Below are 60,948 nucleotides of genomic sequence, written 5' to 3'. Positions count from 1 at the left end.
TCTGTATATCTGTTCTGTACTAAAGCACTCGAGTGACTCAATAAAAGCGATCTCCATCCCTAGTGCAACCTGCCTGTGCCGTGCTGCTTACTCAGGGGACAGGGAAATCTCCTCTCCCACCCCCAAATGCTTCCAAGGGGAAGGATCCTGGTGCGGTGATGCCGAAACTGGCCCAGGAAGCGGTTTGGGAAAGGAAGGCAAAGCCACAAAGCAACCAACTGCCTTTATTTTGTTCAAAAATAGGTGATCCTCTCAGTACAAAATAGCAGCCAAAGGGCTCTGCTTGGCCTTACAAAATCAGAGATACGCTAAATAACATCTTCTTTGCTCCTGGCTGGTGCCCTTGGGAGAGCTGGGTATGGCTGCACAGGCCCTGTGTGCTTCCCAGCTGGGACACTTGGGACACAGGGATGAGCAGATGCAACCAAAGACATAGAAACCCTCTTTAAAAGCCCCTCTGTGTGCCCCAATTCTCTCCCCCCCATTCCCAGCCCATCACCACAACCTGGGCTGGTTGCAAGGTCTGGGCTCAGTGGCTTTGGAGGGGCTCTAAACCTGAGTAACTCATGGGGGGCATTTGTGATCCCCCCCCCCACCAAAGGGATGCTTTGTACAGCCACAGTAAAATAAAACATGGGCACTTCAGGTAGGTCCTACCTATAAACACAGCCAGGGGCTCCCACAGGCTGAGATGCTCAGGATGGAGCAGGGGGTTTGGCCAGACCCATGGGGTGCTGACCCCTCTGGGCTCAATCCTGCCCCTTCATGGGTCCCACAGGGTGATTGCCCAGAGCCCAGAGTCCCTGGGAATGCCAAGGAACAGTCCAAATCCTCCTCGGTTTCTGTCAGGATGAGACAGGGGGGTTGCCACATCCAGGAGCAGCCAAAAACACCCCATAACAATGCCCTAAGGATTATGCTTGAAATTAAAATCAGAACATATATGTATCTATATATAGATGCATATCTATATGTACTATAGCTATAGATACATATCTATATATACTATGCCTGTATATAGAAACATATCTGCATATACTATATAGACACATATCTAGATATAGCTATAGATACGTGTCTAGATATAGTATATCTATATATAGATACATATACATACACACACACACAGGCTATACCATCAGTCAGCCCTTACCGAATGACTGAGCTGTTTCTAGCTACCTTAAAGGAGAAAAAAATCACATAAAATCACAAAAAGAAGCATTTTTCGAGGGAAAACCCAGCTGGGTTCAAGTCCAAGGGCAGAGCAGAGGGTGGAGAGGGGCTCCCAGACCAAAGCTTGGGTATGACACCCCCAAAAGAAGCCTAAAGTCTGGAAAAGGGGCTAACTTAGGGAATTGCATGTATTTCTGCCTATGCAGGCATGGAGGTAAACACAGCTGCCACTGGGGGCTGTGTTGTGGTAGGACCTACACAACGTCAGAGCAGCCCCAGAAGTGTTCAGCTCAGGGGGCGTGTCTGCCCTGGGGGACATGGGGTCACCCCATTGGTGCCAGGGGATGGTGTGACCCCAGTGGGGCTGTATCCCATGGGATGCTGCAGCTCTCAGGGGACCTCTGCCCCTGTCTTGCCCCAACTCTTGCAGCGTGGCTGGTCCTGAAAGTGCACACACAGATGGACAAAGTGATGCAGAAGGTCTAAGGCAAGCAGGATGGAGATGGGAGCCAGGACCCCACGGCGATGCCTCCAGCCCCAGTGCCCCCAGATGTGGCAGGGAGCATCCAGTGCAGAGATGCTGATGAAGGGGGACACCATCCTCCTCCTCCTTCTTCAGGATGCTCAGAAGAGGCAGGAGTGGCGCAGGCCCCGTGCCTGGCTCAGCTCAGCCGCCAGCACCCGGCTCATGCGGGTGGTGGTGACCCTCACGTTCCGGGCAGCAGCCATGGCCCTGCTCAGGGACCAGTTCAGCTCCTCCAGATCCAGGGGGAGGCAGCGGTGGGGACCAGCGGCAGGGGAACGGGGGGGATGCTCTGACCCACACTGTCCCATAGTGTGGGGTGAGGTAGGTACCACCGGGGAGCAGTAGCTGCAAAGAAGAAGGGGACAGGGGGTTGGCTTTGCTCCATGGGTTGTGCCCCCCCTTTGCCTTGTTTCTCATCCCTCTCCCCCACCTCATGCATCTTCAACCCCCAGCACCCACCTCCACACACTCAACCCCATGCAGTCCCGTTCCCCCCCCCCCCCCCCAAAAAAGGAGCCAGGGGCTGCATGACCCACCCCAGGCACACAGCCCCTCTGGGGTTCACCCCCCTCCCCAGGACATGCTGACCTCACCCCAGTCCCCCCCACCACCACCGCAGAGCGTCCTTACAGCACAGAGGGTGCATAAGGCACGATGGGGACTGGCGCCAGGCAGCCGATGGCAGCGCTGGCACCGGGGCTGGCCAAGTACCAAAGTCCAGGTTGCTCCAGCTTCTGGGCTCGGGGACCAATGTGGGAGCCTGGGGATGATGTGGCACCAGGGCCGTGCTCTGCTGTGGGGAGAAGGTGGTTAGATGCCCCCAGGGGTGTTTGATGTCCCCATGTGAGCCCCCCAAGTGCCACATTGGGTTGGATGGGAACAAACGAGCCCCATGGGGAGCACTTCTGTCTCCAGGCAATCTGTGCCAAGGGTCCGAGGGGTGATCCCTGCTCCCCACTCCCCACCCCTATTGCAGGGACAAGCCATGTGTCACCCACCGTGCGTGGCTCCATCAGATGAGGGGGCACCCATGGGTGCCTGGCAGGCAGGGCAGCATGTCCTCCTCGGGGTGCTGTGCTGGGGCTGCCTCGCAGCATCACCCGCCTGCCCTGCTGTGGAGAGAGGAGCCAGTGTATCCAGGAATGTCCCCACAGACCAAGCAAGGGGGTTGGGGAAGTGCAGACCAGTTTGGAGGAGCAGTTGGGACAGGAGGGGAGCCTTTCCCTGCAAGCTGCAGTGCGGGCTGCAATGGGGGATGCAAACTAGGGGGGGGCTCAGCAAAGCCCTCTGCAGCCACAAGACACAGCAATGCCCGGCTCTGTGCTGCCACCCACAGCAGGCTGGGTTAACCTTTAGCTAAAGGACAAGGCTTGGGACAGGCTCCCACTGCTCCCAGTGGCTGCAGCAAGGAGTGGGGAGAGCCCCAGACCTTGGGGAGCAGGCCCACAGCCCCTGAACCTCTGTAATTAATGAATGAATGGATTAATTCAATTAATGAATTGAGAACCCACTTGCAGCACTGTGTGCAGTTCTGGTGTCCCCAGCATAAGAAGGACATGGAGCTGTTGGAGCAACTCCAGAGGCCACGAGGATGATCAGGGGCTGGGAGCACCTCCTGTATGGAGACAGGCTGAGAACACTGGGGCTGTTCAGCCTGGAGAAGAGAAGCTGCATGGAGACCTCAGAGCAGCTTCCAGTGTCTGAAGGGGGCTACAAGGATGCTGGAGAGGGACTCTTCATCAGGGACTGCAGTGACAGGACAAGGGGTGATGGGTTCAAACTGAAATGGGAGATTCAGGTTGGGTCTTAGGCAGAAGCTCTTCCCTGTGAGGGTGCTGAGGCGCTGGCACAGGGTGCCCAGAGAAGCTGTGGCTGCCCCATCCCTGGCAGTGTTCAAGGCCAGGTTGGACACAGGGGCTTGGAGCAAGCTGCTCTAGTGGAAGGGGTCCCTGCCTGTGGCAGGGGTTGGAGCTGGAGGAGCTTTAAGGTCCCTTCAACACAAACCAGGCTGGGGTTCTCCAATTCTATGATTTAAAGTCATCAGCAGCTCCATGAGCTGCACGAGGGAAGGGCAGAAGGGGCTGGGAGCTGCTCCAGGGTCACTCACCCGATGGAGCCCTGCTCCAGCGGCACCGGGGGCCCTCAGGGGTGCGTGGCTCTTCCCGCGGTGCTGTGCTGGCTCGTGGCACCCCTGCCTGGTACCGTGTCCCTGCCAAAACACAGCGTGAGCACCCCAGTGTGGCGGTGAGCACCCTGCGTCCCCAGCGCTGAGCACAGTGACACCCACCTGTGTGCTGTCCCCGGAACGTCACCGCATCTGGGGGGCTCCGGGGGGTCTTCCATGGGGAGGGGGTGACCCGGGGTCCAGTGGGAGAAGGGTCTGACTCGGAGGCTGGGGTGGAGGAGAGGGAAGCAGGGTGGGATCCAGTGCCCCACAGGTACCAGGTCCCAGGGGGTCACCAGGAGCTGCAGCCCCATCAGCCCCACGCTCCCACTGGGACACTGTCCCCATGCTGGTGGGGTCCCACTTACTGAGGTCCAGTTCTGGCCTGTCCCGTGGCAGTGACACCGACCTCCCCCTCCTCGTGGGGGCCACCCTGGGGGCCATCCTGCCCCGCACCGGGGGTCTCGGCTCCCTGGGGAGGGGACAGAGCTGCTGTCACCACATAGACACCACAGTGCCCCCGTAGGCATCATCCCCCCAGCCCAACCTCTCCATAGTCACAGCAGGGATGGGATGGGATGGGATGGGGTGGGATGGAGTGTTCCCACACCCATAGGCTATGGTGCTGCCACCCTCCCACCCAGCCCAGGGTCCCTTTAAGCCACCTACCCCACGGGTGCTGCGGCCTTGGGGGACAATGGTGCACTGGTCACCGGCTGCCTCCTGCCCAGGGTGACACGCGGGGGGGCTTTTCCCTTGGGATAGCTGTGGGAATGCCGCAGGCTCTCCTCCAGCCGCAGCCGCAGCCGCCACACCTCATCCTGCAGCTCCCGGATGGCCTGGCTGCCGTGGGACAGAGGCCACGGTGAAGGGCATCTCCAGCCAAGCAGTGCTGGGAAGCAGCTCCATGCTCCCCATCCGCACCGGCCAGGACATGCTGTGATGCTCCCCAAACCCAAGCTTAGGGCTTGACTGGGCTGGGACGGGGGTCATTCTCAGCCACCCCACGCACCATGAGCCCAATCTAGGTCCAGGCTGTCCAAGAAGGACAGAAGCATCTGCAGAAGATGCTGATACCTTTGGGAGCGTTGCTTGGTGGGGTCCCTGCACCACGCAGGGGGGTTCAACTCGGTTTTGGGGTACAAACACTCACTCGCGCTCCAAGCGGGAGCCCAACAGATCACAGTGAGCCAGGTCGAGGGATGGTGGGTCCAGGGACAGCAGGGTTGGGGACGGTGCTTTGGGGGATGCTGGGGGGCTGGCTGGGCCCCTGGTGGTGGCCGGGGGGCCACTGGTGCTGGCACAGCTCCTGCCTTCCACCTCCGAGTCGGTGTGAGCTAGAGAAGGGGGAACATCATGAGATGAGGTTGGTGGGGTTGGGGTGTCCCCCCCCGGAGAACCCATGGAGAGCAAGCAGCAGGATGAAGACAACCTCAGGCCAGAAGCCCAAGGGGGTTTTGGGGGGAACACCACAGAGCCAGAGGCCCCCAGATCCCAGTCCTTTGGGACACATAACACTGCCTACTCACTTCCAACACCACCATGGTCATGTCCTGCCTCGCTGCTCGGGCTCTGAGTCCAGTGTCGGGGGGAGCTGCTCTGCGAAGGGGTGCTGGGGGGCCGGCAGGTCCCTCCTGTGGTGCCCATCACCGTGGTCTCAGAGGGAAGTGGTGTCACCTCTCTCTTCCACGGAGGATGGAGGGTTGCAGGGATGGGGATGGAAGGTCCCAGGGAGCCGGGCTTCCTGGGGATGGAATGGGTCATGAGGCAGCCCCCATGGCTTGTCCCCCAGCCATGGGTCACCCTGCACTTCTCCACCCCCCGAGGCATCCCTTCCCTGCTCCCCTTCAGCACCCCAAATCCCCCACAAGAGCCAACAGCCCATGTCCCCAACCCCCCCAGTGACAGTGGGGACCCTGAGCTGTACCCGGTGCTGGGGGGCCGGTGCTCGGGGGTGCGCACAGGGGGTGACACCCTGCTGGCCTCCGAGCCCACGAAGCCGCTGTCCGTCTCTGGTGACACAATGCGCTGCTCCTGCAGGAAGGGGAGGGCAGGATCAGTGCTGAGCACCCCCCGACAGGGTCTGGGGGTACCCCAGCACATGAGGACTCACCTTGTGGGGCCGGCACTGGGTGCCAGCATTGCCCACCTGGCGGGACAGGGGTGCCTGGGGCGCCTTGGGGAGCCCCAGGCAGGTCATGGCTGCAGATGGTGGCTCCTCAGTGGTGGGGAGGGGCTGGTGGCCCTGTGCCCCCCCCGGCCACTGCAGCTCCCTAGGGGACAGTGGCACCGCTCTTCTCTCCAGAGGGTGCCTGCAGGGAGAGGACAGAGCAGGAGTGATGGGGCAGAGCAAGCCCAGATGTGGGGAAATGCCCCGCTGCAGCCTGGCTGTTAACTCTGAAGCCTATCAATAACAGCCATGTCAAACCTGACCTAAAACCTCCCACTCGCCCTGTCTGGGGGACCTGGCCTCCCCCAGCACTTACAGGGGAGAGGTCTCGAGGTCAGAGCCCTCCTCCAGTGACCGTGTCCTGCAGGGGACCTTGCTGGGGCCACCATCCCGTGCCCCAGCTCCATCTGCCTCCTCTTGTGACCTGCTCTCTGCCAGGCTCAGCTGCTCCAGGCTTAGCGACTCCGGCAAGGACTTGAAGTGCTTGTACCTGGGGGGGGTACAACACCCACAGGCAGGAGCTGGTGGTTCTGGGGTGCCGCTCGCTGCCCGCACCCCTGACAGGACACTCACTGCTCCAGCAGGTCCCCAAAATCATCCTCCACTTGTTGCTGCTTGTGCCAGAGGGGCTGAGGCAGCCCCTCTGTCACCAACTCAGTGTCCCCCGCTGTCCCCTGGGGTCCATCCATCACCATGGGGCTCTGTAGGGCACAGCAAAAGGGGGGGGTCAAGAAGCATGACCCCATCCCCACCCCATCAGCTTTGCCCCCCTCAGCCCTGCCCAGCTCACCTCGGGGTGCGGGCAGCGGGTGGCTGATGATGGGGAAGGGGTTGGGGGGGATTGGGGCTGGTCCAGGCGCTTGGAGGGGAGCTGCTGCCTGCCCCCGGGCTCCAGCCGCTCCTTCAGCTCCTCCAGGCGCAATCCCAGGTGGAAAATCTCCCTTTCCACAGCACTGTAGGACACGGAGCATCAGTGCTGGGAGGCGCCGGACCCATGGCACCGGGAGAGGACCAAGCACTCACCGCTCAGGGTCAAAGTCCCCCAAGGCCCCCGGGTGCTGCCGCGCTCCCAGGTACGCCTGCTCCAGAGCATCCTGTGCTTCCTTCAGCTTCCCAAAGCGCTGCAGCACAAGGGAGGAAACACCCCAGCCTCAAAGCTCGGTCCCTACCACCCTCCTATTCCATGGGCGCATCCCCAGAGCTGGTGTTGGGAAGGGGCTGATGTACCTGGAGCTGCTCCTGCCGTGTGGGCTTTCCTGCTTGGCTCCAGCCTTCGAAGGAATCCACCTGCAGGGAGGGAAAGGGATGAGACCAGCCCTGATGCAGCCCCACACTGCAGCAATCCATTGCAGGCAACCGACCACTGCCGCACCCCAATGCAGCACCCCAATGCAGCACCCCATTACCACAGCACGTCAATGCAGCACCCGAATGTAGCCCCACACCACAGACCCCATCACAGCCCCAACGCAATCCCCACTGCAGCCCCAATGCAAACCCTACCACAGGCCGCAATGCAAACCCCATTGCAGCCTGATGCAAACCCCACTGCAGCCCCAATGCAAACCCCACTGCAGCTCCAATGCAAACCCCACCACAGTCCCAATGCAAACCCCACCGCAGCCCCAATGCAAACCCCAATGCAAACCCCACCGCAGCCCCAATGCAAACCCCACCGCAGTCCCAATGCAAACCCCACCGCAGCCCCAATGCAAACCCCACCGCAGCCCCAATGCAAACCCCACCGCAGCCCCAATGCAAACCCCACCGCAGCCCCAATGCAAACCCCACCGCAGCCCCAATGCAAACCCCACCACAGTCCCAATGCAAACCCCACCACAGGCCCCAGTGCAAACCCCATTGCAGCCCAATGCAAACCCCACCACAGTCCCAATGCAAACCCCACCACAGGCCCCAGTGCAAACCCCACTGCAACCCCCAGGGCAGCCCCAATGCAACCCCCAATGCAACCCCCAGGGCAGTGCCCATCACTTGCCTGGGCCTGCAGCTCCTGTGCCTGCCCTGCCAGGGTCCGTGTCAGCCGGGTCCCGGGGCAGCAGCAGGTCCCCAGGCAAGTGGGGCAGCCCCCCATGGCTGTTGGGCTGGGAGAGGGTTGGGGTGCTCCCCCCTGCTCGGGAGGTGCTGGAGCTGCATGAAAACGGGAGGACATGGGGGGTCCCTCTACAGCAGTGGGACCCCTCCACGCCGTGATGGATGGGGACCGGGTCCAACCCACCTCCACCCAGCGAGGACACCGTGGCCGCGCTGAACGTCGCCGTCCTGGCCTGCGCCATGCTGAGGGCCAGCACCCTGCTGCCGGCGCCCATGGCGCCCATGGCCGGGCTGCGGCTGGGCTGCGGCGGGTCCGAGTACAGGCTCACCTGGCGGAGGGAACAGGAGTCAGGTCCCACCCTGCGCCCGCACCCCGGCACTGCCCCCGCCGTGCCCGCAGCACCCAGGAGCACCCACGCTGCGCCCCTGACCCCGCTTCCCCATCCGCACAGGGCGGGAGGGGGCCATGGCGACACGCTGCCAGCCGCCATCTTGGGGGTGGCGTTGGCCCCGCCATGGAGGGCAGGGGGCCTCAAATCCCATCCCTGGGCTGGGCTTCCTCAACCGCAGCTCCCCGGGAGGAGGAAGGCGGCAAATAGAGAAGTGTGGGAGCAGGGAGTGGAGGGGACCCGGCCCCTCTGCTCGGAGCTCTGTGTGCGGATATGGGGCAGCAGCACAAGAGGGACGTGGAGCTGTTGGAGAGAGGCCAGAGGAGGCCATGGAGATGCTGCGAGGGCTGGAGCAGCTCTGCTCTGGAGCCAGGCTGAGAGAGCTGGGCTGGGGCAGCCTGGAGAAGAGAAGGCTCCTGAAGGGGAGACCTTAGGGCAGCTCCAGTGCCTGAAGGGGCTGCAGGAAAGCTGGAGAGGGGCTTGGGACAAGGGCCTGTAGGGACAGGCCAAGGGGAATGGCTTTAACCTGCCAGAGGGGAGACTGAGATGAGCTCTTAGGCAGAAGCTCTTCCCTGTGAGGGTGCTGAGGCGCTGGCACAGGGTGCCCAGAGAAGCTGTGGCTGCCCCATCCCTGGCAGTGTTCAAGGCCAGGTTGGACACAGGGGCTTGGAGCAAGCTGCTCTAGTGGAAGGGGTCCCTGCTGTGGCAGGGGTTGGAGCTGGAGGAGCTTTAAGGTCCCTTCAACACAAACCAGGCTGGGATCCTATAACCCTTGGCAGGTGGGATCAGAGCAGGGACCCCCCCCCCCGCCAGCCCTGGCACTCACCCTGGCACCCAGGCGCAGTTGGTCAATGGTGTTCTCAGCCTCAGCGTACTTGGTCAGCAGTTTGTGGTAGTCGTCCTGCAGGGAAGGGACACGTGGGATGGCCTCCAGCATGGGGACGGGGGCTTGGGGGGGCAAAGGGGGATGAGGCTCAGAAGGAGCCATGTCGGGACAATGGGTTCTTCCATAGGGGTGCAGAAACCCAGCCCCAAAACCCCCAGCCCACCTGGTGCAGATGTGGCCCCAATGGAGTTCCATATCCTCCCAGGGGCAGCCACAAGCACCCCAGTACCAGCGGGCATCGGTGTTTGGGTACCAGCACCCTGGGCTTGGGGACCACGAGCATCCCTGCCTCCATCCCCCAGTACTGCCCACATGCCTGCCCGGGTGATCAGCACCAAACCTCTTATGAGAGACACAGGGGGGCCATTTCCCCCTTCCACACCCCCCCCACACCCCCATTACGGCTGAACTGGGGGTGCCGGGCATTACCTGCAGCTGCTGCACCAGCTCGGTGGCTTGCTCGGGGGACCTGAACCCATGGGGCAGCCCTGCGGTGGGGGGGGGCTGCGGGGGGACCCCCTCCCCGCTGCTCAGCAGCACCTCCCGCACGATCTCAGCTGGGGACTTGAAGCCGATGCTGGGTCCCGGGGCGCTGGGCAGGGCTCGGCCCCGCGGTGGTCGGTAGCTCCGGGTCACCTTCACCCGTGCCTCCACCTTGGAGAGGTCGGGCAGGGGGTGGTTGAGCTGCCCCTGGCCATAGCTGGTGCCCATGCCCGAGGGATTCCTCGCCTTCTTGCTGCCACCGTGCTGCCGCCGGGGGCCCAGGGACTGCCGGGGGGGTAGCACCTTGGGTGCTGCCTTTTTGAGGCCCCGAGGTGCAGGGGGGTCCCCAGTGCTCTGGGGGGCCATGGTGGGTGTCAGGCTTGGCACAGGCTTGGTGCTGGTGGCATCATGATGATCCTCGGTGGAGCAGCACAGCAGGATGCTCTGCTTTGGGGTCCTGTGCCCCCCTCCAGCATCCCACTGAGACGGGGTGGGAGGGCCAGGGCTGGCATCTGACAGCCCCGAGGTGTTCCCCCCATCTGTGCTGCAGCCATGGGGCTGGCAGAGAGCCCGGGGACCCCGCAACGGCTCGGGGCTGCTGCTGAGCCCCGAGCCCCATTGTCCCTCATAGGAGAGCTCGGGGTAGGGGTCCCCATCACTCTCTGCCCCCCAGGGCTCCTCATCCCCACCACCAAAGCTGCTCTGGTCCTCATCCTCCTCCACCAGGTTCTGCTGCGGGTGCCAGCGACCCTCCTGCACTGGGGACCTCTCCTCCAGGTCCTCTCCATGGCCTGCAAAACACCAGCACCGCGGGGCTGCTGCATCACCCCGGGCCTCTTGCGGCCCCCCTCTGCTCCAGTGACACCCCAGGAGGGGCTGTGGGCAGTGGGGAAGGGACAACTCACCCCATGGTGGGCTCCCGGCGTCATCCCCCAGGCCGATGACCCCATACTCGTCCATTTGCCTTTGGAAGCCGTCGTCTTCCTCCTCCTCCTCCTCCTCCTCCTGCTGCTGCTGCTGCTCCTCTCCCTGCCAGCGCCTCAGCTGTGTTTGTGTGCGGTGCAGCCATGGTGCTGGGCTGGCCATGGCCCGCGGGCACCGCGGCACCATCACTTGTGCAGCTTCATGGCCCGGCCGTGGCAGGCTGGGGACATCCTTGCCGTGAATGTAGGTCACATCCTCACCGCTGCATCCTGACGGGGGTGAGGGACAGGGGGGGTGCTCAGCAGGACACAGGTGGGTGTTTGGGGTGTCCCCCCCGCTGCTGGTGCTTCCCCTCTCCCCCAGAGCTTGGGGACAAGGGCAACCCCAACAATGGGGGTGACGTCCGACTGTATCCCACTGTGAAGCTGGAGCTGCTGCATCCTCCATGGCCACAATGGTCCCCATGAGGAAGGAGGCCCCCAGGGGCAACCCCAAAAAGCTTTTACCCCCCACCAAACCAAGGCCATCAGAGGTGACACCCAACAGCATCCCACCATGAAGCTGGAGCTGCTGCATCTCTCAAGGACACAATGGTCCCCAGAGGTCTGCATGAGGAAGAAGCCTCTCTGGGCCACTCCAAAAGGCTTTAGTCCCCCCTCCCCAGGGTGGGTATCAGGGAGCACCCAGCCCGTACAATGACCCTATGAGCATCACCCCACTGAGGCAGCCACAGCCTGGGGACCATTATCAGGAGCACCCCGCTGTCCCCCCGGCTCTGGAGGGCTGACACAAGAGGGATGACAGCAGAGACCTGGCACACTCACTCCACTGGTGACCCAGAAGCAGGAGCTCAGCCTCATCCCACTCCTCCCTCTGCACCTCGAGTGATGCCGGATGCCAAAACCCAACCATGGGGCGGGCAGCAGGAAAGGCCCTGGGGCTTCCAGCCATTCCCTCGGGTAGATCTGAGCCCCCCACAACCCCGCTTTGCCCATAGGGAGGTACAGGTGGGGTGCACTCACCTGCACCAGCATCCATGAGACAAGCTCATCACTGTGACCCCTTTGAGGGTCCCCAAAGCAGCCTTGCTTTGAGCACCCTAAAACCTCTCTGCAGCCGCAGGGTTGTTGTAGAAGGAGGAAGCAAAGCTTCCTGTGAGCTTGCAGGTGGCTGCAAAGCTCTTAACCCCATCAGACCCTGAGGGAGGGCAAACCCTGCTCCCACAGCGCTTTCCATCCCAGCCTTTGGGGTTTTAAACCAATGAGGAGCACGATGCCAGAGCAAAATGTGGGGGGGATCCCTGGGACCAGCAGCAGCCTCCATAAAACACCAAGATGCCAAGCAGCCCCCAAATTCAGCATTCAGGCCCCCAAATCCAGGCAGAACCCCCCCAAACCCTCCCCGAGGTGCTGCTCCAGCCCCATGGCTGTAGGCCCACGGCCACAGCCAGGTAGCACAGCCCACCCTGGCTCCCTCCCAGGCAGACAATTAATCCAGCTCATTAGTGTGTAATTAGCAGCATGTGGGGAGGCTGCATGAGCTGATGAAACCACAGCGCGGGTCTGGGGTGGCTGCATTCAGCAGGATGCTGCTGAGCAGGAAATCAACCTATGGCACCCACATGCTGGGTGAAAACACTCCTAACCCACTGCAGTGCCTCGGATCTCCTGATTCCATGGCTTAAATCCCGCTGTTGATGAGGGTTTGGGGGCTGTTTGCCGGAGGTCCTCAGCATCACCCTTGTACCAGCAGCGCGCTCCCAGCCGTGCCCGCATCCTTTTGCAGGGCAAGGAGCAAACCCCAGAGCATCCCTAAGGGCTTGCAGACCTGCTGGGGTGTTTGCACAAGGCTTTATCCCACACCCTGGCTGAGCAGCTCCTTTCTCCACTCCATGGCTTCTGCTGACAGCAGAGATGGGGCTGCCCATGGGACGCTCCAGGCTCTGCGGCTGCTCAGAGGAGCTAAAGAGGGGTTTTGGCTTTTGTGAAAGGAGCTGGTGGGTGCTGTTGTCTCAGGGCAAAGAGGGTTAAACTGTTTCCTACCAGGTTTCGGCAGGCTGGTGCCTGGATCATGCCCTACCCACACACCGAGGGCTGTCACCCCCATTCTCCATCCCATCCCCAACCCGTCCCCAGAGCTGCTCTGCCCGCAACAGCCACAGGCGGCAGGGTCTGCTGGCAAATCCAGCCACGCTCATCACTAGCCCAGGCAGCGCCTCCGGCAGTGGTCACAGCGGGAAGGGAGAAAACTTGGGATCTTGTTGGGCGCTGTTATGGTAACACAGAAAAGGCGGACAAGTGTTGTCAGGAGCCACAAAGTGAATGCAAACAATCCAAGCGTGTTTGTTTGTGTATCTTGCTCTGGGAAAGCCAGGATTTTGCAATAGGGTGATCACAGAATCCCGGCCTGGTTTGGGTTGGAAGGGACCCCAGAGCTCCTCCAGTTCCAACCCCTGCCACGGGCAGGGACACCTTCCACTAGAGCAGCTTGCTCCAAGCCCCTGTGTCCAACCTGGCCTTGAACACTGCCAGGGATGGGGCAGCCACAGCTTCTCTGGGCACCCTGTGCCAGCGCCTCAGCACCCTCACAGGGAAGAGCTTCTGCCTAAGAGCTCATCTCAGTCTCCCCCCTGGCAGGTTAAAGCCGTTCTCCTTGGCCTGTCCCTACAGGCCCTTGTCCAAAGCCCCTCTCCAGCTTCCCTGGTAGCCCCTTGAGGCACTGGAAGTGCTGAGTGCTGCCAGGTCTCAGCACACCCAGCAGGCAGGAGGGGTTACCTCTGCCCATCCCTGCCCTCACCTCTTAATCCCTGCTCCTCTTTAGGCATCTTCAACCTCTACCACTCCAATCCCATGGGACTGATGAAGGCTGAGAAATTCCAACTCATTCTATGTGTGATGCAGAGCGCACACAGCCCCATCAGGGCTCCTGGCTTCATTAGTGGTGACAAGCCGAGGAGACTGTCACATCCTCAGCCTCGGGGCTTGCTCGGTGCCATGGAAGGGGGGAGACAGGGCTGTCACTCTGCCTTTGCTGCCTTGTCAACCCTGGGTGGTGCGGATGGATTGGGGGGGTGCTAATGCCCACTTCCATCCACATGGCAATGGGGAATGATAATCCCTATGCCCTAAAATAGACATCCCTTGCTCTAGGAGGGGGTTAAAGCCCCCTGTTGAACCCCAAAACAGGCTTTACCTCCTCCCCCCAAGGCAAGCAATGGCTATTTTAGTCTCCTAAACCACCCATTCCCATCCAAAACTCAATTCCAGACAGCATTCAACCTCCCACGGGTCTCCTTTAGCATCTCCATGCTCCCCTTCCCCTCCTCAGCTCCCTTTTTATCTAAGACACATCCATGCTGCCACCCAAAGCATCTCCTTTGGTGGGTTGAAGGAAGCCAGAACAACAGCCTCAGGATGAAGTTTGGCACTCCAGGAGGGAGGAATTCCTGGTTTAAAAACCCTTTCCAAGTTCGTTCCTGGTTTATGAGCATGAAAGAGGGCAGAGAGGCTGCTTGCTTAGTATGGGAGAATCCATCCTAGTGAGGAAGAGCCTCACAAACCCTCTCTGTCCTCTGAAAGCACATGTGCCTGTTACTGCACCACTGCTCTAAACCCCATGGGTCACCCCATTCCTCTGCCTGGAGGGGCCAGACCCCTCCAGCTCCTCCACACCAGCAGATCCCCACGGAGAGGCACCAAATCCCTGTGGAAACAGCATCTCTCCATCACTTCCACAGAAGCAAAGCCCCGCGGTTCTTTCCCACCTCCTGCCTGCTCCACGAACCCTCCTGTCCCCAACACGCGGTCCTGTCCTCAATAGGAACAGCCTTGTCCCCATGGCATAGCCTGGCAAGATCCAGGGCTGAACCTCTCCTTATATACAGGAGCTGGGGGCTGCTGATGGCAGTAATGCCTTGCAAAGGGCGGCCTTAATCCCTGTCTGGAAAGAGCCGGCAGCAGAGATCCCGTATTAGCTGGATTTGGGCGCTCTCCAAGGGGTCCTTTAAACATCCCTGCCCGGATGGCTGCTGCAGAGCCACAGAAACCCGGGCCCCGCTGCCGGCACCCCCCGGAACAGAGCTGCCCTTTAAGTAAAACAAGGAACTGAAGCTGGAGGCAGCGGCCACTTCCTCGCAGGAGCCGCAGGCAGCGGCACGGCCTCGCATCCCGCAGCCTCCGTGCGAGTGAGCCCCGGCCACGGCTCCGCGCCGCCCTTCGCAGCCTGATGAAACCCTCCGCAAGGCTCCGGAACCCTGCGGGCGGCAGAGCCTGCCCTGGGCGGGGAGGCAGCACCGGAATAAGAAGAGTTCTGACAAGTTTCCCAAGGGCCACCAAGGCTCCGGTGGCCTGGGGACAACGTGGGCAGAAGCGGCGCAGCGGCACGAAATCCCAGCCTGGTTTGGGTTGGAAGGGACCCTAAAGCCCATCCAGTCCCAACCCCTGCCACGGGCAGGGACACCTCCCACTAGGCATGACCCGCATTCTCCGGGTGCATCCCCTCGGCTTGGGATCCCCCGCTCCGCCCAGGGACCCCTAGCCGGGCTCAGGAGCGCCGAGGACTGCAGGATGCGGCCCCCCGGGACGGGCCCATCCCCGCGGCCCCCAGCTGCGCATCCAGCTGTGATCCCAGCGGTGCCCGGGGGTCCTCTCTTTCCCTCCAGCTGCGGAAGGAGCCTCGCAGGGATCAGAGCGAGCACATCGAGCAGCGGCGCCAGCCCCATCGCCCTGCCCCGGCCCCCCCGAACGCATGTGGGGAGCACATCTGGGCACCGCTGGAGGAGCACCACCGCCCCGCGGCTGCTCACCTGCAGGGAGGGCCCGGCCGCCGGCTCCTCGCCCGATGCGGGGCGGCTCCGCACCGCGATCACTATCGCGACTACGATCGCGATCACGGCCCCGGTCCCGCCGCAGCTCCCCCCTGCCCCGCCCCGCGGGACAATAGCGCGGGCCGCCGGCGGCGGCGGGGCGGGGCCTCCGCCCTCATTAGCATACCGACGGCTACTCGCCAATCGGAGAGCGCCGCAGAGCAAGAAATGGGAAGTCGTTAGCATAAACCCCGCCCTCCCCTGTATTTGCATAGCCCGCGGCGGGAGACCAATCAGAGGGGCTGTCATTATCATAATTTATGCAGCGCCGGCACCCCCTGGTGGGGAACTCCTGCACCCGCCCCGGGACGGCTCTGGAGGGGATGAGGATGGGAATGGGAATAGGGCGGGATGGGAATGGGAATAGGGCAGGATGGGAATGGGAATAGGGCGGGATGGGATGGGATGGAGCACCCGCAATGCCTGGGATGGCCCGGGCAGGGGGTGGGATAGGTATAGGGGTAGGATGGAGCATCCCTATTTCCCAGCATGGCCCGGACAGGGGATGAGACGGGATGGGAGCACCCCCAATGGCTGGGATGGCCCTTGGCAGGAGATGGGGAGGGAGCACCCCTTTCTGGGGATGGCGCAGTTTTCTCTATGGCTAACACACTCCCACCTGCCCTTGCCAGCACGCCATAGCCAGCCCTGTCCATTCCCTTCCTGCCCCCCTTTTCCAGCCCGGAGGAATCCCGCAATCCCAGCCTTTGTCTATCCTGATCGGTTTATTGAAAAATTAAAGCACAAGCTCTGTCTATAGAAACACAAGGATTCTGCCAGCGATTTACAAGGCCTCCGGTTGCTCCCTCTGCATCCCCACCTATGGCTGTGCCACCCGCCTGGGCCAGCACCCGAGGGAGCAGGGACCACCCAAACCCCCTCCAGCCGGAGCCGCGGGCCCACCTTGTGCTTTGTGTGGCACTCACATGGCAGCGGGGACACCCGGCCCTTCCCCTGCCCTCCTGCCCCACTCCCACCCTGGAGAACCAGAGGATACTCCCAAAGGGCAGCGCCCCCCACCCCGATCCAAGAGACATTATGGGATGTGCACTGATTTCTGCCCGTTCGCAGCCTGCCCTACCCAGGCATGAGTCTGCAGCAGGAGAGGGGACACTTGGGGACAAGCTGGGGGGTGTCTGTGCGTGCGGGATGGCGCAGCGGGAGAGGGCTCCGCGGGGTGGGAATGCAGCTTTCCCGCCTCGGCGCTGCCTTCCGCTCCTATTCGGGATGCTCCCCATCCCAAAGCCTGGATCCCTAAAGGGCGACGTTGAATTCTGTGACCAAGAAATCAATGTAGTCCTTTTCCTTCAGCTTAAAGGCCTCGGCGATGATGCGCGCGGCTTCCCGGTGCTCCTTGCCCCGCAGCCCCGTGCCGTTCACCTCCAGGATGACGTGGCCCACCTTCAGCTTCCCACAGTTGTGTGCTGAGCCCCCGCGCTGCAGGATAGAGGTGGAGAGATCCTGATCCCATTCCCCAATCCCAGGGATGTTTTGGGGGGGGAAAGGAGAAACATTTCATGTTTCCGAAAGAGGGGATAAATTCGGCTCCCGTTTTGCTTGTCCCAGTGGAATGGCCAAGAAGAACCAAGGTGGAGTTGGCTCTGCTTTGCTTTGCTGTCAATGACTTGAGTTTTGCCCCAAGTGAGCAGCAGAGGAAGCTGCTGTTCCCAGCCATGCATCCACCCCAGCTATCCCCCATCATTCCCCCTCTCCCAGCCCTCTATCTGAGCAGGAAAAGGGAGCTTCCAGCCATCTGGAGACACCAGAGCCAAGCTTTCGGGGCTGCCAGACCCCCTCTGGATCCACAGCAAACCCTTATCTCCCAGGCCATGCTCTACGATATGGGATGCTCCATGGGACACCAATGCAACCCTCAGCACCTCCCCTGCAGCAGAATGATGCTGACAACAAGGGAAGATGCTCTGGGGGGGAAGCACACCTCCAAAATCCCCCCTTCTCCCAAGGAACAAGGGATGGGACAAGAGGAAACAGCCTCAAGCTGCGCCAGGGGAGGTTTAGATGGAGCTGAGGAACAATTCCTTCCCCAGAGGGTGCTCGGGAGGAGAGGGATGTGCAGGATGTGCACTGAGTCCTACCTGGATGGTGACGATGCGGGGCAGCGGCTGCCGCGTGTTCGCTCCCCCCTCGATGGCGATGCCCAGGGTCGGAGCACTCTTGGATACACGGATCAGGCAGGATGTGGGCTCCAGCAGCCCTGGCTGGGGAGAGATGGGCAGTGCTGCTGAGGGGGACCAGGACCCATGGGGTGGGATGGAGCATCCCCAGTCCCCAGGATGGCCCTAGCAGGGGGTGGGATACGGATGGAATTGGGATGGGTTGGGGATGGAATGGATCATCCCCAATCCCAAGGATGCCCCTCGCAGGGGATGGAGATGTGATGGAGACGGAGGCTTCTACTCTGGGGATGGGGTGGTTTTCCCCATGGCTGCTGTACTCCCACCTGCCCTTGCCAGCACCCCATAGGCACCCCTGTCCCTTCCCATCCTGCCCAGGGTCACCCCACGACAAGCAGGGTCACCCCAAGGAAGGCTCACAGGAGAGGCACAGACAGACCACCTGCAGATGCTCTTTGACTCCCGACATTCCATGTGCACATCTGTGCATGGAAGCACAGAAGAGGGGGTGCTGCCTATGGCAGGGGCAACCCCGATGCCCACCTCCCACCGCCTGCACCAGCATCCACGGGCACCCACCCTCACCGGCTTGGAGGCTCCTTCTGCTGCCCCATCACTGCTCCGGGCCTCCTGGAGGCTTCGGCTCTTCCCAGAGAGGAGCTGCTGGCCCTTGTCCCTGCTGCTCAGCTCCACGTCGCCGATGTCCACCCCACTGTCCTCGCTCAGCGTCTGCCCGCTGTCCGAGAGCTGCGACAGCGTGGAGGCTGCGGGACACCAGGCAGGTTGTGGGGTTAGGATGTCCCCAGGGCAGGGACATCCCAACCGCTCCCAGCACTGGGCAGGGCCCTTGGGATTTAGACCTGGACTTTGGAGGGACGTTCCCAAGCTTCCAGTGTCTGAAGGGGGCTACAAGGACGCTGGAGAGGGACTCTTCATCAGGAGCTGTAGCGACGGGACAAAGGGTGATGGGTTCAGACTGGAACAGGGCAAGTTCAGGTTAGATCTAAGGCAGAAGCTCTTCCCTGGGAGGGTGCTGAGGCGCTGGCACAGGGTGCCCAGAGAAGCTGTGGCTGCCCCATCCCTGGCAGTGTTCAAGGCCAGGTTGGACACAGGGGCTTGGAGCAAGCTGCTCTAGTGGAAGGTGTCCCTGCCCGTGGCAGGGGTTGGAGCTGGAGGAGCTTTAAGGTCCCTTCCAACCCAAACCAGGCTGGGATCCTATGATAACAGCAGTGCTGCGCACAGAGAGTGCCAAGGAACAAAGGGCCTCAAGGATCCAGCCCAAATCCTGAACTGGGATGGAATGAGGGGGTGATGGGTTTAGGGATGCTGCTGGAGGAGGCTGGAGACGGCCCATGCTCCATACCAGGGTTTGGGAGGAGATGGGGACAGGCCGGAGCAAAGAGGAGCTGCCAGGTAGGAGCTTTCTCCCCTCAGGATGAAGTGTGGGTGCAGATGGAGATGAGCACCAGGGAGCAAGGTCTGGCAGCACCGCAGAGAGGGCAGCGGGTGCGGGACATCTCCCGGGGCTTGGCGGAGCTGGGCTCACACCGCTGACACCCTGCGGGCAGAACCCGACCCCGCTCAGCCCGGAGCGGGTCCCTCGGCCCCATCCACAGCCCCGAGGTGAATGAGCTGCAGTGGGAGGACGGCGCCACAGGAGGGCGACAACGTCACCGGCACCGCTCCCCGAGCACGGACGGGAACGGGACATTGCCGGGGTACCGCAGCCCCCGCCCCAGCGCAGGCAGAGCCATGGGGGGCAGGACCGGCCCGTCCTGAAGGTGCTGCGAGGGCTGGAGCAGCTCTGCTCTGGAGCCAGGCTGAGAGAGCTGGGCTGGGGCAGCCTGGAGAAGAGAAGGCTCCTGAAGGGGAGACCTGAGAGCAGCTCCAGTGCCTGAAGGGGCTGCAGGAAACCTGGAGAGGGGCTTGGGACAAGGGATGTAGGGACAGGCCAAGGGGAATGGCTTTAACCTGCCCGAGGGGAGACTGAGCTGAGCTCTTAGGCAGAAGCTCTTCCCTGGGAGGGTGCTGAGGCGCTGGCACAGGGTGCCCAGAGAAGCTGTGGCTGCCCCATCCCTGGCAGTGTTCAAGGGCAGGTTGGACACAGGGGCTTGGAGCAAGCTGCTCTAGTGGAAGGTGTCCCTGCCCGTGGCAGGGGTTGGAGCTGAGTGAGCTTTAAGGTCCCTTCAACCCAAACCAGGCTGGGATTCTCTGACTCCACAAGCTGTTTTCTGAATGAAACTCATCTATGATGAAAAGCAAACCAAAGAACAGGGCACGGCAGCACTGATCCAGGCTCTGAAGCTTTCCCCCCACCCTACTGACCAGGAGTTTGAACCAAAATGGGAATGTTTTCCCCTAGAGCTCTTCACCAGCATGTGCTGGAAGCCCCCATTCCCACTGAGACTGGGGAAGCCCTTCAACCAAGCCTCACACTCCAGCAGTCTGATGCAGGTCTTACCCTCCAGCCCCTTCCTGCCCTTAACAGCTGTCACTTCTCTCTTGAGGAGCACCCCCGAGAGGGTTCACTTTGTCACCCCATGGCTGATAACACATCACCCACCTCTGGCCTGGGGCAGGGGCCTCACTTCATTGACGTCAGGCTCGCTGTTGGGCTGGTGCACCTCCACCATGATGAAGTGCTGGTTGGCCACAGCCTGGGGGCTGCCCTTGTCCGGAGGAGGGGGTGCCGGGTGGGATGGAGGAGGAGGAGGCGATGGGGAAGGGGGGCTCTGAAGCCCACCAGATGCAGGCGCCTCCGGGGATAGGCTCTTCAGTCTGGTCGGGGACTGGACCCTGGGGAAGGGCCCGATGTGATGCTGGCTGACCAAGGAGAGCTGAGCATCCATCTGCCTCCTGGCGCTGTGCGGGGCTGGGGAGATGGTGGCATAGATGGGGCTTGGGGCTGACTCCTCGGTGGATGCGGTGGCTGTGGAGGTGATGCTGACCGTGTCCTTCTCGGGGTGACTGGGGGGGGGTGTGGGGTGCCGGGGGGCCATGAAGAAGAGGCCTGACTGGGAGGACTCGGAGGAAGGGCGCTTGGGCTTGTCCTTCCCTTGGGTCCTGTGCTGGTCAGAGGATGGGGCCTGAAGCATCTGCGGGGCTGAAGGAGGAGGTGGAGGCTTGAAGTTGGGTGGTTCATCTGGGAAGGAGGAGAGGTCATCCTGCCAAAGCAAGGACACTGTTTAGGACGTTCCCCAGGCTCAGAGCCACCTCTGTCTGCCTTCTCATGGTGATGATGGCAGAAATGAGCTGACTTCCACAGAAACACCTTCCTGACCTTATTGACAGGAACGTAACTCACAAATGAGGGTGATCGGAGCACAAACCACCCAACTTCTGCTCTACACAGATGCTACCCAGCCAGAATCCTTCCAAACCGGTCTGATTAAGTTGCTTCAATAACACCCATGGGGTGTTGATTAAGCAAAGAGCTACAGAATGGAGGCAAATCTCAGCATCACCATTTTACCTCCATCTCCAGTCTGATGCCTTACCAGGGAGACATCCGGCAGGGTGTTGATGCTGCTCTGGTGGCCATCTCCACCTCCCTCCAACTCCGACGTGTTCTGAGAGGGCAAAGGAGGAAGAGAAAACGAGGTTAGAGCAGCACTGAGCACCCAGCACAGCGCCAGCCCAATGGGGACCATGCAGGGTGCTCACCCAACTCCCCCATGCAAGGCCAGTCTTTCACCCAAAGGGTTCTGTTTCCTTCGAGGTTCCCTGCAGACCCACACATCATCTGAGCAAAGCAACTGTGCTGGGATCCAAAGCAAAGCAGCTTTGTTGGGATACAGGCTCTCCCAAGCTAGGAAGCGTGCTCAAAGCATGCTGTGAACCTGCAAAAGGAGGATGTGCTCCTCTTAATCCAAACCTCAGCTCCTCCTGTTTGGTTTGGACCCGGCAGGTCCAATACCTGCATCTTTGCTGGGATAAGGGTAAGAGACAAGTGTAAAACCTCCCTCCCTTGCAAACCAGAGCAGTGAGATGCAAGCAGAACCTGCTGTCACTGCTTTCCCTTTAGGAGGCAATAGGCAATGTCCCAACACAGCTCCAAACTCATCCCAGCTCCAGCAAGCAAGGTGGGCAATGGGAATCTGTCAGTCTGCCTGTGCAGGGGCAGTTGTCAGCAGGATGGACCCAAGGAGAGGACACGGATGTGGTCAAGCAGAGCAAACAGGCACCTTGGCTGAGCACCAGCAGGGATGGGAGGACATAGGGTGTGCAGCCAGGGCTGAACCCAGCTCCTCCTGACTTTAGCCCAGAGCCAGGCTCTGCTGCTGCCTTTGCCATCCCCAGCTCCATCTGGTTCCCCTGCAAGGCCCTGGACGAGCAAATCCATGCTCAGCATCCTTCTCCCACAGCACTTCCCAATCTGGAGCGGTGCTGCGCATCATTCCCATCGTGTTCCCAGGGCTGTTTGCTCCCTGGCGCTGGAATGGGATGGGTACAGTTTGTTTTCAACCGTGTGTTATTCACTGCAGGGTAAACAAGGGATCAGCTGAGCCGCTGCTGCAGCTGCATGCCCCCATCTGCTGGAGCCTGCTGCCGTGCCGTGAGATGTCAGCATCCCAGAATAGACACGGGAGACAAAGAAGAGCATTAGAGAAGCAGCAAAACCACCGATGGGAAGTACTTGGAGCTCCCTGGCTTCGGAGAGAGCCCTGGAGAATGAGAACTGAAGGAAAAGGCTTGTTTGGAGAGCGACAGGTGAAGCCTGAGCTTGGGAAAACTCTTTCCTCTGGCCAAGGCTGATTCCATCCAGTATCCACCATGTGTTGTGTCCCAGCCCTGGCTCTGTCCTCCCTCAGCACCCAGGGACACTGGCACTGACCTGTGCAAGCAGCAGGTTCTCCTCTCCCCACGCTGAGCAATCTAACAGCAACTGCTCCGGGCTACCCAGTGCAATGGCTTTTAAGCTGAGCACATTTGCTTTCATGCATTGGCTATTTTAAGACAGCTTGCTTGGATTTCCCTTGGAAGAGCCATTGGAGCTACAGTGCCACTGCTCTGAGAGGTGATTATTGAGGAGGCTGCTCCCTCCCACCGATGCTGCTCCTTTACCCAACCTGTTTTCCAGTTTCTTATGGAAACTGGAGGCAGGTGAGGCTCTTCCAGCCCCTCAGATGGAAATCCTTGGCCCTTACTATCCCGGAGCCCAGGGCAGGAGGGATGGAGCTGGAAAGCATCTGTCAGCATCTTTGATTCAGCCAGCCAGTTTCCATTCACTGCTTAAGTGATGGAAGAGCTCCCAGCTCCTTGGGGAATACAACCCAACCTTTCATTAACTTCACAGCTCCAAAGGAATCCCTTATTTTCCACTTACTGCTAATGAGATCTTTGCAGAGCCACTCAGCCTGAACCCTGCAGGGTTTGCTTTGGAATGACAGCACCATTCCATGCCCAGCTCCCCTCCGCTCTCCCCTTCCCTCTCCCATCCCAGAATGGATCCACAGGGCTGGAGGAGCCCCAGAGCCCCTTCCCTGCCCCAGCCTGAGCACAGAGACCTGACTCTGGGGGCTCTGAGGGTGACAATGGCACCCACGTGGTGGCTTCACCCTGTCTCTAACCTCGCTGCCTGAGAGGATCGTGCCAAGCACATGAGAACCCTCCACATGGGATGGCTGTGCCTGTCCTGGAGGGGTCAGAGGACACCAGGAGCTGGAGCAGCAATAACAGGAGATTGGTGAGGAAGATGCCCCCTGTTCCTCTGCTCTCGTTCTGCTCTCCCTATGGGGACACAGAGATCACCTGCCAAAGAGGCTGTGCATTCCTGTGCTTGAGATTCACTGCCGAGGGACAGGGACAGCTCAGTGCCAGCCTCTCCTTACTTGTACTTCTTGTGGCACAGAGACCAAAGAGACCACAGACAGACAAGGGTTTAGCAACAAAACTGGGTTACCTCCTGGGGCCCAATCCTGCAACTTCAGGGAGCTGGAAGCAAGGCAGAGCCTGTGGGATAAGGCCCGTGGAGGAGAAGGCACGTTCCGATGGCAGTATCTTTGCTGGGGGTAATGCTAACAACGAGGACTGGGCAGGAGGCAGTGCCCAAGAAGTGCTGCCTGGCCTGTGAGCAATGACAAACATCCTGCTCTCATCGACAGCTTGCACCTGATCATTGCTGCTACAACTCAGTTGTCACAGAGGCGAAGAACTCTGTGTACCACAGTGAGGGTGCCTGTGATAAACTCCATCTGGGAACACCACAGCATCCCCGTGTGGAGCACTGCTGTTTCCAGAGGGGGTTGGAACTGGATGAGCTTTAAGGTCCCTCCCAACCCCAACCAGGCTGGGATTCTGTGACAGGATGTGACCATCCTGCTGGTATTTAGCCAGGGTGCCCATACAGCAAGGCATCAGAGCAGCAGGTAGAGGCAGGCAGCAACAGCAGGGCCAGTGTGGGGTCCATCAACGCTGCTGGCCCTAAAATCAGCCCATCCTTGAGCTGGCAGTGACACACAGGGCCCCAGTGCAACCAGAACACTGGGTCTGGCTCAGAGCTGAGTCTTGTGTGCTCTGCAGCACCAAGGCCTTAAGCTGTGCTGGAGCAAAGGGACTGGAATGGCTCAACAGGGCTAAGGGATGAATCAAGGCGCTGTTCATGCGGTCCCTGTTGACATGCTGGTCCCTGCACAGCCTGTTCCCTCCCGGCACCCATCCACACACACACTCATCCCCTCTGCTATGGCAACCACAGCGCTCCAGCAGCCCCTACCTCCATCAGGTCTATGAGCCACAAGAGCCGCTCCTGGGGACGTGCGGGGGGGGGGGAAGCAGATTGAAACAAGCACAAAAGCAAAACAGACCATCAGTGGGGTGCAGGACCAGTGAGGGAGACAAGCAAACCCAGCACAAGGCATCCCTCCTCCCTCCAAACCCATCCTGCAGGATCCACATCCAGCTGTAGCCAGTGCTGGGCAGGGAGAGCAGCAAGAGCTCAGGGCAGAAGAAACCATTCGGGAGCTCTGCCCCTCATGTCTCCTGCTAGCTAAGACAAGCATCCATCCACCGTGATGCTCTCTGCTTGGCACTTGTTCCAGCAGCAGCGGTGACAACCACCTCATGTGTTAGCATTCCCAACACCCCAGGCAGAGCTTGGAGCAGGGCACGTTTCCACACCCATGGAAAGAGGTGCCCCATGGCCAGGGAGGACCTGGAGTGAGACCAAGGGACACCCATACTGTTCTATGACTCTCTTTGAGGGATGATTGAAGGAAGCCCTTAAAGCAGTGTACACACGCTCTTTATGCCAGCACAGCATCCTGGTCTCCATCCCTGACCTCAGCTCACGTGCCAGGCAGGGCTGGAGCATGGCTCACACACCAGGCCAAGCAGCCACGCTTGGTGTCATGGAGCAGGAACAAGACCTTTGATTTTCTTGATCCAGAAAGCATCTCACTGTAACCCATTGTGAACAGAGCACACGGCTTTCCTATGGGCCTTGTGAAGTCAATGGGACAAAAGCCCAGCTTTGATGCTCTGAAGCTCTCTGAGGCCTCTTGGGATGCTGGACTGACCAATGCAGGCAGGGACAGCCCAGGAATGCCCCCAACTCCCACCCTGCCTGCACCTTTTGCACCACATTCCCACTCTCCCTGGCCATGGGCTGGTTTCCTTGTACCCAACCAGCAGAAAGCCTCTTGGCATCTGCTCCTTTCAGGAAGGTTTTCAATTCCAAGGCTGCTGATGCATTTATGGTGAAAGGCATTTGATGGCCAGGAGATTAACGTGCACTTGGAGGCGATTACAGGAACTCAGAGGGTGCATGCAGTGAAGGGAGACGTGGGAGAGCTGCCACTCAGTGCTGGAGAGTGGGCAGGGGCTTGCTCAGGCCACCGAGGTCCCTGCCAGGATGCAGAGAAGGCAGCAAACATCTTTAAGGAGGTGATTCAGGCACTAGAGCTGGTGGATAGTAGCAGGCACAGAGGGACAACTCACTGAGATCCCTGTGTGGATGCAGCTTGCATTGCACAGGGGACAAAGCGACAGCACCAGGTCAAGCCCCCGTGCAGAGGACAGTCACAGTCTCAGGAGCACGGAGATACCAAGCACATGTCCTGGCACCATCCAATGCACCTACAGGTCACACTGTTGCACCCGGGTAAGCTCTGGGGAATGCATCAGGGAAGGAATCCACCATTTCTCCTGCAGGTGGAATGCCTTTCCAGCCCCGCAGGGGTATGGGGGGGCTGCAGGGACTCACCCGCGCTGAGCTGACGGTGGTGGCAGTGAAGTGGCTGCTGGAGGAGGAGACGGTGTCGCTGTAGGACATCATGGAGTAGGAGTCGGTGGCCAGGGAGGGCCCCGAGGGCTGCCGTGCCTTCATGCACTCGATCTCCCTCTTCAGCACCAGGTTGTCGAAGCGGTCGAGGTCTTGTGGGGAGATGACGCCGCGCACGTCCGAAAGCAGCGAGAACTGCGCCAGGAGACAGGCACCAGGGACAGGTTGGAGCACGGGAGGCCTCCCACACTGCCCACCAGGGGCAACGGGATGTGCTGGCAGGTAATGGAGCCTTTGGTGAGGCGCTGGCACAGGGTGCCCAGAGAAGCTGTGGCTGCCCCATCCCTGGCAGTGTTCAAGGCCAGGTTGGACACGGGGGCTTGGAGCAAGCTGCTCTAGTGGAAGGTGTCCCTGCCCGTGGCAGGGGTTGGAGCTGGAGGAGCTTTAAGGTCCCTTCCAACACAACCCAACCCATTCCACGTAGTGCATGACGAGGTTTGGTCCTAACCTTTACCAGAAGCTCCTCTGCTACTAAACACCAGCCCCTAACCCAAATAGTGCCCTACATCTGGATTTTGCCTTCCACCCTCACCACTGTCCCTGAGCAGACAACCTTGGAGACTTATCTGCTGTGCCAATGGCTCTGCTCAGTCCACCAGGAACAAGGAACCATCCCGGAGCACGGTGAGGGCCTCACCTTAGCGTGTGTGTTGAGTAGCTCGAAGAGCGCCATGACCAGCGCATCCACGGAGATGTTGCCTTCCTTGTACTCATCGAGGTAGTAGCCCATGGTGGCCCGCTCCTGCTCGTTGAGGAGGTGCCGCGCCTGCTCCTCCAGCATGACACGGGTCTGGTTCACCATGGTGCTCAGTGTCACCTGCGAGCCGGCCAGGCCCCGATAGAACACGGGCTGCGGGAGACAGGAGAGAGGCTTTGGCTTGGGATGCCAGGGAATCAGCTGAAAGGAGGGAAGCGGGGACAGCCCCTCGCCCTGGGCTCTGCTGCCAGCCCTATCCTAGCATTACAGGCTGATGCTCTCACCCAACTGCCTGTACCAAAGGGAATGGAAGGGGAATGCTTCCAAAATGACCAGAGGGAGGTGTCCACAAGGCTTCACCAGCATAGCTGCTCGCTCAGTGTCACTTGTCCCTGTAACTCCAGAGCCAGTTTATGCAGAATAACCAAAGCAGCTTCAGGGCTCTGCTCACAAGCTGTCCCTTGGCCAGCTCTTGATTCAATAGCAGGCTGCATTCCCTTCCTGGCAGAGCTGGGGAAATGGGGCCAGGAGGAAAGGCAAGCTTCCCACCTTGTGGAAAAGGCACATTTACCCCCGCTGCAAGCTCAAAGCAGAGCCTGGTGAAGAAAGAGCTACTGGGAACCAAAGGGAGAGACAAACCAGGCTGCGGATGAAAGGCTTCTGCCTTGGAGAGGGGTTTCTAAGGGGAGGTCCTTGCTGCTCCCCTCCCAGGTAGTGCTGGCAGAGCCCACAGAGGGTTACGGAGCCAAGACCCTGACTATCCTGGACACGCTGCAAGGAGTGAACAAGGCACGGAACAGCACAGAGCTGTTATCACTGAGAGCCACCTGTGAAACCTCGCTGCTGCATTTCCATTTCAAAGACAGGAGCTCTGCGAGGAGGTGCTGAGAGAAGCCCTGCTGGCATTGCAGCTCTGCTTCCAGGCGGGAATGACCCCAGGAGCTGGCAGGGCCCAGAGGCAGCCGCCAGGCAGAAGGCATCAGAGTCACCTCTGTGGGGTGCAGGGGTCCTTGCCTGTCAATGTGACCATTCTCAGGCTGGAGGCACAAGATGTGCTGCAGACCCACCAGTGGCACAGGAGAGGGGGTCATGGCACTGCTTGTAGAAACACAGCTGGCAACATGAGGTGGGGAGGAGAAAGGCTTGAGCCAGTTAAACCTCATAGCACCAGCATCCCTTTCAAGCCAGGAACACAAATCCCTCCCTCCCATGGAAAACATGGGACAAGAACGGTGATTTCTTTTGCCAAGGTACCAGGAAGGACTTGTATCTCTTACCCTGGCTGTCACCTCCGCAGCACGGTCACCCACTGCCCTGCGAGGAGGGAGAAGAGCAGTTAGCACCGAGCGGAGCGTGCCCATCACTCACTGCATTGAGCCTGGCTCCAGACCTGTGATGTTCTCCCCTCTCTGTGCCCGTAAGGGAACAGGGAAGGGGCAGCAGTGTGCTCTAAAGCCCTGATCTGCCTTCCAGGCCAGAGATGCTGTCTCCTAAGCCCCACACATGGGCGCCACATGCCTGAGAAGCCACGGTGCTCCCATGGACAGGGTGCCCACGCACATTGCATCGCATATGGCTGCCACCATTCCGGGTACTGGAGCTCCACATTACCCAGTACATTCCAGGTCCGGGGGCTCCACGCACCCCTTGGTGACTGTGTCCACCACAGAGGAGCTCTGTGTTGATAACCAACCTGCATGGGGTGCACCAAGCACGTACCCTGCTGAGGTGACGAGGGTGTCCCCCACCTGGGAGCTCGCTATCCACCTTGTCTCATCCACGGTGGTGCGGGCATGGGGCAGCCTCCCGATGTCCTTCACCGTCATGATGAGGTGCCGGGAAGACTTGAGCAGCTTCACGGCCTCGTCATGGGGGATGCTGAGGAAGCTCCTCCCGTTCACCTCCAGGATCTGGTCTCCAACCTGCGGAGTGAGGATGCGGTGAGGCTGCCATGGCCTGGGGGCTTTCCTGCTAGGGATATGGCTTCCAATCCCACCAGGGAGGAGCTGCTCCGTCCATCCCACCTCCAACTGGGGACACAGCAACTGGGGGACCAGTGAGGGAGATGGGCCAAGTGCTGGTGGCTGGAGACCAAGCACTCGAGCTGACCAGTGAAGCCTGGAGGAGCCTATGAAGGATCCCAAACCAGACCAGTCTGCCCAGTCTCCCCCATTAACTGGATCTACAGATGTTTGGTTGTAACAACGCCCAGAGAACATCTCATCCTCCAGCCCCAACCCCTCCTGTCGATGTGGGAGGCCAGGGACCATCTGTGGAAGCCCCAAACCCAGGTCTCTGTGTGCCGGAGGGAGGGTTCAACTCGAGTGTCCCACCTCAGCCTCCAAGCAGTACTGTAGGAGCTGAGAGAGCTGGATTTCATCTCTCCTCCTATTTCCTTCCCAGCTCCTCCCAAGAGCTTTCATGTTGCAGTGGGGCCTTCCCTGACAGCCTGGCCACACTCAGGACACAGCACCCATAGAGCACCCCATGTCCTCTTTCCCTTTGTTCTAGGGCTCTCAGTGCCAGCCCTCCTCGCTCCCGTAGCACAATTCAACCTGCTCCTCACAGCCACCTCTTTGAAACTGCTCTTCCATAGCTTTGCTCAAGCACAGGCTCTGTTCAGCTCTGTCAAAACTGTTTTATTCCCTTTGTGCTGCAGTGCAAACAGAATGAGGCATCAGTTAAGTCCCTCACCTCCCTCTCGGAGGAGGAGATGAGAGGGAATGGAGAGAATTCCTAAGTCTAATAGAACTACATGGAGAGTCAACACCATCCTCTCAGCTCACTCCTGGACTGGGATTAGTTCCCTTACTCCAGGGAGAAGCCAAGTCTATGGGGTGGCTGTGACTGCTGTCACCCAATTTTCACCAGTGCTACCCAGGACTTTGCTGGGGTGAAGGCGAACACCAGGAGCACCACCAGCATAAAGCACCCGGGATCCACCGCCTGCCCATGGCAGGGGGGCTGGAAATCGATGATTTTAAGGTCCTTTCCAACCCAAGAGAAAACCATTCTGTGATTCCATGACTGCTCCAGCAAAGGCGGTGTCCTGATGTTGGCTGGGATAGGGTTAATCTTCCCAGTGGCTGCTGCAGTGCTGTGTTGTGGCTGTAGTCTAACGCTGATAACACACTGATGGTTAACTGCTGCTGAGCAGTGCTTTCCCTCACCAAGCACTGCTCAGTCTCTCATGCTCCCAGTGCAGAAAGGGAGCCAAAGGCAGTCTGAGCTGGTAACAGAGACCAAGACACGGGAAGGAGCCCAGGGAAAGACAAGTGACCCAAATGAGAGCATCCCCATCATCAGACTCCACAAACTCCTCATCCCTGCGAGCTCTGTTGGGTCTAAGCTGACAATGTGAAAACTGCTGAGCATCAACACTACAGGGAGAGGAGATGACTCAAGTGCCTCAACTGCCACGAGAAACACGCATGCAGTGCAATAAGAATCAGTCCTCAGGTCTTTCTGATTCACTGGGCAATCCGCTGGAGTGGATTTTGCTACTCAAATGAGGAGCATCAGGCTCACTGCAGCATCAAACAGTGAAAACCCAAGTCCGATTCGATAGTATTATTGTGAGTATGGATCTTTAATAGTTTTCCAGATCAGGGATTAAAATGTCCTTATTTATTTTGTTCACATTATACAGATTTAACAGCCTTCCTTTAGTTTCTCCTTTCAAGAGAGGACCAAAAGGAACCTGACAAGCCATAACAGGGAGAGCAGAGGGCCCCTGGACAAGTTACTTCACCCGTATCTGTCCTTCAGGCTCCAGCTGTGCTCAGCACAGTGCCCAGCACAGGACCACCTCTACCTATCTTGATGAGAGGCTCCTATTGGAGCTGGAAAGGATTGGTTTTGCTAATTAACATAGATAATAATTACTTCCCCCCTCCTTATCCCCTTACCCCTCCAAAGTCAAGGACAATTGGGAAGGTAACGCAAAACTGCACAGGTGCAAAAGAACCATCTGTGAAAGCAAGAGTTGACCCTGGCACGTTATTTGCTGTGGGCACATTCCTGCCCCCGAGCACCCAGCTCCTGATGGAAATGTAACAAGAGGTGGAGAAATTGCCTGGAATCTATGATTCCCTTCTGTGATTCTCTGCAGCAGGCTCAGAGTTAGTCCTAGGACCTGTGTTTGAGTCAGGATGTGCAAAATAAGCATTGTTGGGCTTTCTTGTGCCTTCCTTCAGCAGCAGCGAGAGCCCTCCCTGCAGAAAACAGCCAGGAAAGGAAAGGGAACAGCATCAGCTCTGAAAATGGGATTATTCTCATTTCTTAAGGAAAAATCTACCCTGAAAGGCAAAGGCTGAACAGGACATGTGAAAGGCGACTGACAAGAACCAGAAAGCAGAAACAACAGAGCCCAATGACAGCCTCGCCTCCTTCTCTTCCTGGGGCCAGAGAGAACAGGAGGTGCAATCAAGAGAAACGAATGGGCTCAAGGCAAGCGTTGTGAGCACCTGAAGTCTCTTTAAACTGATCAGAATTGGCTCTGGGAGGAATTCAGTCACACAGAGAAGTGGGTGAGAGCTTTTCAAAGTGAATTAATGCTAAATGACACCAAATTGAGCTGGGAATAACGGGGCTAATGGGATGCCAAATGGTTTGGCACCAGCATGAGTCTTATTAAATGCTACTAATGTGCTAGGAGAGAGGTTAAATTACTTACGGGTACTCCTGAAGTGGAAGGATTCTCCCTTTAGCACAAGGAATTACCAAAAGGAGACCTTAAGAAATTGAAACTATGGGCAAGAAAAAGTGGAAATGTCCAAATTAAGACTTGCAGAAAACTAAAGAGGTTATAATCAGCTTCCCCAGGGTTGGGGCAGATAACTCACACCCAATGAGGCCAATACAGCCTGTTGGAAGGATCCTTACGCGGGAGCAAGGCAAGGGAACAGTGGGTTCAGTGCTGTCGAAAACATGTTCTTTTCCCCAAACCTTGCAGCACAAGGATGTGGAACAAAGCAGATGCAAATGGGAAATGGAAGCACACAAGCAGAGGAGGCTGGCTCCTGGGGCAGGCACTGGTTTGTGCTGGCCTCCCATTGAAGCACCGCCTGCCCCCATCAGGGTGACATGGTTTGAAGGACCACTCCACACCGCCTCCGGGCTCCATCTGCGCACCGCAACCACGCACATCCTCATTGCACCGCTCCCTATTCAGCCGATTCCCCAGACTCGAAGCAGCCACGAGGCTTTTTATAGCTTCCTGCCTACGTGCAGACCTCTAAAGACGAGCCCCTTCTCGAGAGGCAGCTTTGTGACTAAAACCAATGACGTAAAATCATTCACCTCTTCCTATTTACAGTCTCTCTTTTACTCACTCATGTATATATAGGCATAAACTGATTGCGGCGGCCTCTTTTTACCCCAGCCTTTGTGCTGGCGTCTCAATATTGAGTTGTTTGTTCAAAGCAAGCCACCCGAAATCTGCTATTTCTGATGTAAAGGTCAAGAAGAGGAGAAATTGGCTTAAAGACCCACATCCTGACAAAACAGACCTGCAAAAGGAATGAAGGAGGAAGAAATGGGGATGAGCAGAACAAGCTCAGCTCCTGCACTGGCATCGCTGTGAATGTCAGTGGGGACAGAACCTGAAGTTTCATCATGAATAAACAGAAGAAAGCCAAGGCCAAGAGTATGAATGTTTAATGCTTGACTGCAGAGATCAGCCTGCTCTCTGCTGGCACCTGAAGTGCTCTGCTCGTGGCCATGGAGATGCAGTGGTACCCAAACGGGCATCGGCAGGACTAGGTCTCCTCTGCGACACACTGCTCAGACCCTGGTTCTGTGGCAGACAGAAGCCAGCTGAGCTTTTGGGCCTCAGAGAAGCTGCCTTGGTTTTGACTGGTTTTCGACACCACATCGACGGCCCTTTCATCAAAATTTAAGGGAAACGTGGAACTTGTTATTAAAACATTCAAAAATGCAGATTTGGTGCCACAGATGCAAGAAGGTTTTCACTAAAAGTCTGGCAGAATCGGAGAATCCCAGCCTGGTTGCTCCAAGCTCCAACAGGGGTTTTGGACCCTACCATAGGAGAAGGTCACTTGGGCAAGCAGGGACAAGGAGCATCCTATGGAGATGGCCGAGTGTTTCTGAGGGCACCAAGAAGTGAGAGATGATGCTGGGGGCTCCCTGCAGAGCATCCTTCTCTCCCAGACCATAGGTCACCCCTTGCTGGCCACCCTGCACCACTCTGCCTGCACCTCCCAGGGTACACAGCATCTCCTGGGGATGTCAGTGCAAGGTCACGGTGAAAGGCAGCAGGGACAGTGCTCTGGGACGTGAGGATTAAAGACAGAGATGATAAAAGGCACAGGACAATTTGTTTCTCCCCAACAGAGCTGGGAATAGTGGGACTGGCTGGAGCTGCTCCACGTGCTGCATGGGTGACTTTGCACAGTCACAGGATGTTTGTCCCCAGCACAGACCCTGTGCCAGTGCCAGGCTCCATCTCCTACAGCCCTGAAAAGGCAGGAAAAGAAGAAGGGGTTGCATTGGTTTTCTCCAGTTCTTTCTGTTCATTTCATGGCTACTGCTCCCACACTGACCCAAGCCCCTGTTTCTGCTGCTTTCCTTGGTTCAAACCCCACGCCTGTGAGCTCAGCACAGCCAAGGTTCCACTGCAAACCAGCACACACAGGAGTCGCAGCAGCAGCACACACAGCTTCATCCCTGTGTGTGTGTGTGTGTGTGCCAGCAGGATGGAGCTTTCCTGAATGCCAGCCTTGATGTGATCTCAGATATGCACCATTTCCCACCTGGGTTTGTGTGTGCTGCAGGCTGTAAGCTTAGAGCTGCTGGGAGGTCTGGAGATAAAGAAAGGCCTTTTATCATGGATTCATCAAATCCTAGACTGGTTTGGCTTGGAAGGGACCTAAAAGTTCATCCAGTTCCGACCCCTGCCATGTTTAATGCTCAGCTGTTGGAGATGGCTGGGCATAGGTTGCTGCTCCAGGTGATAGTGGAAGGGATGTGACAGCACCAGGAGGGAAGAACTGGTGGGTAAATGTGATTTCCAGGTCATTCACTGCACTCTGCAATGGAAGAATTGTGGTACCATTCAATGGGAGCTCAACCCAGCCTTGCTGGGTCACTGGGAAGTTCCTGTTGACTTCCCAGGCACTGAACACTTCTGTGGGTTTTAGAGCTTCCACTGAATGTTACCACAATTGGGTTGATTCCTTAGAGCAGCTCCAGCGCCTAAAGGGGCTGCAGGAAAGCTGGAGAGGGGCTTGGGACAAGGGATGTAGGGACAGGCCAAGGGGAATGGCTTTAACCTGCCAGAGGGGAGACTGAGATGAGCTCTTAGGCAGAAGCTCTTCCCTGTGAGGGTGCTGAGGCGCTGGCACAGGGTGCCCAGAGAAGCTGTGGCTGCCCCATCCCTGGCAGTGTTCAAGACCAGGTTGGACACAGGGGCTTGGAGCAAGCTGCTCTAGTGGAAGGTGTCCCTGCCCGTGGCAGGGGTTGGAGCTGGAGGAGCTTTAAGGGCCCTTCCCACTCAAAGCATTCCATGATTTCCCTGCTAAGGACCTGAGAGAGATGTTAAGACTTGGACCGATCCAAAACTCCAAGCTCAGCATTTGCCTTTGGTGTCAAGAAGAGTCAGGAGAAAGAAACAGGAGCCAGCAGAGGATGATTAAGTCCAGAACTGGTTGCCTTACCCCCACCAATGGCTCCTTGTCTATAAAGCACTGGTGATCTCAGTGCCCAGTTAGATGCAATGTTGTGTGCCACAGCAACCTGAGCAACAAGACTATCTGTTCCAGCCTAAATCACAGCCCTGCAACACACTGTCCACACACCTCATGCTATCAGCTTTGACAGCTTTAAGTGACTTTATGGGGCCACTGGAGCAAAGCTGAAGGCTGAGCCCCAGACCCTTCAGGGTTGATCAATGGAGAAATGGACCACCAGAATGCAGAGAGGGGATCAGACTGGATTAACACCAATGCCCAGCAGCCCAGTACCATTTCAGAGGAGTTTAACATCTATTGAGTCTTGACTGACACAAGGAGCAGGGAAAGAACCGTCCCTCAGAGCCCATGGGATTGCACTGGAGGAAGCAAAACCACACATGAAGAGAAACCCCGAGTGATGAAACACGGCAACCTGAGGTGTCCGTGTTTCAAATGTGCTCCATTCATGAGCAGCACAGTCCAACAGCTCCCTTTTCTACTTATTTGGCTGGTGAACCCCCTAGAACATATATGATTTTAACCCAAATGACCCTTCAGGAACAGCTGAGGTCCCAGTCCCATCCTGTTCTGAGGCCTGGTACAGCAGGAAGGCTGGAAGAGCTTGGAGATGATGTGTGTACATGGTGGGATGAAAGAGATGCAAGATCGCGCTTTACAAGAGGTCTCTGTAGCCAACTCTGGACCAGGGCAGCCTCAGAAGGACCCAGCCACCCCACAGACACCCTGTAGGAACCTATTAGACTACAGAGAGAGCCTGACATAGCCGGAGGTCCCACCAAGCCAGGCTGCTGATAGATGAGCTTTGCTCTATCCCTGAGGGTGATCCTGCTGTTTCTGCCCTTTAGGACATGATGCTTGTGAATCCAGTGCTGCAGGAGGACACTGGCACAGGCAGCTCGGCCTCCTCTCACCACAGCAGCTCAACACATGCTCTGCACCCTGTGCAAAACACTAGCTCCAAACATCAGGGCTTTGGATGCGAGATGCAGGAAGAGGACACAGGACCAGGATCTTTAACAGCAAACTCTTCCCTGCCAGTTCAGGGAGGTAGCAGTGATTTTCTTCACTTCCAGTCCAGGCTGCACTCAGGTATCTACATCAAAACCATCCCCAAGCTGTCTCAAAGGGGAGAAACCAGGTGTGGGGTTGTGCTAAGGCAGAAGACAAGGCACAATCTGCTCCAGAAGCGTCCTCCCTGCACAACCACCTTGCTCCCTAAAGGTTTAATATCCAAAACATCCAAAGAACCTGCCCTGAAAAGCCAGCTCCAGGAAACCAACTCTCACCTCTCCACTGAGACCCATTTGGCTTGCAACAAGGGGTAGGAACTGCCACTAACGTGGCCCTGCATCCTCAATTCATGAAACTCAATCTCTCTATCTCCCATCCCAGCCCACTGCGGGGTTCTTCTTACCTTTAAGCCAGTGCTCTCTGCTTCAGAGCCTTTATCCACACCAGTGATGTAGATGCCCAGGGAATACTCTGCCCCTCCTCGGATCATGAGCCCCAGGGATTTCCCTTCATTCAGGACCAGATTCACCTGCAGAAGACCAGGAACAGGAACACATTTATGTGGTGTCTCCCCTGCTGCCCCCAGCTCCCCACACACTGGGACAAAGCCCTTCTGCAGGTACCTCCAGACAACCACAGCCCCAGATGGAGTTCTAAACCTCCCCGCTCCAATGCAGAGGAAGGAGAAGAGAAGGTTTATACAATCCCAGCCTGGTTTGTGTTGGAAGGGACCTTAAAGCTCCTCCAGCTCCAACACCTGCCATGGGCAGGGACACCTTCCACTAGAGCAGCTTGCTCCAAGCCCCTGTGTCCAACCTGGCCTTGAACACTGCCAGGGATGGGGCAGCCACAGCTTCTCTGGGCACCCTGTGCCAGCGCCTCAGTGCATCTCTTGTTCATCTCCCTGTGCTCAGACAACCACTCGGAGCTGCCTGAAGGATGCTTTAGAGGTACTTGGCCTCAGGGTGGGCTCAGCTGAAGGCACAGAAGGCTCCCAGGGCTCCTCCACGCAGCCATGTGCTTTATGATCCCTATTTAATAATGCCAGGACAGTATTTCCACCTATCCTGCCCTGAAGAGCCAGCTCATACTGCAGCACTTCACTGGAGTCTGCAGGACAGCAGCTCTGCATGAAGGCATTTACATTTCCCTTTAACACTATCCCAAGATGCTGGTAAGCTGAGAAGCTGCTCTCCCCACCCCAATACCATCAGATGGAGTAAGAGATACTCCCTGCAAACCCGAGGTGCTGCTGCGCGAGCTGGTTCATTTACACACATCCCAGCAAACCCAGCCTGTGAGGGGCAGAAAGCAACGAACCAGCCCCAAAGACCAGAGGCTGAAAGGACCTTCCAGCAACCCAGAGCTGTGTGAATAAACCTGAGTACCAGTTAAACCCACATCACTGCTGGCAATGCCACAAGGTTGGGTTGCTGAGGCTTAATTGCATTTCTTAATCAGCTGATACCTGCGTCTCTTGGAATAAACCCTGTGGAAATCACAATAGCAACAGAGGCTGTTGGGAAAAGAGTGGCAGCAGCAGCAGGGACCAAGGGAAAAACAGCTCTGGGAGCATTTGGCTTCCTGACAAATTGCAGAATTAGGGAAGAGCTGAGGAATAAAGCGAGGGCTGCAGGCAGGGGGCTCGGCTTGAGCAGGCTGCGGAGCAAGGAGGAACAGAGAGAAAGCCCTGAGGAGCCAAAGCAGAGATAAGCTGCTTGCAGGATGAAGCAAAGGCTGAGTCACTCCATGTTAAAGGCTTAGGGATAAGAGGGGAGGCTGTTTTGCACACTGTTTGCTAGGGAAGAGGCTGTTCCCACAGCCGGGGCAGAGGTGGTGCTCAGTAGGGTTGGCACCGTGGTGCTACCTGTCCCAAGGACAGCACTATCTGCATCCCTCTGGCATCCTTGAGGACCCCCATGCAAGGCACCCCCTGTGCCCTGCTGAGAAGGGAAGGTATTTCCAGGCTCGCTGTAGCACCGACGCTGCCCATCCCCACCTCCTCCCCTACACAGTACCAGGGCTGCGTCCAGCCCCGGGCTACAACAGACTCATTGGGAAGATCAAGGTCATGCTTTTAATTTCAATTTCAATGCTGAAGCATCTGCCACCTCCTGTAGCAGGGAATCGAGGGGAAATGAACGCCACCATCAAGAAGGCATTTTCTCTGAGCTGGCTTTTACACGGGATTTCATTTCTCTGGGTTTATGCAATTACCTGTTGATAGATGCAATTTTACCATTAGAAAAAGCGCTTCCAGACAAGAATTACTCTCCGTCAGCACGGCTCAGCACACAGCTGCAGGAGCGCATGGGAAGGCTTCGCCCATGCTGACAGCTCTTGCCGTGCCATTAGTGCTACCACACAACACAAACAACACTTGAGGAGGCTCGCAGGGCTCATCCTCCTCCTGCTCACCAAGGAAACCCCACTGGCTGATGTCTAGACATCCTGCAAACATGCAGGCACAGCTCACAGCCTTTAACGGAGGCACTGGGACCAGCAGTCCCGGCTGCTGGGGGTGCTGCATCCATCGTTGCTGCCTCCACACCAACCCTCCCGTCCAGGGCAGGATGTGTGAGGCCATGCTGAGGACTTGGCTGTCACAGTTCCACTGGCAGCAACCCCCAGGAGCGCAGATGTCTTCCTGCAATAGAATCCCTGCAATAACAAGGAGATGCTCCAGTGCCCACCAGCGTGGCTTGAGTTGAGCTCTGACCCGAGGAACACATTTTGGGCTAAGTCTGCTGGGATGCTGCTCCAGACAGAAGGATCCAATGAACTGGGGACCAGTGGCTCATGCCACATACCCCAGTCACCACAGGGAACAAACCACATAGCCCGGAGCACACTGAACATTCTTCTTGCTGTAAAGCAGAGCAAACGCAGCAAGCAAACAGTGAGAGATGTGGTGAGCTCTATCACTTCACTCTGCAAATGTCATTAGAATCTAATAGAAAGAAATCCTTCCTTATCTCTCCTGCATCTCTTCTCCTTCATGCTCAAGTAGGCACCATTAGTGCCTCAAATGTTTAAGCCATGCAGTGTTACCATAGATCAAATTTGTCTTCTTTTCTAATAACAACAGCTACTTGTGGAAACAACTGCCTGGAGGCAAGGGCATGCTCACACTCTCTTTGTGTATCTTTCCCTTCTGCTGCTGCACCAAAAGCTTACAGGAATAAGCAGCTCCCCTGGCAATAAGCACATTACAGCCACGATCCAGCCGATGAAATGGTGTTTCACAGAGAATTAGCAGCCCAACGCTTGCAGAGCATTTTGCACAGTTCATTTTCCTCCCAGCTCAGCAGCACCTACAAGTTTCTGCTGGCTGATGGTCTCCAAAGTGCTGTTAATGGAATAAACACTCGATCCCAGAAGGACATCAAGGACAATTCACAGCACAAGTGGTCCCTGATGTGGTGAAAGCATCAGAGGACTTCACTGGACACATCATACAAACCCTGCTTATTACTGGCCACCACCACTGGCTACTTCACCTATGGGGAGATGGGCACTGAGGAAACTCTGGATCCACTGATTCCAACCACAGGGAAGGCTGCCCTTAGTTAGGAAATGAATCACAGCAAACCTGAGGGAACAGAGTCATCCCTTCAACCCGCCACAGCAAGCACACGGTGAATGCTCCATCCCCAGCAGTGTTCAAGGCCAGGCTGGACAGAGTCTTGGGCAACATAGTCTCGTGTGAGGCATCCCTGCCCATGACAGGGAGTTGGAACTGGATGACCTTAAGGTCCTTTCCAACCTAACCATTCTGTGAGTCTATGCAAGAATTAAAGGGAATGCGGCAATGAAGGAGGTATGTAAGTTGTTGCACATTCCCATGCTTTCCATGATGAAAAATCCATCACTACAGCCCCTGATGAAGAGTCCCTCTCTATCATCCTTGCAGCCCCCTTAAGACACTGGAAGCTGCTCTGAGGTCTCCATGCAGCTTCTCTTCTTCAGGCTGAACAGCCCCAACTTCCTCAGCCTGTCTCCATACAGGAGGTGCTCCAATCCCCTGATCATCCTCGTGGCCTCCTCTGGACTTGTTCCAACAGCTCCATGTCCTTCTTATGTTGGGGACACCAGGATAGTGAGAACAAAGCCAATGGGCTTTGCTAACTTCCCAAATCCCCATAATGGCTTCCACTCGACAGTGAAAGAATCCCAGCATTCCCAGTTAAAACACAGTGTAAATCCATGGACCAGGTGTATGCCAGCCCCGGGACAGGTACATGGATCCCTCCTCTACCAGGCAGATCGGTTACCCCATCACACACACGTCAGCAGCAGTTTCCATTGCAAGCCCTTTGATAATGAATGCTTCTGCCTACAGATAAGCAAACTTGTTTCACATACAGAGCAGTTGGATGGAGGAAAAGGTGGCTAGGCAGAATATCTCTATAGCCTGGTGCATGTAGGATGCCTCCACCAACCTTGAATCTAACCTTGGTAGAGCTGGAAACATCAGGTTAATTACAGCAGCATCTCAATGCATTAAAACCTGCCTGGTTTACATGACTTCAGCTGCAGGGCTGGTCTGATCTCTGCTGTATTTTCCCTGTTTGAAAGCTTTTGCATACATATTCTAGGGCAATCAGATCAATTAGAAATAAGGGGGGAAATAACTAATCCCACCCCTTTGCTCACAATCTAAAGCTGTTCAGATACCAGCTGATCGCAGCAGTACCTGTCGACTGCGGTCGACTGGGCTGAATTCACCAGGGGTAGGTGGCATTTATTTACATGATGTTTGTGAACAGAGTGACCCCACTTTCAACAGTTAAATAGATACAACCCCACACATACAAATAAAGAGGGGAAAAAACTAGAGGCAGGCTGTTCCTGTGCTCTAGGACACATTTGCATCTCTTGATGGTCCACAGTGCATCAGGACAAAGCAGCTCAGCTAATTCATGCCCTGAAGCAGGAGTTGAGCAAATGACACGGGCAGTCACAGCAAATAACCCCTCTCAAATCTACCAGCCAGGTCAGGCTCTCCTCACTGCAGCAAGCTTGGTCATGGGGACCAAAGCAAGGCACCTCTGGGTACAGAAGGGTCTGGTGGCCTTCGTCTTCTTCATCAGGGGCTGTAGTGACAGGACAAGGGGTGATGGGCTCAAACTGAAACAGGGGAAGTTCAGGTTGGATCTAAGGCAGAAGCTCTTCCTTGTGAGGGTGCTGAGGTGCTGGCACAGGGTGCCCAGAGAAGCTGTGGCTGCCCCATCCCTGGCAGTGTTCAAGGCCAGGTTGGACACAGGGGCTTGGAGCAAGCTGCTCTGGTGGAAGGTGTGGAGCTGGATGAGCTGTAAGGTCCCTTCCAACCCAAACTATTCTATGATTCTGTGATGCAAGTTGTAGGATCCACTGGGTTTTGCAGGTCCTGCAAATGGGAATTCAGGAGTGGAGGTTATTGTCACCGAGCCTTGCACACTGACACCAATGGGGATGGACTGTGAGGAGGAGCTGGGTTTGGAAGCAAGCTTAAGGCAGAGTAAGGAGTGGAAGGGTCAGTGAACCAAGGTCCTACAGCCTGGCCGAGCTAGAATGGGAACACTTGGAGCTGGGGACCCCTCACACCTTGGTTGTGAGCACATCCAACAGCAGGCAAGCCCAGCATGGCTGCTCTTCAAAGTTTAATGTGGCCTTCATTCAACCTGGCTTCATTTCCTTCCAAAGCAGATTCAGCTGCAGTAATTAAAGCTCTTTTAACTTGCAAAGATCAGGTGGATTCTTCCTGTGCACCCCCTGAGGAGCTCAGGAGCAGCCCAGAGGAGGGTGCTCTGGGGTAGTAACTGGTCCATGCACAGCCAAGGTGCCCAGGGACAGCCAGGGCACGTGGAATCCCATCTCTGCAGGGACTGTCGGGAAGGGGCTGTGTGGTGCCACACAAGGTACAGGACACACGTACAGACTTCTAAGCATTTCATGTCAATACCCAGCAAGGACTAAAGGAACAATATGCACAGAAACACCTACGTCCAGCTTCAAAGAGTTGCTGCCTGCTGTATCAAGGTGACATGGAGGGGTAGGGGACAGCAGCAAGGCAGCCACAGCTGCTGTTCTCTTCTCCTTAAAGTAATGGGGCCTTCTCCCTTGGCGCCCACATGAATTTTACATCAGAAACTGCCTCAGCCTGGGTTAAATTTGTTTCCTCTCTGGCTGAGGTGGAAAGCTCCAGCTTGCAGACCCCTCCAGGCAGAGATGAGGATGCTTCGGGCATACAATCATAGGATCCCAGCCTGGTCTGTGTTGGAAGGGACCTTAAAGCTCACCCAGCTCCAACCCCTGCCACGGCCAGGGACACCTTCCCCTAGAGCAGCTTGCTCCAAGCCCGTGTCCAACCTGGCCTTGAACACTGCCAGGGATGGGGCAGCCACAGCTTCTCTGGGCACCCTGTGCCAGCGCCTCAGCACCCTCCCAGGGAAGAGATCTCAGGGTAACAGAATGGAAATAGACTCCAAGCAACATTGTGCCTTTGGGAAAAGCACAATGCTCACCCATATGCCAGTACCCCATGACCACCAGTGAGGCCACACCATGTCCTGGTTGTACAAGACTAACAGGTTCCCTATCCATCATCACGGAGAGAGTCTGTCCCTCCAGCCTCTGCCTCCAGTGCAAGAGGCAGTGCTGCTCTGCACCTACAAGACTCTGGGTCTGTCTGGGCATGGGAAGCACAAGGGAGAAGAAACACCAAATCCCTCAAGTCAGGATTGCAGCTTGAAGTGCTGGCTTCACTCATAGTAAAGCCAGTTTACACAGTAAGAGTACTGGGAATTAGAAGATGTCCCTGCCCATGGCAATGGATTGGAACTGATGAGCTTTAAGCTCCCTTCCAACACAAACCAGGCTGGGATTCTGTGACTCCTTGTGGGAGACAGGGGGAAAGCTACAGACCAAGGGTAAAACCAGTACCCAGTATATCCAGAAGGAGAGACGGGCTATCCCCATGGAGGTATCACGGGAATGAGCAGTGCAACGGTTGGCACCCACAGGGCCGCGCCACATCCCTGTGCTCACCTTCTTCTCATCCCCCTCCTGCAGGAGCTGGAGGTGGCTCCTCTTCTCGCTGTCCTTGCGCAGGGAGCTGTGCTGGTGCTGCGCCAGCCCCACCGGCGGGGACACGCTGCGGCCCTGCGGGTCCACCCACGTGTAGATGTGGTTGGTGACGTACCCCCCCGGGATGCGGCCCACCGAGTGCACAGACAGGTTCAGCTTCTTGCAGCCCTTCAGCACCTGGAAGGCAACCAAAGAGAGCAGAGAGTCAGTGCCTTTGGAGGGGGCAGTCAGCCTGGCTCAGGACTCCAGGCTGGAGGGGTTGTGCTCTTCCTTGAGGTGCAAAGATTTCAAGCTACTCTGCACCCACCGGCTGAGTGACTGAGCTACGTAAGGAAGACAACACAAGAAGGATGTGGAGCTGCTGGAGCGAGGCCATGAGGGAATGAGCACCTCCAGCATGGAGCCAGGCTGAGAACACTGGGGCTGTTCAGCCTGGAGAAGAGAAGCTGCATGGAGACCTCAGAGCAGCTTCCAGTGTGTGAAGAGCACTGCAAGGATGCTGGAGAGGGACTCTTCATCAGGGACTGCAGTGACAGGACAAGGGGTGATGGGTTCAAAGCGAAACAGGGAAGCTCAGGCTAGACCTAAGGAAGAAGCTGTTCCCTGTGAAGGTGCAGAGGCGCTGCCACTGCTGATTCCCCCTCAACCCAAGCTCTGCCACTGGAAGAGATCCTGATGCTTTAGGGAAATCCAGCCTCTCTTGCCATTCCATTACCAGCTGCCTTCCCCAGCACAAGCAATAAGGACAATAGCTATTAAGTACACATATCTATTTAAAGCAGCATGCACAGAGATGATGCTGGGCCCAGATAAGGTGATCTGCAATTGCTCCTCCAACCTCCACTGTGAGGAGCTGCCACAGGCACTATAGTAAAGTTAAATTGAACAGGTAAGAGCTCTACCTGGGGACAAGAGTAAGTGCTCCAAGGCCTCTGGAACGTTAACACTCTGGATCTGCTCCCAGGCAGTGATTTGGGGTTATTTTCCCACATATATATGTCCTTTTGATGAACCGATCCCACAGGGTCTCCTCTCCCCACTGAGCAGAGAAGCTGCTGAGCAAAGCTCGTGAGCAGGAAAAACAAATCCCAGCAGCTCTTTGGTGAAGAGTAACACCATCAGGCATAGCGGGCTGGCTGGATCCCAGCTCTGCCCTGGCACCACTCCCTGCCAGAGCCAGTGGGAATCCAGCTCGCCAATTCCCAGTTCAGCATCTCCATCACAGACAGGAATCCGGCTGCAGGTTTGTCACATGCTCCCAAGGTCACCACGTGCCTGGAGAGCTTAAACAAGGTTTGTGAAACCAACAGCTCCATCAGAGCAAGCACAGAGCACTCCAGCATCCTGAGCTGCTCACTAAGGCCAGGCCTCGTCCCCTCGGTCCCTCAAACATCACAGACCAGGAATCCCTTCTCACAGAGGTGCGCAGCACATTCAGGCTTGATGGTGTCATTCCAAGTCTCGCTGGGATGATGGAGCTGTATCTGAGCCCGTTGTCCACCCTAGGGTAACATAGGGCAGGGACCCATCCGTGCTTCAAGGCACAGCCGGGATTGCTTGACCCAAAGCTCCACCATAGCAGCCTTCCAGTATCTGAAGGGGGGCTGTAAGGATGCTGGGGAGGGACTCTTCATTAGGGACTGCAGTGATAGGACAAGGGGTAACGGGTTAAAACTTTAACAGGGGAAGTTTAGATTGGATATAAGGGAGAAGTTCTTTAAGGGTGGTGAGGCACTGGAATGGGTTGCCCAGGGAGGTTGTGAATGCTCCATCCCTGGCAGTGCTCCAGGCCAGGTTGGACAGAGCCTTGGGTGATATGGTTTAGTGTGAGGTGTCCCTGCCCATGGCGGGGGGGGGGGGTGTGTGTTGGAACTGGATGATCTTAAGGTCCTTTCCAACCCTAACTATCCTATGACTCTATGAGCTGCCCCACAGACAGGCCCAGGATGATCTGAGCTCCACAGCAATGAGTTGGGATCAGGGAGGCTTCTCACCCTCAAGCTACCAGTGCAAGGGTGACCCCTATGAGATGTGGCTCAGCTTCCCCCTGAAACATCCTCCATTCATTCAAACTACAGCCATCTCCATCGAGACCTGTTTTAAGCCTGGATAATGGCATTTCCTTCCGTAAGTACCAAGACAGGAAACAGCAGTGACAGTCCCACGAACAGTATCATCTCTGAATGGGGCTGCAGCTCCCCATCAAGCACAGGCACGTCATGAGGATACCCAGTGATTTGTCCAACTGTACACGGTTACAGTCCTCCTCCTGCCACAGAAACACCATGGCATCCTGACACCTGTGCTCCCACCCTTTTCCCCTCCCTTTGCACTGATCCCAGGCATTCTTCACCTGGACATGTTCATAGACTCCCTCAGCCAGCTGCTGACCATCACTGTCATTTAAGGAAGGAACAAAGGAAAACCTCAAGAGCTAAGGGTGGGCCCCTCCACTAGCTCTCTTTTCCCTCCACGTTCACCGCCACAACATTCCCTCATGGATCTGTTCGGGACTGATGCAGGAATCCTGTTCCTCCCTTCCACAGAGGATCCATCCTGGAAGGGCACTGGGGACCAAAGAGAAGCCTCTGGGGTTTCAACCCTACCAGGCACAGGAGAGGTGATGAGCGCAGGCAGGGCTCCACGCTGGACACCAGGAGGCTGATGAAGGTTGGCTCCATCCTGCCTCAGCACATTCCCATGGTTGATGGCTATTGAAGAGCTAGGGCAGGAAGGTAATGGAACCCCACCACAGGCCTTCCCTACACTTAGGAGCCCTTCAGGACACAGCTCTGATGCCTTCCCAGCCACATGCACCTTTTGGATGATCACAGGTAGGGGAGGACAGTGACACCCACAAAGGACTTACTGCTGTGGGGCAGAGTGGGGCCATCCATACAGATGGCAACTGATAGAACACCAGCCTGGTTTGTGTTGGAAGGGACCTTAAAGCTCCTCCAGTTCTAAGCTGCTGTGTTCTGCTCCAAATTCAGATAGAATTTGGCTTTCCCCATCAATAACGCATCTGAAGGCTGTTATGAAAGGTTTAATGCTGGCCCCACAGCGTGCAAGCTGAAGGGAAGAATTCAGTTGAATATGAGCATCGGTGCCAAAGCATTTAGCAGGGAAACAGCTACCAACTGCCTAGAAATGTTATTAGAAGCAGCAAGTGTCAGAGAGAAGGGCATGTTGGTTCCATGAGGCCACCCATCCCCTCACAACACTCTATGGAATTAGCTAGCAAGAACTTTGGGAATGAAGTAGATTGCTTCAAGTAGTCAAAAAAGCAAACACACATCTCATGTACCCACCCCACCAAACCAACACGACACAGCTTGCTCCTTCCTAACACGAACCTGGCAGCAGCCACTCTTCCCAAACCCACCGGTGTGAAGCCATTCCTGCCCAGCATGGCCTGCATTATTGAAGGCTTAACCCTCCCACCTTCATAATGCTCCCCTTGTTCCTGCCACTTTGAGGGTGCCAAAGGGTTGAACGCTGTGTAAAAGCATCTTCCGGGCCTTCCAAAATACACCCAGTAGGAACACTGATGTCAGAAATCAATGGCACTTAATCCCCGCTATTCCTTTGGCAGCCTGAATTAAATGTGCCTCTGGTAGGGATGCAGCCCACTCATTTACCTTCGGTGCTAATGAAACGAGCAATCTATTCCAATTCGTGCCCTTAGTGGGTAGAGCACAGTTTGATGCAAGAAGCATTAACTCTGAGCCATCCTCCCCCTCGCTACAGACTCAAGCTGCTCTCTTCCGGCAGTAAGAGCCTCGCCAGAGCTCTTTGGCTTCTTGGGCTGCTCGGATAATGGGCATCCAAGCACTCACTCCATTTGCAAGCCGCAAAGGTCAGTGTGGAGGTTATCAATCACCGCGCACCACTCAACCCTGCACCAAGTGCCCACAGGGTGATGCTTTACAGAGTCCAAAACCAAAAGCTGCAAGGGGAAAGAACTGCAGAGATGCCACAGGAGGGAGGCAGAGGGAGCTTTTGCAGCACGCTCCAGCACCATGGAGATGCAGAAGTTTAACTGCTCTTTCCTGCGCTATCACAGAATCCCAGCCTGGTTTGTGCTGGAAGGGACCTTAAAGCTCCTCCAGCTCCAACCCCTGCCACGGGCAGGGACACCTTCCACTAGAGCAGCTTGCTCCAAGCCCCTGTGTCCAACCTGGCCTTGAACACTGCCAGGGATGGGGCAGCCACAGCTTCTCTGGGCACCCTGGGCCAGCGCCTCAGCACCCTCCCAGGGAAGAGCTTCTGCCTAAGAGCTCATCTCAGTCTCCCCTCGGGCAGGTTAAAGCCATTCCCCTTGGCCTGTCCCTACAGGCCCTTGTCCAAAGCCCCTCTCCAGGTCTCTTGTAGCCCCTTTAGGCACCAGCAGACTTCTACTGGACCCAGGCAGTTCTAAGCTGGTGGGCTTCGCTACACCAAGCAAACCCATATGAGTGCCCACGGGAATGATGCCCGTGTCTGCTACAGACAGTGGGGGCTGCAGGGGCAGGACTGAGACCTTCTACAGGGAGGTGGATTGGACAACACGAGCTGAACGGTTCCTCTGCCGGCAGGAAGGATGGAGCAGAAGACAGCAGGCAGCAGCACTACCTGCCCCCAAAGGGATCCTCTGCACGCAGGACACATCCAAGGCTGTTACAGCTCCCACTACACACCTTGGTTAAGGCCAAGTTTGCCAAGTGCTGTACAGGTGCATAGGGAGAGCTTGTCCCCAGCCCATGATCAGTCTGCTGCAGTGAATAAGATGCTCTGGATCAAGCGTATCCCCATCATCCTGCCTGACAACGAGCAGGGAACTGCTGCTGTGCAGAGGAACCAGGAGACTGGTCTGCCCTGACGCCTGCAAACAGCTCATCCCTGCATGGGGAGGACAGAGACAAGTGGAACAAGACAAAGGTGACACAGAGGCAGGTGGAGAGACATCAGTAACAGGAGGGATAACGGGAAGCGAAGACACTCCAGATGGGATGCTGGGTGACAGGAACCAGAGAGGGAAGCGGTTGTGACACAGCACAGGGGATGGAGGGTGCGAGATGTCCTCCTTGTCAGGAGGACTAATGGGAATTGCAGGAGGCACAGTCCAACCTCTCCCCCTCTCCCAAGGCAAAGGTGGCAGCAGTTTGGCTTTCAAGTAGTGGCACTTATGCAAATGAATGCAAATTGATGCATAATTACGGTGATTGCACATATTTAGCCCCAAGGCATCGGGAAGCCAGTGTCCCTTTTACCTGGAAAGGTTAAATGAAATCTTAGCTCAAAGGCTGCCTCCCTCTAATTGCTGACATTCCTCATTCCCACCTCAAGACAAGAGCTCTGTAACCTCCCACCCCTCCCAAAGCTGGTCACTGCCCAGAATATCCACAAGCAAGCCCAGAACAACCTTAAACAGAGCAGGAAAGCATCCCGTTATTACCAGCTTGGAAAGCTGTTTAGGTGCTTTCAGAGGGGTGGTAGTGCCTGAATGGAATCCCGACCAAAGCATTGCCCCTGCTTCCTCTGTCACCTTCTCTTTCCACTCCACAACAAACCATGCTGAAAAACATCGTAAGGAGCACCAACAAACCAACCCATAATAAAGAACTATGGGATGGTTCGTTATTTGGTGGAAAAACTAACTTGGAAAGAATCAGTGGGGGGAAAGGAGCAAGACATTTGACCAAGCACCAAGGATACAGGGCTTGGAACAAGCTGCTCTAGTGGAAGGTGTCCCTGCCCATGGCAGGAGGTTGGAAGTGGATGAGCTTTGAGGTCCCTTCCAACCAAAACCATTCCATCATCCTGTGATACCCAGGCCCTGCCAGCACATCCCACCCTCAGAGGCTCAGCTGCAGCTCCTGAACAAGGAGCCAGCAAGAGCAGCACTCCTCCAAGCTGCCCAGGTCCCTGTTTCACCTCTATTTACTGAGCGCTTGGTGGTCCACGACAGGGAGCATTCACAGAGCACCCAGTCAAAGGAAACACAGCCAGATCCTTTTAGCAGATGTGCTGTCAGCTCGGGCGAGGGGATCTGGAGCTCAATGATTTTCCAAGCAGACGTGGCATTGAGGAAGCTGTCAACAAAATCCATCGTCCTCCCCAAGGGCAGAGGAACTGAGTAAGAGATGCTTTGATTCCGCTGCACAAGAACACTTCTGTTTTCTTCTAACAGACACTGGAAGGAAAAGAGGGTTTTGTCCTTTGCATTATCTTATCAATTGCTCTGCTGAGGCAGAACTATTTATCTACAAGGAGCCCACTAAATAACATTAACACTACAAGAACTCAAGGATGCCCTAACATGAAGAAGCCAATATCAATGCCAAGAGCTATCATCCCTGCGTTATGAGCAGAGGAGAGATTAAGGACCTCATTCTCATCTTTCGCATCAGTATAATGTCATTTGATTTCATTAGGGCTGATTGTGATTTGCTGGTGTAATGAAGGGAAACAGATGACTGAGTAACTTGCCCACTGAGGGAAATGAGTGGCAGAGCAGCAAATACAGCCTGCTCCCAACTCCAGTGCTAAACCTGCCTTCCCACAGATGCTCTCTGTAGGTACAAGTTCCCTCCACTATAAGCTACACGTGGCATTAACTTGATCACCTCAGATTAGCTCACAGTGAGGATGCAGCATCACTTCCCAGCCCTGCTGTGGGGCACCCGACATGCAGGTGAGGTCCAGCCTGCTCCACTGCGTGTCATCAGATCTGCCTCTGTAACCACGAGCATCACTTGTCCCATCTACACTGTCACTGCTGTGTGCCCTTCCCTTCAAGGAGCATTCAAACCAATTTAAAATGCAGATGTCTCCAGGTTCCAGAGTGACCTTTTTCCTTCCCCCTTTTTCTCCCTATGAGAACTTGGTGACTTCACACTTCCCACTCTATCCCTTTGAGCTCAGCTGGCTACAGAACTGAAAATGGGAACTGTCTGCAGGACAGAAAGGCAGAGCATCGTGCATGGCATTGCACAGCACCTGCATCCGAAGCTGCAGGGCCTTTTTTGTGGGCAGGTTTTGGGGGGTTTTGTGTTTCTAGCAGACCCAGAGACCAAGGAGTAGATTACCACTGTATCTACTGAGGGAGATGCTGGTCACATCCTTGTTTTCCATGCTCCAGCCACCTGAGATCCCTTGGAAAGGGGACAGGTTTTTAGCCTCTGGATCAGTGATTTCTAAATATATAGACACAAGCAAGCAGGCATTTAAAGGAACAAGCCTGGTACCCTTACAGAATCCAGGGACTGATGCATTGCTTCCACTCCTCCTTTATCCCATGACTGTGTGTGATGTTCCACAATTCCAAGTACTTGGAAGGGTTAAAACCCAACCAAACCAAGCTGCATTCATTCCTACAGGCTGTTCCAATGCCTGCACAGAGCAGTGGTGATTACTGACTACAGAAAAGCAGTCATCTCAGATGATGACAATCAATTTATTGGGCATCACACGAAATAATGAAATGAGATTTGCCTTCTTTAAGCTGTCCGGAAAGTAAAAGCACTCTAAATACACCTCCAAGGCTCAAGGCTGCACATCTCTTTTGTCATTTCTCACTGGTCTTTTAGCAGTACCACAAGCAGCTGGAGCTCTTTCAACAGCATATGGAATATCACCTCCCTGGAAGAGATCACCTTGTTTGCCACCATCAAAGTCCACATGAATAAAAGATAATAAAAACCCAATTTTAATCTCCTTTTCATTATTTTTCAATGCCAACTTCGAGCAGGAGAGGGCAAGGCTAGTTTGGAAGGGGTGAAACCCTCTGAGCAAGGACCTTAAAGCTCATCCAGCTCCAACCCCTGCCACAGGCAGGGGCACCTTCCTCTAGAGCAGCTTGCTCCAAGCCCCATCCAACTTCATCGCAAGCTTCCCCCCGGCCCCGCCATGCACAAACCCTGCAGCTTCTCTCCAAAGCCACTCTGAAGAGCCCCACGGGGTGGGCTCAACCCCCCTCATGTCCTTCAGAATCAACCCACTTCACCAAGCTACCGCAGATGAACAGCAAGATGAAAAGAACCATGCTCAATGCCCAATGCACACAAATGAGTCTACTTGAGGGGATTTTGATCAAGCTCATCCAGATCTGCCCTGCTGGAGCACAGAAAGACACAGCAGGGCAAATGATGGAGTCAGTGCAGCTCTTTTGAGGCTGGTGCTGCTCATGAAGCCAAATCCTCAAGCAGGAATGATCCATCCATCATGATACTTTTAACACTTTCTCTTCTCCCCTTCCGCCCGAAATGATGTAAAGGACATAAAACCCTACTGCAAAGCAACAAAAGTCGGGGGAAAGGGAGTGTGAGCTTAATGCAAACCCCACAGCAGAGGACAAATACCTCCCTGGGTAGTGTTCTGATGGTCTAAACACACAAACACCTTGATTTTAACTACTTTTACAGCTTATCAAGTCAAACTTTCAGCACAACTGCTGCAGTATCAACCCTGTGCTACGTAGAAAGGCTGCCAAAAGCCAAGCAAGCTCTAAAAATATATGACAGCCAATACAAACTTCTCCACTTACCCCATAATTCAAATTAGAGTGATCTATTACTGAAGTGCACTCTCGAATGCTGGAATGATAGAGCTATAATTGTAATGGAGTCATTTCATTTTGATTTGGATGAAACAGCGAGCACGAAGCAGGCAAGGCATAAAACTGCACTGCTCACATAAAGGTTAAGAAGCTGGTCATTAAGTGAATGGGTTTGGAGTGCTTAGGTAATCTTCTTATTTAAGGCAGAATTCCACTTTTTAACTTATTTACACTAAAGCATCCACGAGCCCCACTGCAGAGGTGACAAAGCACACATCAGCTGTTGGCTGGGATGGGATGCAGCTCCCGACCTGCATCTTTGTACAGTGTTGTGGCCGTTGCCGTCTCGTGCCAGGATTCCACCTTTGGTACATCACAGCTCCGAGCAATGCCTGAAGAGATAGAAATTGCTCCTGCTCCACAGTTAGTGCCTCTCTCCTCCTTGAGGGCAGTGCTGGGGTACTGCTGCATGGCCAGGCATGAGAAGGCAGGAAGTGAGCTACCACGACTTGTACAATGAACGCAATACCTAGTGTGAATGCTCTTAGATCACACAAACAAGCCAAGACGATGCATTCATTCATGCTGCATCTGCAGAGCTGCCTCATGCCTGCAGCTGAGCACCCTGACAGGCACAAAGTTGATCTCCAGTTCAGCAAGTTTGTGGTGCTCACAACAGTGCGACGCAGCCAGGAGCAGCCTAAGCCAAAGCCTTCCCCATCTACTGCAGTTGCCCTGAAGAGCAAGCTCTGACAACTCCTCCACAACAGCACGTTCTGCATATTATGAATAACAATGCTGCCCTGGACAGACAGCTTCTTGCTGCAGGACAGGCAAGATGGAAGTGCAGCACAGGAACATGCTCCTGCTCAGACAGATGGAGAGCCAGAGCATCCTCCACACACAGAAATGGGAGCTGCGCCTTAATCAGACAGCTTCTGACCAAGGGAGAATGCACATCTCCCCATCTAAAGCAAGCAGACAGCACTTAGGAGCTATGCAGCCACGGTTTTATATTAAGAAAGCCTCTGCTCACCTTTTTTTTCCCCTCATTTGAACCGAAATACAGAGTACATGGAAATTCCAGGGCCAAACCCAGCTGCTTTCATCCTGTTTCTCTCTCCATCGATCCACTACAGAGCAGACCAACAGAAGTCAGTGAGGGTGTCAGGACATGGTGGAGCTTGTCCCGCTCGAGGAGACCAGACCACAGCCAGAGGCCTTTGTGGAGCTGTTAACACACTGAGCCTGAGCTCCCAGGTTCAAAGGGGACGCAGAGAACCTGGGGTCAAGCTGCCCTGCGCATCACGACCTCTCCTCCCTGCAGCTCTGACACCCTGCAGGATGTCCAGATCATTAGGCTGAGGTATTTGGTTCTTAACCCCAGGGAAATCTTTCAAAGACTGCCCTTTAGCATCACTGAATGCAATCCACTCCTCAGTGCAGCACACAAGGACGCTGGCTTTATTCTAAACCCTAGGGAGGAATTATCAGAACTGCCCTGTAAATCACTGCGACTCTTCCCAAGGAAAGTGTTTCTCCCACCACTACGTGGGTCATAAACCCTTCCCGTAGGTAACAAGAGTGCAGGAGCTCTCCAAGATGCCAGCATAACTGGGTGAGTGACAGAGCTGTCATTTAAACAAGTTCTGCTCACAAGCAGACCATTTCCAAGCTTCTCTTTCCTTCTTTCCTGCAATGTCACAGAGCAAACCCTTGGCAACCCACATCCTAAAGGAACGATTTCTGTGCAGGAAGCCCTTAGTTTCACTCAGTATTAATAGTGTCTAAAAGACATCATGTATATTGTAATAGAGAACAAACGAAGTGATGTGAATTACCCAGCAGACTGGGATGAATTAGAGATGAAGTCATTTAACAGACCAGAGCACTCCTGACACCTCATTTTTACCCATCCCAACACCACAGCCAAAATACAGCAGTTTGGGGTGTTTTTCTTTTTTTTTGCAATCTTCAGGACACAGAATTGCAGACAAACTTCCAAAAGCTCTCACACTGCTCTTGCGTTAGCATTAGGAAGGAAAAACCCAAAGGAATTCCTACAAATCGGGCCAGGTTGGACCAGGGGCTTGGAGCAAACTGCTCTAGTGGAAGGTGTACCTGCCCATGGCAGGGGGTTGGAACTGGAGGAGCTTTAAGGTCCTTTCCAACCCAAACCACGCTGGGATTCTATGAAATCCTTTCTCTGGTCCCAGGATTAGCAGAGACTCGCTTCCAGCCTGGAAGACATGCCCTTGCCTGTGGTGCAGGTTTAAAGCCAGGGCAGGGACCACACAAGCTGGCTATGAAGATGCTGATCAAAGCCGTGCAAGATGAATGCGCTGTCAGAGGAATGCACCACACAAAGCAGGCTGCAAACAGCAGTGCTTTAGCTTATTAGGGGAAAATTAAAGCACAAACAGCTGGAAAACTCTGCTCAGCCCAGACCCTGGCCCACCACGCACTGCCTTACAAACTGCTGCCCTACAAGTTGATTCTTCAGCTTAACAGGTTTGTGCCTGGTGCTGCTGTGCCATGCGAATGCCCTGAGCTGAGCGCACCAGGCACAAGATGACCTCTGGGAATGGGAGAATGGGATGGGTCACTCGGACATGAACTTTGGCTCAAAACACTGAGTTCCAGGGGAAAATCCCACAGTTAACAGCGCTCCCACACCTAGCCTCACAGGAAAGCTTTCATCCATAGCACCCTGATGCAATGTAAGCAACAGGGACACAGGGAAACGCTGCGCAGTGGGAAGAGCACCTCGGTTGTGTAACTGTTCTCTCTCTCCCCGATAGAATTGGAAGGGGATCTAGGATCTGCTCCTGCTTCGGGCACTGTGCGGTCCTGTGGAGATTGCCCCGCTCCTCCTTGCCTCAGTTTGCCCACCTTTTGGAGCAGAAAACACGGTCTAGCAGCCCCAGCACCCGCCTTAGGACCTGGAACACACCGGTTGCCAACTTCCACAAGCCTCCCGGACTGAACGGAAAACGCAAGCAGCACCGCTGCGTTCCAGAGATGCTGTGACAGAGGAGAACCTCTTGGCTCGGAGAGGACGAGCTGCAGACGGTGCCCGGCCGGCCCCGGCAGCGAGTTACCGCCCGCACACACCGGTACCTCCACCGGCCGGGCTCGCCGCGCTGCTGCTGCCCCGTTCCCCGGCGGGACGGGCCCGATCCCTCCGGCACGATGCGAACCGGGCACCGCAAGTTCCACCGCCGCGTCCCGGAGAGCAGAGCCGGGATGGGACGGGGCGGGAGAGCGGGCACCGAGGCCGGATGGGGCGAAGCTGGACGGGGCGCCCGGCAGGGAGCAGAGCGGGACGGGGCTCACCGCGGGGGTGAAGCGGACACGGCCGCCAGAGCCCATCCCGGAGCCGGCTTACCTTGACCGCCTCGGCGTGGGTCACCCTGTCCAGGGACCTGCCGTTGACACCCAGGATCTGGTCACCGACTCGCAGTCCCTCCCGCTCGGCCAAGGAGCCCGGTTCCACCAGGGACACGTAGATCCCTACGCCGTGCTCGGCTCCGCCGCGGATGCTGAAGCCCAGACCCTCGTGGGCTTTGCTCCGCCGCAGGGTGACCTGGCGCAGCTCGCCGGGGACCACCGGCGGCGACGGGACGAGGGGCGGCAGGTAGGGCCCCTCGGCCGTGTACTGGTCGAAGAGGAGCTGGTCGGAGCGCGGCAGGACGAGCCGGAGCAGCGGCAGGAGCTGCCGGCGGCGGGGCCCGTCGAGGAGGGCTCGGAGGGAGCGCACCAGGTCGCAGACGTTGCGGCGGCCGTGGTAGGCATTGAGGCAGAGGATGAAGCGCTCCCGCTCCGCTTCGCTCAGCAGCGCCGTCAGCGCCTGGTGCAGCCGCCGCACGTTGGTCGAGAGCGGGCGAGGCGCCGGCCCCGCCGCCGAGCCCAGGGAGCCCGAGGAGGAGGAGGAAGAGTGCACGGAGACACCGTCCAGCTCCGCGCTCATGGCGGCGGGACCCGAGCAGACTCGAACGGGATCAGCCCCGAACCGAGAGGACCCGAGCAGACCCGAACGGGATCGGCCCCGAACCGAGAGGACCCGACTGGGACCCGAGCAGCGCCGAACGCGCTCCTCCACCTGCCCGCGCGCTGCCCGGCGCCTCGCGGCGGCTCCCCAGGAAGTGACGTCCCCGCCGTTGCCAGGAGACGGGTTATACAGAGCGGCCCCGGGACCGCACCCCCCCCAGGCCCCGCCCCTCATTAGCGCTCCCGCTCATTAAAGAGGCTCCGCCCCTCATTAGCGCTCCCCCTCATTAACGCGGCTCCCCCCCGGGCTGATCCCTGCGCGCAGCTCATGGCCCCGGTGAGCCCCTTATGGTCAAGGACAGCTTCAGCGCAGGCTTCGTTTGAACCCCGAATCAACAGGTAAGTGCGATACTGACGGTGAGGAAGCAGTTCACGATGTCGGCCTTGGAGTCCAACCCCAACTCCCTGCCAATTCACCCCCTTCACTCAGCAAACCCAGCCCGGAGAAGCCCTTCCTGTGCGGGATCCGGCTGAGCTAGAGCCAGTGATCAAACCCAGCAGGGACCAGGGGGGTTCAGGGGACCACATTCCTGCCTGGGACCTGCTGTATGCCGGGCCCCCCTCCATCCTGCTTCCACACCCCTAACCTAGAATCACAGAACAGTTCGGGTTGGGAAGGACCTTAAGATCACCCAGTTCCAACCCCCCTGCCATGGGCAGGCACACCTCACACTAAACCATGGCACCCAAGGCTCTGTCCAACCTGGTCTTGAACACTGCCGGGGATGGAGCATTCACAGCTTCCTTGGGCAACCCATGCCAGTGCCTCACCACCCTCACAGTAAAGAAATTCTTCCTTATATCCAATCTAAACTTCCCCTGTTTAAGTTTTCACCCGTTACCCCTTGTCCTATCACTACAGTCCCTAATGAAGAGTCCCTCCCCAGCATCCCTATAGGCCCCCTTCAGACACTGGAAGCTGCTATGAGGTCTCCACGCTGCTTCTCTTCTCCAGGCTGAACAGCCCCAACTTTCTCAGCCTGTCTTCATAAGGGAGGTGCTCCAGTCCCCTGATCATCCTCGTGGCCTCCTCTGGACTTGTTCCAACAGCTCCATGTCCTTTTTATGTTGAGGACACCACAATTGCACCCAATACTCCAGGTGAGCTCTCACGAGAGCAGAGAAAAGGGGCAGGATCACTGTAAGCGGCGAGGAGAAGCAGACAGGCCAACCCAATATGGGTGATAAGCAACTTCTGGTTTATTTGTGACGCAGTTCACACATATATAGGAGTGGTATTCAGCCACTCCTTCGTGGCATAACAGTATTGGTTAGCCCCCACAGCTTCCTCCACATTCTCCTCCCAGGTCCGGTCTCTGTCCACCTGTGAGGGCCACCCCCTGCCTTGCTTGCACAGTCCTCCAGAACTCTATGGTTCTGCTCTTAAAGTCATTCTGCAACAGATCACCTCCTTAAACCTGTGACATTCCACCCAAAAGGGAAAGATCGGGATTAGAAATCAGCACAGGAACCCAGGCGCTGCTGTTCTCATTGCTGGATGAATTATTTCCTACCACACGAGGTTTTAGTTTCTTTTACATCTCTGGAGCAAAGACCATTTTCCATCGCAGTCATTTGAAACCCTTCTGTCGTTGCTGAAGTGCCTTCCATCAGCTACAGCACAGGAGGATTAAACCCAATTTATCAGGTAAATCTTGATAGCAATAGAATTCATTCTGTTCGTGGATATGATGGAAGAGCTGGAACAGCTGCATTACAAGTAGCTTTATGTACTAAAGCTTTCAATGCCTTGTCTAAGAAGAAGCTAAACAAAGCAGATTGCTAATTGAAATGCAGGTTCTAAGTGGGGGTGATAAATAAGCAGATGGAACCGTCAACATTGCTGCGGAAAAAGGGACAATATAGGAGAGAAAAGTGAGTAAAAACAAAAACACGCCTACATCAGCCAAACAAAATAAGGGCAAGCAAGGCACTGCCTGGCTTTGAATTGCACTCAAACACAATCTTTATGTTTAGCATCCTGCTCAAAGACTCCTCCAAAGCACTACTGCTCCCACAAGTGCCGTATGCGAGCAGCTCCAAACCCTTTTTATCCTACGAGAAGGCACCAAGTGTGTTAACAGCACCAATTGCTGCCCCTGCTCCACACCAGCTCCAGGCTGGAGCAACACATCCAGTTCTCCCTGCTCCAGCAGAGCACAGCATGGCTCAAACCACAGCCACAGCAGGTATTCAATGACCAGAGCTGCCCAGTGCTGCCTCTGGGTCCCTGGTATTTCAACCAGGAATCATCACAAAGCCAGTTTCCCAAGCCTAAGACAAGTTGAATCCAATGCTACCCAGCAGAACCACACACAACACTGACATGGGGAACCTGGGCTTGAACACTGCCAGGGATGGGGCAGCCACAGCTTCTCTGGGCACCCTGTGCCAGCGCCTCAGCACCCTCACAGGGAAAAGTTTCTGCCTAAGAGCTCATCTCAGTCTCCCCTCTGGCAGCCTTAAGGCCAGCAAGAGCCAAAAAGGTGTTTTTCCTTCTTTCTCCTAAATCATTTTTACAGCACGAGGTAATCCACTGCATTCTAAGCGCCACATGAATAAATTGCTCAACCTTTCTGCTTTAATCCATTGTAATCACGTTCCAGAGTGTTCTTTGAAAAGTGAGCTCCATGTTTCCAGAGCAGCTGTGCTCCTAATTAAAAGGCACTGTACCAAGAAGACAACAAAATGTGATTCTGGTTGGAAACGTCTTGCTGCAGAGCTGGAGGACTGAGCTGAACTGTGAGGAAGAGGAAGCAGCCTGTGCTGCCAGGTTCCTTAAGAGAGCATTAGGAGACAGCTGGCACACAGGGCTGCCTCTGGGCTAAATCCTTATTTAGCAGACTGGCTCCCTATCCTCTGCCCCTGGCTGGCTGGTCTGGTTTGAATCCCAGCCTGGTTTGTGTTGGAAGGGACCTTAAAGCTCCTCCAGCTCCAACCCCTGCCACAGGCAGGGACCCCTTCCACTAGAGCAGCTTGCTCCAAGCCCCTGTGTCCAACCTGCCCTTGAACACTGCCAGGGATGGGGCAGCCACAGCTTCTCTGGGCACCCTGTGCCAGCGCCTCAGCACCCTCACAGGGAAGAGCTTCTGCCTAAGAGCTCATCTCAGTCTCCCCTCTGGCAGGTTAAAGCCATTCCCCTTGGCCTGTCCCTCCAGGTCCTGATGAAGAGTCCCTCTCCATCATCCTTGTAGCCCCTGTCAGACACACTGGAAGCTGCTCTGAGGTCTCCATGCAGCTTCTCTTCTCCAGGCTGACCAGCCCCAGTGCTCTCAGCCTGGCTCCAGACACGTTTCCCTCGGCATCGGCAAGAATCGGCTGAGTGGTCTACAGAAATAGCCAATGAAAGGAAAAAGGCATCCTGAGGGCTTTCTAACAGAGGCCCTGGGTACGGTGACTTCCAGCACCACCTCACCATTGTCTTGCCTTAAAGCTGAGTCCAGCAGAATGCAATGCAAGCTCCCTGCTGCTCTGGAAGCTGCACGCTCCATCTTTTCAGCCCCAGGTGGAACTTGGGGACTTAAAGAACAGCCCAAGGAGCAGTGAGAAATCACTATTTTAAAGGTGATTCTCTAAACCCTGAGTTATGAGCACAAATGTAATCCACTCCCAATAGAAATGTTCCAATTTATGGGTGCTGCCATGCTTAATCAAACCAAGTTCAGCCAACAGCCAGAAGAGATACTTAAGACCATGGTTCCAGCAGGGAGCAGAGGGAGGTAATCCAGACACCTCTTAAATCCTCCTGTATCTGGGTATCTACAAATCTTCATGCTCATATTGCTCAGTGCCGCACTGAGACCGTTACTGAGCAAAGGCAGCCTGAAACAGGTTCAACTGGGTGAGAACTGGTTGGTTTCTATTGTGCAAGAGATTATCAAAGCTGAGAATTTTCACTCCAAACTGGAGTTTCCATAGGGTGAACATCACAGGATGCTACCAGTCCTTTAGATACTGCCTGGATTAAAAAGTTAATGGAATCGGAGAGCAAGAGTTTCACCTGTTGTAACAGAAACACTTCTAGTGCCATTGGAATGCTTTGACACGTCTTAAACCCCAAAGCCAAAGCAATTCAGATTAAAACAAACCCACACTTTAGGAAAGCATTTGTTTTAGAGCTCTGTTTTCTGGTGAGAAAAACCCAACATCAACAAGTTTCCCTCAGGTTTGCCTGCAGTGATTTCTCCACCGTGCCAACAGCACAGCGTAACCCTGCAGCAGTGCCAGGGGGTGTGAACGCTGCAGTCCTCCTCCCCTCTCCAGCCCTTCCTGAATGCCTAAACAAGCCACTTGTGTCACTGGCTCTTTTTTTTATGCCCAGCACAAATCATCTGTAAGGCACGAAGTGGCCCTGGATGTTAGAGCCAGGCAGAGCAAAGCCTTGCTGAGGATCAGCCTCTGCCACTGACTGGGCTCCAACTTGGGCACCTTGGTGGTTCAGCTCTGTGTATACAGGACACAGAGCCTGCTCACGAGGGTCCTGAGGTGCAAGAGGTGAAGTCTCCAGAGCAATGGCATAGGCAACACACGCAGAAGGAGCCAGCCTTAGGGGTGCAAGTAACTCACTCCACAAGACTGGACTTACTTATATCGACTCTTAAGCAAATCTAACCCTCTCCCAGTGATGAGCTGGGCAGCACAAGATGTTACAGGGTGCTTTGACAGAGGGGAGACCCAGACTCTATCCTTAGCATTGCCTTTACACATGCCCCAGGGTCTACCTTGCACATGGTGGGTGCCTTCACTCCTGTATTCTCCTTCTCATGGGTACATTATTTCCCCTTGCAGTCAAGGGCTTTCACTTACCCCTCAGACAAGGACTGCCTCATACTGGGTGTCTGCACCTCAGAGCCTTGACCTCCCTTGGAGCTACAGGTGAGGCACCTAAGCCAGTGCAGCATATCACACACACCTACATCAATCCCTGTGGCTCAAGAGCACCTAAATGAACCTGGGGGAAGTAGCCCCTTTCTGAAGTGCTCTCTATATACCTGACAGCTTCCAAAGAGGCCTGAGCAATGCAGAGCTAATTTGCACAGGTTCAGCCTCCCAGCAGGCGAGAAGTTCCATGGCTTCACTCACACTGAGGATTGACAAACTCACACAGAGCTAATCTAATTTGAAGCTATGTAATTTGAAGACCTTTATCTCATTCAAGTCAGTATAGGTAAATCTACTGTTGTGGAAGCCTGGGCAGGATTTATGGGCTGTTCTCTCCCCATTATTTTCTGCAGCAGTGGAATTCCAGCTGCCTGAACACAGTGGCACACGCTGTTCCTGCAGGTTTACATCACAGCGCAGCTCAGCAAGCAGGATAACTCAACTTCAAGGTCTGATGTGCAGGAATAAACCCACCAGGAGAGAAAGGAGGGTCACTCCTTAGAGCTTCTCACTGAGCCTATCTCCTTCTGTGTGTACCATTGTAATGGAGACTGTCCCTTGTCCTGTGGTGAGTGCAACACAAACAACACAGCTCACTCCTTCTGTGACAACCTCCAATACCACCAGAACACCGGGCAGTCCTTTCTTCCTCAGGCATATTCACCACACCAGAGGTTTTGCACTGCTGAGTTTTGTTCCTTACTCAACCATTGCCACAGTTACAGGGTTGAGATCCCAGCCTGGTTTGTGTTGGAAGGGACCTTAAAGCTCCTCCAGCTCCAACCCCTGCCACAGGCAGGGACCCCTTCCACTAGAGCAGCTTGCTCCAAGCCCCTGTGTCCAACCTGGCCTTGAACACTGCCAGGGATGGGGCAGCCACAGCTTCTCTGGGCACCCTGTGCCAGCGCCTCAGCACCCTCACAGGGAAGAGCTTCTGCCTAAG

At 56.1% G+C, this 60,948-nt stretch overlaps 2 protein-coding genes across 5 annotated transcripts; both read right to left on the bottom strand.

The window, feature by feature from the left end:
* Nucleotides 1–1,201: 1,201 nt before the first annotated feature.
* AKNA (AT-hook transcription factor) lies at nt 1,202–12,012 on the bottom strand. Its single transcript, XM_062640325.1, has 22 exons — nt 11,790–12,012; nt 10,749–11,036; nt 9,790–10,634; nt 9,301–9,375; nt 8,270–8,414; nt 8,030–8,181; nt 7,261–7,320; nt 7,057–7,154; nt 6,824–6,986; nt 6,607–6,734; nt 6,350–6,523; nt 5,977–6,175; nt 5,791–5,897; nt 5,393–5,607; nt 5,017–5,200; nt 4,533–4,706; nt 4,232–4,335; nt 3,987–4,091; nt 3,807–3,908; nt 2,698–2,811; nt 2,330–2,492; nt 1,202–2,044 (listed from the first exon to the last, which is right to left on the bottom strand). The coding sequence occupies exons 1-22, from the start codon at nt 11,803–11,805 to the stop codon at nt 1,798–1,800; spliced, it is 3,858 nt and encodes a 1,285-aa protein (XP_062496309.1). The 5' UTR covers nt 11,806–12,012; the 3' UTR covers nt 1,202–1,797.
* A 4,324-nt stretch (nt 12,013–16,336) lies between these two features.
* Nucleotides 16,337–55,094, bottom strand: WHRN (whirlin). Of its 4 annotated transcripts, none has more exons than XM_062640236.1 (13): nt 54,463–55,094; nt 42,497–42,712; nt 35,871–35,996; nt 28,464–28,666; nt 28,022–28,058; nt 26,685–26,897; nt 25,970–26,182; nt 24,482–24,514; nt 21,264–21,335; nt 20,330–20,930; nt 18,346–18,530; nt 17,728–17,850; nt 16,337–17,068 (listed from the first exon to the last, which is right to left on the bottom strand). In XM_062640236.1, exons 1-13 carry the CDS (start codon nt 55,042–55,044, stop codon nt 16,886–16,888), a joined length of 2,787 nt encoding a protein of 928 aa, XP_062496220.1. In that variant the 5' UTR covers nt 55,045–55,094; the 3' UTR covers nt 16,337–16,885. The 4 variants fall into 4 exon arrangements, with proteins under 4 accessions (XP_062496220.1, XP_062496221.1, XP_062496222.1 ...); XM_062640237.1 differs by having other exon boundaries at nt 18,352–18,530; XM_062640238.1 differs by lacking the exon at nt 24,482–24,514.
* Between the last annotated feature and the right edge of the window lie 5,854 nt (nt 55,095–60,948).

The sequence above is a fragment of the Pezoporus occidentalis genome, unplaced genomic scaffold, assembly GCF_034315485.1.
Source record: "Pezoporus occidentalis ecotype Australia unplaced genomic scaffold, CSIRO_AGI_Poc_V1 ctg64, whole genome shotgun sequence".
Classification (NCBI taxonomy): Eukaryota; Metazoa; Chordata; class Aves; order Psittaciformes; family Psittacidae; genus Pezoporus; species Pezoporus occidentalis.
This window is presented reverse-complemented; position numbering and strand designations above follow the sequence as displayed.

What these genes read in the sequence shown, in the direction of transcription:
- WHRN (XM_062640236.1), bottom strand. Translation starts at nt 55,044, where the DNA reads ATGAGCGCGGAGCTGGACGGTGTCTCCGTGCACTCTTCCTCCTCCTCC. An exon ending in CCCTGCCGGATGTCTCCCTG is followed by an intron (nt 20,931 to 21,263) that starts GTAAGGCATCAG and finishes TTGCTTTGGCAG; the next exon opens with GATGACCTCTCCTCCTTCCC. An exon ending in CCCGCATCGTCACCATCCAG is followed by an intron (nt 17,069 to 17,727) that starts GTAGGACTCAGT and finishes TCTATCCTGCAG; the next exon opens with CGCGGGGGCTCAGCACACAA.
- AKNA (XM_062640325.1), bottom strand. An exon ending in CACCGGCCCCCCAGCACCGG is followed by an intron (nt 5,608 to 5,790) that starts GTACAGCTCAGG and finishes TTCCATCCCCAG; the next exon opens with GAAGCCCGGCTCCCTGGGAC. An exon ending in AAGGCCGCAGCACCCGTGGG is followed by an intron (nt 4,336 to 4,532) that starts GTAGGTGGCTTA and finishes TCCCCTCCCCAG; the next exon opens with GGAGCCGAGACCCCCGGTGC.